The sequence below is a fragment of the Hemiscyllium ocellatum genome, chromosome 18 (assembly GCF_020745735.1).
Source record: "Hemiscyllium ocellatum isolate sHemOce1 chromosome 18, sHemOce1.pat.X.cur, whole genome shotgun sequence".
Classification (NCBI taxonomy): domain Eukaryota; kingdom Metazoa; phylum Chordata; class Chondrichthyes; order Orectolobiformes; family Hemiscylliidae; genus Hemiscyllium; species Hemiscyllium ocellatum.
Genome location: NC_083418.1, coordinates 27,448,876 through 27,520,964, shown reverse-complemented (window position 1 = coordinate 27,520,964; position 72,089 = coordinate 27,448,876).

Genomic DNA, 72,089 nt, shown 5'->3' with positions numbered 1-72,089 from the left:
CATAAACAACTACTTGTCCAAAACGCAGCCAATCCCACAGCTTTTGCTTCTCTTACTTTAAAAGCACACTTGACCACCATGTCCTTTTTGACTTAAGCTGCACCTCCGCATTCCACAGAATCAAATCTGGCCTCCCCAGGATAATTATTCCAATTAAAGTTTGCACAGTAAGCTAGTGGAACCAATCATGTCTCTATTATAGAACATGCCTGATTTAAAATGGTGGAAAGGAAAAGCAGGCAGCTCTTCCTTTCTGCCATTTTAACTGCCTAATCAATGAAGTTGAAGATTATTCCTTTCATCTCCAGGTTCCCATGCAGCCATATCTCACCATTTATCCTTAAATTGTTCCAGCTTTACAGCCTGAACCACAATGTTTCGGTCGTTTTGTATGTGCATTCCTCCATGTTGCCACTGTGGCAGAGCACCTAGCTGCCTTGGTCTCATTCACTGGAATGCTCCGTCTAAAACCTATCACCTAATGCTCCTGTCTCATCTTTCTCAAAACTCATCTTTTTTTTTGCCAAGCTTTCCCTCCGTTGTTTGAGCACCGTGTCCTTTTTCACTTCGACTTTCAATTTCGGAATTGCAATGGGATTTATTTTTACATTAATGGTGCCACATAAATGGGAATTATTTCATTATTGCCGAGTATGGGTAGTGAAATACAGAAAATATTAAACTCAGTTGAAGTCATATTGTGTGATTAAGTGTGGAGTCACAAATTCCTGATTAGTTTTCTTTAAACACATAAACACAATTACAGATAGCTATTCAGTCAGTGTTGACATATATACTTTGAATAGTCAACAAGGGCAGATGGGTTTGAAATGTTGGAAGAGATCACAATGCACTTGGATTCTAGAACAAATGAGTTGAACACAAGAGAGATGAATTTGGGCAGCCAAATATTATCATAGACTTTTTGTATTCATACTCCTAAAATTACAGTTTAAGAACTTGATCAAGAACTGAAGTTCTTTCAAACTGCAGAATTATGTAACCATTTCTCCACAATACAACAAAGGAACAATTTTGCAGCATAGGTTAATCAATGGTACAATAAAAGAGCAATGTGAGCCTAAAGATCCAACATTAAAGTACAAGCCAAAATGGAAAGAAAGAATGCTAAAATGTAAAAATTACATTGTTACAAAATAAAATGTAATTGCTTTGTAATTGTTCTGACAATGTCCCTAAAAATTTGAATGGGGGTAACTTTCACTTAATGGTCCCTGGAGCCTCACCTACATATTAAGCATTCTGCTCTGCCTTACCCTGAATCTGTAAACAAACTGATCAGAGGTTCCTGATGGTATGTCTCACATTCTGCTGTGTGTTTCCAAAACGCAAAGTGCTGCGGAACTGGTCTGCAAGAGGAAAATAAGAATCCAAACTGATTGAAGCAGTAGCAGCATCTGAGAGAGAGAAAGGGAAAGAGCAGGAGAAGGGTGCGGATATGGCTGAAGAGAACAGCAGCAGCAATGGTTAAGGGATAGAGAAAAAAAGAAGTGCCAGAGAAAGATGCAAACCTGTTTAAAGATGACAACAGCAGCAGTGTAGGTTAAGGGAGAGACAGAGCACAGTGGAACGTTGCAGACCTGGCTGGAGGTTCCAGAAGCAGAGGACTGAAAAGATAAGAGCATTTAAAAAAAAAAACCGTGACATCACTGGTTGATTGATTGGGGTGCAGATTATTATTTTGTTTCCCTTTTCCAAAGTTGTGTATTTAATCCATGAAGCTGGGAAGTTCCCTTTTTCAATTTCCTTTCAGATAAACACTTAAATGAACTTGCCCATCTATAAATGACAACAGCACAGGGGAAGTGAGTAGCCATTAACTCTGTCGGTCTTAAGTGATTAGTTTTTTTTATTTTTAGATAAAGAAATGGCAGGGCACCTCTGATGTTCCAAATGCACATTCTGTACCTTGTAGGACTTCTGAAGGATTTCCATATCCTCAATAACTAGGTGCACAGTATGCCTATGCCATGTTGCCAGCTGCAACAGCTCAGGCTCTGGGTTTCGGAGATGCAGTGCATTCTTGAGGTTGAGAACTTTAGAGATAGATGCTGCTAATTTGCAATTTAAGAGTATTCAGAAAGAGAAAGATTGGGTGATCAGGGAGAAATGGGCAGATACTGCAGGAGTTTAAGGGTAGGTGATGGCCTTGAGATATCATCAGTGGACTATTAATCCAGAGATCCAGGTAAAAAACAGAAATTCTGAAAACAGTCACAGAATGTTATTTAATTTTGAAGATGGATCACTGGACTCAGAATGTTTACTCTGATTTCTCTTCACAGATACTGCCATACCTGCTGAGAATTTCCAACAATTTCTGTTTTTGTTTCAGATTTCCAGCATCCACAGTTCTTTTGTTTTTTTTGTCTAATGTTCTGGGGACCTGGGTTCAAATCCCATCAATGCAGATAATGGGATTTGAATCTAATAACAATCTGGAATTAGATCATTCGTCCAATGATGATCATGAAACCAATATCAATTGTCAAAACAAACCCTATCTGGATCACCAATGTCCTATAGGGATGGAGACTGCTGCTCCTACCTAGTCTGGACTACATGTGGCTCCAGACAGACAGCAAAATGGTTGACTCTTAACTGTCCTCCGGGTAATTAAGGATGCACAATAAAAGCGGGCTTAACCAGTGATGCCCATAGCCAGTGAATGAATAATAAAAAAATGCCCCTTGACACCATTTCACTCTCCAACCAATATGCAGATCTGAATAGTGATGGGAGTGTTGGGTTAGCAGGGGAGTGCAGCTGGAATAAATCCACGGTGTATTAGAAGCATAGGCTGAATAGAAGAGATGTGAAGAAGATGAAGAATAAAGATTAAAGGCTTGATAAGGGACAGACAGGCGTTTCATGAATCCAGGATAGTATGTTGCCTCCACGATACCAAGGTCAATGGCATCACTAACCAGCACCTTGGGAAGGGGCATGTGCTGTCAGCCAGGGCTCATGGTCCACATTGGTAACAATAATCTAGATAGGAAAAGGGCTGTGGTCTTGCATTTTAAGGAGCTAGCTAGAAATTAGCAAGTAGATCCTCAAACATTGTAATCTGCTATATACAAGTGAGTATAGAAATGAAAGGATAAAGCTGGAAAGATGACATAGGAGGGAGGACATTATTCCAGGGACATGGAGTCTGCAGGAGATGGGACTTATACATGCCTGACGGGATTTATCTAAAGAGAATTCTGACCAATTTCCTTGCGGATTACATGAACATCCGAAATAGGAGCAGAAGAAAAATGTTTGGCCCCTCTAGCCTGTTCCACCACTCAACAAGATCATGACTGAACTGTTTGCATTTCAAAATCCACATTCCCAGTCACCTCCAATAACCTTGCGCGCCCAGCAAGAACTTATCCATGCTGTCTTCAACTTATTTAGTGGCACAACCTTTGCCGACTTCTGAGGCAGAGAGTTCCAAAGGTGAACAACCCTCTGAGAGAAAGACTGTTCTCTCATTTTCATCATCAAAAGGCAACCTCTAGTTTTAAATAGTATCCCTAGCTCCTGGGGTCACCCACGTGAGCAAACATTCTTTCCACATCTGTCCTATCAAAACCATTCAGAATTGTATACACTTCAATCAAGTTCACTCTTCTGAACTCAGACAGAAACAAGCCCAGTCTATCCAACATGTCCACATAAGAGAAACCAATTATTGCAGGTATCAATCTAGTAAACCTCCTCTGAGCAATCTTCATGCATTGTTGTGCTTCTTTAAATAAGGAGACCAACATTTCAAACAGTTTTCAGGATTCGGTCACAACAATGCCCTGTATAACTGAACCGTAACATCCTTACTTTTATGGTTCAGTTCTTCTAATAATAAAGGATGGCATTGCCTTCTTGGTTACCTGCTGCACCTGACATTTTGTGACTCACATTCCAGAATATCTAGATCACCCTGCATCTCCACAGTTTTTGTTTTGTTTAGTTCCCATTCTCATTCAAACAGGCTGGGATAACCTGAATCCTTGTAGATAAATAAAGAGGCTGATACTCCTGCACTCCTACCCTTTGGGTCCCTGTAGCTGTCTTAGTCACAATCACCTCCTCTTGCTCCTGACATGCTGATGAAATGTGAAGACTCTACCCTCAGTGATGTGACTGCTTCTAGTTACAAAGAATCTAGGTAACTCCCCCCACCCCCAGTCCCTCATACATCTCAGTGTCTGTAGTTCAGCCTCAAGCTTATAATCTTATCCAGGAGCTCCCACAGGTAGCCTTATGTCATCCTTAATGAGTTTTAATGATTTAATTATAATTAAGTTACTTTTGTTGCTTTTAATTTATTTTATTAACAATACCGTTAATTGGTATATGATGTTGGGAACAACACGGGCCAATTGTATCGAACGTCAGTGAGGGAACACTTTATGGACAGTGATCATAGTCTCATAAAGGTTCAACTTGGCTATGGAAAAGAACAAGGATTAATCCATGGTAACAATAATTAACCAAGGGAAAGTCAACTTCAATGGGGTATAAATGGATCTAGCCAGATAAATTGGAATCAAAGTTTGACAACAGAACTGTAACTGAACAAGAGTTGCCTTTAATGAAGAGATAGTTTTGGCACAGCCAATACATATTTCTCATGAAGGGAATAAGTAGGGAGAACAAATCCAGAGTTCTCTGAATGACAAAAGGCATAGAGATTAAGATAAAGAAAATAAAGAGTTGCTGATGGCAGATTTCAGGTGGATAGTATAACCAAGATCCAAGCTGAGTATGGAAGCTTCAGAGGAAAATTGAAAAATAAAAGAGAAACAACCTGAGATAATGAGAAACAACTGACAGCTAACAGAAGTGGTCCATAGCCTTATACACGGTAAAAGGATGGTAAAAAATGGAACAGGGCTGGCTAGGGATTGAAAGGGCTGAGGCATTAAATAAATACTTTGCATCTTTCTTTACCAAAGAAGATGGCATCCAGGTCATGATGAAAGAAGGGATAGTTCAAGCACTTTAAAGAGTTAGAAAAATTAAGCTGAAGGTATTAGCAGGCTGTTTGTACTTAGCATTGATATGACACCAGGATCAAATGAGATGCATCCAAGACACAGAAGGAAATGAGAGATGCAGTTGCAGAGCCACTGGCCATAATTTTCTGAACTTTCTAAGACCCATGAATGGTGTCAGAGGACAGGAGAATTACAAATATTACACCCTTGTGCAAAAAAAAGTGCACAATCTTAAGTCGAGCAATCACAGGCCAGTGAGTTTAATCTCAGAGTTTCGAGAAATGATATTTTAGGACAAAATGAATAACCATTTGAGCAGATGTGATTAATTATGAACAGACAGATTGGACTTAGTGGCCAAGTTATGTTTAATTAATTTGCTTGAGATTTTTGATGGAGTAACAAAGAGGATTGATGAGGGTAGTGCTATTTATATGGTTTACATGGATTTCCAAAAGCATTTGCTAAAGTGCTGCTCAACAAATTGTTGCACGAGCAGATTTAAAGCTCATGTATTTAAAAGGTCAATAGCAACATGGATACAAAATGAGCTGAATGACAGGAGACAGAGATCTGAACAGTTATTTTTGAGACTGGAGGATGTTTTAATGGAACTCCCAGATGTCAATATAAGGATCCCAGCTCTTCCTAATATATGTTAGTTATAGAATCATAGAATCCCTACATTGTGGAAGCAGGCCACTCAGACCATAAAGTCCATACTAACCCTCCAAAAAAAAACCCAGACACCCTCAACCACCCCCTCCCGGCTAATCCACATAGCTTGCACATCCCTGGACACTATGGGCGACTTGGTATGGCCAATCCACAGCATAGACCTTGCTGTGTAGGACCCAATTTCAAAATTTGTGGGTGATACAAATGTTCACTGTATTGTAAACTAGAAGACCCTCATGAAGAAATTCATAATGACATAGATAGATTGTTGGAGTGGGCAGATAGTGGCAGTTGAAATTGATGCAGTGAAGTGTGAAAGGGAGAAAGGGCAAATGGAGACAAAATAATGTAATGCAGGACATAATTCTAAAGAGAGGATTAGGCACCTGATTGTACATGTGCAACAAAAGTAATAAAGTTATGTTAAGTCCATATAAAACACTGTTTCAGCCTTAACTGCATAGTTCTGGGCACTGAGTTTTGAAAAGGATGTGAAGGCATCGGAGAGGGTGCAGAAAAGATTCACAAGAATGGTTCAAAGAATTAGTAACTTAAATTACACAGAAAGACAAGCTAGCATCATTCTTCTTAGAGAAAAGAAGTTTAAGATGGTAGTTCATGACACAAAGCTGGTTGGAAGGATAAACTATAACGAAGATACAGAAATGTTGCTAGTGACTTGATAAGACTGAGTAAGGCACAGTATAATATGGATAAATGCGATGTTATCCATTTTGGTAGGAAAAACAATAAAGCAGATTATTATGGCTTTAAGAGGGAACGGTCAATGAGACTTGGGTGTCCTCATGCACCAGTCATGAAAATACACTTACCTTCATAACGAGAAGATCCAAGTACAGGAACAAGGATGTATTGCTGCAATTGTCCAGGGCATTGGTGAGGCCACACCTGGAATATTGTGTGCAGTTTTCATCTCCTTTATCTGAGGAAGGATGTACTTGCTGTCAAGCGAGTGAGGCAAAAATTTATGAGATTGATTCCTGGAATGGCAGGACTGACATATGAGGAGAGATTGAGTCATTGAGTCATACAGTGTGGAATCAGACTCTTTGTTCTAACCAGTCCATGCTGACCATGTTTCCAAGCTAAACTAGTCCCATCTTCCTGCACGTGAGTCAGTTTAGATTGTATTTGCTGGTTGAGAAGAATGAGGGGGATCTCATAGAAACCTATAAAATTCCAAGAGGATTAGACAGGTTAGATGCAGGAATGATGTTCACACTGATGGGACAGTCCAGAGTTAGGGGTCATGTTTTAAGGATAAGGGGTAAACCTTTTCGAACTGAGATGAGGAGAAAACTCTTCACCCCGGGGATTGTGAACCTCTGGAATTCATAACGATAGAAAGTGGTTATGTTTTTTCAAGAAGGAGATAGATCTATCTCTTGAGGTTAAAGAGACCAAGGAATATGGAATGATTAGGCTATTAAGCTCGATGATCAGCCATGATCACATTGAATGGGGAGCAGGCTCAAAGGGTCACATTGCCTACTCATACTCTTATCTTCTATGTTTCTATGATAGACATATTCAAAATCATGAGAAACCTAGACAGAGTAGACTAGGAGATAATGTTGCCATTGTTAGGAGGATCAAGAACCGGGGGTTACAGACTTAAGGTGATTGGTGGAAGAAGCATTGATGGAAAAAAAAGCCTTCACAACCGAGTGTGTAATGGAGGCAGGTTGACCTGAGGCATTACAGAGGGAATTGGATCATTACCGGAGAAAGAAGAATGAGAAGCCTTATTGAATGAAGGCATAGGGGGTGAGTTGAACAAATTGCTCCTTCAGACAGCAAACATACATGATGGCCAAATGGCCTTCCCTTATTAGATTAGATTACTTACAGTGTGGAAACAGGCCCTTCGGCCCAACAAGTCCACACTGACCCACCGGGGGTGCAACCCACCCATACCCCTACATTTACCCCTTACCTAACACTACGGGCAATTGTAGCATGGCCAATTCACCTGACCCGCACATCTTTGTGACTGTGGGAGGAAACCCATGCAGACACGGGGAGAACGTGCAAACTCCACACAGTTAGTCGCCTGAGTCAGGAATTGAACCCGGGTCTCAAGCGCTGTGAGGCAGCAGTGCTAACCACTGTGCCACCGTGCCGCCCACCAGGCTGCGATTGTTTTATTTTTCTATGTTGCTTTTATTCTGTGGCCGCCTTCAAATTTATTTTTGTATAAGTTGCAGTTAAACTATGGGGCTGTTAAATTCCATCACTAAAGTAAATTGAATCTAGGCACGTTTACATCTTGAATTGTTGAGAAAATTCAACAATTTCATTTCAGCACAAAGGATGCAAGAGCCAACATATTTTATGATGAAATGGTGTTCAATTGTTGGGTAGATGATCATTAGGTTTACTAAAAGCACTGTAACATTGGTATTTAGAAAGTTTAAGATCATAAGAAATAGGAACAGACTTCTTGGGACTTCAGGTTTTCAATTCTATTCTTTCACTCAATAAGATTAAGGTTGATTTTCTGCCTGAAATCCACTGTCCCACATTATTCACATTCTCCTCAATTTCTTAGCACCCAAAAATCTACCACTGACTGTCTTGAAACAATTCAACAACAAAACATTCTTAGTACTTAACAGTAAAGAATTCCAAAGATTTCCAAATAGTTAGTTGTGAGCAATAGGAGGAAGATCTGTAACACTTATGTCTGCATTTTGGGTGTATCTATCACGAGAAATAATTTGCTAAACTTTTTTAATAAAGTTTCTGGGGACTTCAGAACATACTGACAAGTAGAGTGCTTGAAAAGATCAAATCTAGAATTGAAAAATCTAAGTTTCAACTGGGAGCACATGTAAGCTGTTTGTAGAAAACTGTAAGACAGTATCTGACTTATTCACTGTGACTGCTGGGATTTCTGCCATGTATTTCACTACAACCTGCTAGGCAAGTACAAAAAGACATCAATATCTCAATGAGTAATGGCACACTAAAATGACATGGTGTTGAAACTGAAGGCCTTGTAGTGAGTCCTTAAGCAAAGTATTTCAGACAGAATAGCGCTACATAGTTCTTATTGTTTTTCTATGCCTGCAGGCAGAAGGTTTACAAATTGCAAAGATAATAAAAATGGGAGCAGTCACTCCTGTTGACCACAGTGTCTGTTAAAAAAAAGACATTTAACTTTAACACTTTCTTTCTTGAATGTTTTTAGTTGCTTGAGTAAAGCTAACTTTAGTCCCAACAATATGCACCTCATGTGGTTTGTTGTACAAAATGACCAGCTCTGGAACTGCAGCAAAGTAGACCTTCACTCATGTTATGAACACTAATGGACTTTATGGAGCAAAGTCATTCTGTGATGTTGTAAAATGGTATTTGAATAGGGTTAAATTAAAATGTTAATTCCTTTTTAGGAAAAGCTTTATGGTACTTAGCTCTCTCTCTCAGGTGTGCCAATCGCATGAAAATAACTTAAAAAGCTCATAATGTGAATAAATTCATATGAAACTCCAAAGCTTTGGAAACACTTGGTGCTAAATTCTAGCCCATTGTTGCAGATGAGTACAGTTGGATTTCACGTGTGGAAAATGTGGTCTTGAAAGGTTCTAACAGCTTCCAGAGTGGTTTGTTGGAGCTTGTGGATGTCCAACCCTCAGAACTAATAGTTCATCAGGACAAGATAAGCCATCACCAACAATTCAAACAGATCAATGTCAAAGCATTTCCAAGGCGTTGCTAGACTGGAGGAGGGAAGATCAGGTTCCTTCTGCTGCTCTCTGTGAGGAGAACAGTTAGGGCCCATGTTCTGAAGGATGAGTGAGATATCTGACTACCAAATGAATGCTCCGCCTTGGCCTGACACTTTGAAATACCGAGATGATTCTGGTGGATTTTTTGCAAGTTCCCAAGGTAGAGACCGCCAACTTCTCATCATAAACTGAAAAGTCATCAGTTCAACATGTTGCCCTAGCGTAGGGTCACTGAGGACATGCACTGTCCAACCATTAAGACAGAATATGTGCATATTCTTCATTGTACAATTCAACCCCATGGACTTCCTGCAGTCTCTTTGCTATGGTTGCCAAGTGATGAGTTTTGATAGCCACACAGGCCTTAGCTTCTTGAATAAATTTGTTGTTGTCTTTCCCTGAACCATAGATGGATATCCTTGTTGGAGTGTCAGCAGTAATCTGGTGTTTTTCTTATATATATTCTGTAAGCATGGCATCAAGCACAGTCAAAGTCTCTGGATTCTGGGAGACATCTTTATGAGCTCCTCTGACTCAGTAAAGTAATCAATAGCTTGTCATCAATTTATCAGTAGACATTAATGATGGCATATCTTTGCCCATGTCAGTAAGTATTCTGGTAACATTATAAACATGATCCAAAGATGCTAAATCTGAGATAAGGCTTCTCCCAGACTTATAGATCATGTATCCCCTGCTATTATAATTGGAAGCTTAGGTTCATGATTTGCCTGGGAGATGAAATGAGTATGTCTTTGACGGAATGAAACAATTGCTGTTGATGCTCAGTCCAACACCATTTTGCTTGTAAAACTGCCCTGGACTTCATTAACTCTGACTAAGTGGGCCAAGAATGCTCCCCTCTGGTTGACCATTCCCATTTGTTGTTCGGGTTCTGCACCATTCCAAGGTGGTGAAATGTTCCATCCTCAGTGAGTCTGCTGTGATCCCCATTGCCTGACCAACATGGCACAAGTGTTATATCATTCCCTTCGAGACTTCACAGTTCTCATTGAGTGTCAACCCAGCAACCCTGTAATTCATTCACATTCTTCTTACCTTATTGCTATGCTATGCTTTAATGAATCCATGGATAAAAATGCGGCATATGATGGCTTCCATATTTTATACCATGTTGAACATTGTTGGAAGAGCTCAGATGTGGCCATGTGAAAGGCCAGATGATTAAACTAAAAGTATCCCAAAGTGTTCTGAATATGGTGAGCAGCTTGAATTCTTCATCTAGGGTAAGTTTCCAGAAACTATCGTTTGCATCCAGCTTGTGCTGTTTGCAAGTTAGCTCGGCTCGCATCTGCAAGCAACATTGGATGTATCCGCTGTAGAAATATTGGAAATGCAGCAGCTTTTTGTGAGGTCCCACAAACTTCAAGAAAACAATGACCTGGTAGCATATTTTAATTAATTGAGGGGTACTTATTAGTTAGGACACCAGCACTGGAAGCTGAGGGGTGTGGAGGGAGATGGTCCTGAGGGGAGATCCCGTGCTCTTCTTTGAAACAGCATTGTGCAATCAATCATTGAAGAAGCTGTGCTAATGTCAGTTGATGAGTAATCCAGAAACCAGGCTAATGCTCTGGAATGATGGGTTTGAATCCCAGTGAAGCAGAAGGTGAAGTGATCGGTTTTAGCCCCACTGTGGTGCGAAGCACTAACAACCTGAATGGCTGGCAAATCTATAAAAATCCAGAATAAAGTCTAATGACAACCGTATAATCACTGTTGGTTGTCATAAAATAAACCCATCTGGTTTGGGGCAACACAGTGGCTCAATGGTTAGCACTGCTACCTCACAATGCCAGGGACCTGGGTTCGATTCCACCCTAGGGTGACCCACTGTGTAGAGTCGCCTCATGTCTGCGTGGGTTTCCTCCACAGTCTAAAGATGTGCAAGTTAAGTGGATTGGCCATGGGGAATGCAGATTTACTATGGGGATCAGGTAGGGGGAGCGGGGTGGGATAATCTTCCGAAGGTCAGCTGAATGACCTGCTTCCATGCTGTATGGATTATATGGCTCACTAAAGGAAATCTGCCATCTTTACTTGGCCTGACCTCTGCATGACACCAGACCTCACAGCAATGTGGTTTACTCTGAATTGCCTTGCCCTCTGGGATAACACTGTAGGGGCAATAAATTCTGCCTTAGCCCATGACACCTGCATCCCAAGAATGATTACAGAAAATGCACTGAGAGTCTCTTGATTTAGCAACTCATTTGAAAGTCACATCACTGGCAGTACAGATCTCCTTTAGTACTTCACTAAAATGTTAATTTATAACTTGTACCCAAGCATCTGGAGTGGAATTTGAACTCTGAAGTTTTGAGTCAGAGGCCAATTGCTATTGTGCCAAGACTGACACCACTGTAATGATAAGAGAGGTTGCTGCATCAGTTAATACCTGGTGATAATTCTACAATTGATTTGTATTACTTGAAGTAATCTTACTTTGTGTTACTGTGTGTTCATGTGTTTTGCAAGACATAAACTGCACAGGAAAATGCACATGATTGTGGTTGATCAAGTCTGTTGGTGGAGTGTGATAGCACTTTGGCACTCTGTTTGTACTGGTGAGCTTGGCACAATGAAAGGAAATTACTTGACTGCAGTTTTTATTTGTTTTACTTTTCGCTTATTAAAAAGAGAATGCTGCACAGTTCTAGTATTAGTTCACTTTATATTTGGCTTGATAATGCAGTTAAGTATTTGCACAGTTTATGACATGGCTATTGTATGTGCCGTAACTGAACAGATTGAGTTTACCATGGTTGAAATAAGGCTCGTGTATAGATACCGTTATCACAGAGATTGTCCAATTCAAACAGAGTTCATGCTGGGCAGTCTGACTGAATAAATATTCCGTCTTTGTAACAATAATTAGTTGTTATGAACTAGGTATTTTCTATTTTTGATCTTTCTTTGTCACTTTAAATAGAGTTGATAATGATGCTGGGAAGTTTGGAAATCTAATACAACGTTGCATACAGCCAGATATTTGTGATTTAAAACTTCGGTGGAAAATACTGCAGGCAATGCTGTGTGCATACATTTATCTTTATACTATTTTAGCAGTCAAGTTACCAATTTCACCAAATAGTGGAGAAAAGAATTCTGGTATGAGAAGGTTAAACATCCATTTGGTAAAGTAATACAGTCATTTGTAACAGCAAATATATAAGTAGCAAAAGTGAACCAATTTGTTTGCAACCAATGTAATAAAGTTATCACTTAAATACTTGCTACCATAGGGATCCAGATTGTCAGTGCTGTCATCACAGCGCAGCAGTCTTTGAGTCTCAAAATCCATCCTTTTCTGCCTTGCAGCACTGCTGGAATCATAGAGTCAGCCCTTGTATCTTTTCAGTAAACCTCTTTATCTATTGCTTTCTTCTCAACTCTTTCCAATCTAATTTTAAATATCAACGCAGATAGGGAACTGAGCAGTTCAATAATTTGGGATATGCATTTTGTGTATGGGACAAGGAATCAAGTCCAATTTGGACTAATGAGTGGGAATCTTTTCTCCCCTGGCTTGTATCGAACTCCATAATTCAACACGAATTGCTAATCTCACTTAAAGATGTCACAAGATCGATGATGTGGGAATTGAAAAACATCATGTTGGTATGTAACCAGTGTTCTTTCATAGTCGGGACTGAGGCACTGAGCTTGGAACATGTAGAGGTGATTTTATTCTGCATACGACCTGGTTGTGAGTCAAGTCGGAGAGAGTAGAAATGGAAAAGTCTTCCCAGCAGTCAAATTCTCACATCCTCCTTAAAAATTAAATTTTACACAATGAAACAAATAGGGTTTTGGAAATTTAAAGTTTGCTAGGTCTTCTGTTCAAATTGTAGTTTTTTTTTGCTAAAATCCCACTTCATTCCAAAATATAAAAGCTCTGTTTATTCATGAACTGTATCTTTTGATTTCTGAATATTAGGCATGTTTATGGAGACGCTGCTGGTGCCAAGTCATTCATGTTACACCTAATGACTTGTGCTTAGTAGTTGGTTTAACTATTAACAGGTTTATTAGGTACTAGGATAATAATCCATTTGTTTAGCGTAGTACGTCAGTATGAAATTCCAATAAGCGACATGAACAAATTTATCAAAGCGGAATGATTAGATATTGGTGAATGGATTTGTACAAATACTGCAGCAGGTGCACAGTATTTTACAACTGCAAATGATTCTCCGTCCAGCTTGCTGCCTTTAATGGCAGAGAAATTCAACTTAAAGCATTTAAGCTTATAATTTGGTTGGAGCAATTCCACAATTCTCTGCTCCCAGCAGGGAAGCTAAGCTCAAAGAAAGTGTGAGTTCAAAATAGATCCACGACAATACTGCCTTGATATTCTGACCTGTGCTTCCTGGGAGCACAGTTAAGCTTCCATGTGGGTGTTCAGAGGCTTATGTCTGCCCTCATTTTAAGACACAGAAATGATTAAATCAATATCTTCTATAATAAGGAACATGGATAGAATTGTGTTTCAAAGCAGGAACCCATCTCAAGTTTCAAACGACCTCGATTAAGCATCTGAAATATATTTCCACTTACTCTTCTTCCATCTGTTTGAACCATCTGCTTTATTCTCTTTCTTCAGGTGATAGATAAAACTACAGTCAGATTTCCCAGTTCAACTGCCTCTTGTGCAACCATTTGTTTACCCAGCTTCATCGGGCCAGTTTAGTTTCCCTGTCCGAGCCACCTGCCTTCATGTCAAACATCAGCTTCTGAAACCCTCATTGTGAGTCAGCACTTCAGCATTGGAGTGCATTGTTGAGGAAATATTGCTTTGTTGGAGATGTTGTCCTGTATAGGAGGCAATAACCTAAGGCCTCCTTTACCTTGTAGTTGTTAAAGATTTCCTGACACCCAGTTTTATGTAAATTGGTGGCCACATTTCTGTATGTAGTCGTGGCATTTAAATAAACTCCAAGGTAAACAAAATGTGTGCTGGTGCCCCACAACATAAATTTTCACCGTAATAACGTCACAGCTTAGGAACTGTGCAACATTTTGCCTGAGCTAGGTCAGAGATAGAGATTTTCACACAGTTTGGATAACTGTGGGTGAATGAGACAGCAGAGAGAGAGAGAGAACAAACAATATAGATAAATCCCACCAGGTAAAGAAGTAAGTCACTCTTAGGAAAAGTTGTTTTTAATCTCGCAGGAAGAGAGACAGGAGGTCTTGGAGGCACTGTGTGAGCTGACTGATAAGGCCTAAAATCTGGAACATGGAAACATGAGAAATAGAAACATTACACCAGACGGCCCATTGACCGTGCTCCACCAATCAATATGATCGTGTTTGATTTGATTTGATCTGATTTATTATGATCACATGATCCAGGTCTTCAACTCCAGTTTCTTGCCCACTCCTCATAAGCCTTGACTTAATGAAAAATCAAACATTTGATGAAACCAGTCTTAAGTGTAGTCAACAATGGAAAATTACAAAGCCCTGGAATTGAGAATTCCAGTGCTTTAGAATCCTTTGAGGTAAGTAATTTCTCTGTATCTCAGTTCTAAATGATTGGACCCTGAGCATGAACCCATATTCCATTCTCTGATCAGTAAATCAGTAAATCAGCCACTATTACATCAAGCCCATTCAGAATCTTGTATGTTTTGATGAAATCACCTCTAATTCATCCAAACTCCAGACAGTAGCATCCCAATTCACTCTCATCATACATCAACACAATCTCCCAAGAAATTACTGCGTTCACTCTATCCCAATTAAGAAGAGTAAACTGTGGAACTGTGCAACATTGTCATTCCGCATTTGTACGGGAGTTTTACAAATGCCTGTTATGGGTCAGACATATCTTTGTTGTCATGACTTTTTAAAGCCAAATTTATCAATTTAGGAATGATCAGCCATGATCATATTGAATGGCGGTGCAGGCTCAAAGGGCTGAATGGCCTACTCCTGCACCTATTGTCTACTGTCTATTGTCTAATTTATCTGAAATACATTTACTCCGTTTCCAGCCTTGATAACATCTAGTTAATGTGTTGATGACTGTTAAAAATACTTAATTGAATTTTACATTGAATGGATAGCAAGATCCCTATTACAGTTCACTCCCTTAGATTTTCAGATCAAAAAAACATTGGTTGTACTATTTCTGCATCAATGTTTGTGGCAATGGATATCTATATTGGTTCAACATTCACAAACTATTTAACACTTCCGACATCCTAAATATTTGTCGGAGACTTATCTTGTGAGGATAAAGAATGCAGCACTGCTTATGTATTTGTTCAGTCTGATAAAATTTAAGTGGCAGGATAAATCTATTGATGCATGCTCTGATTCGTGGCAAAGCACCACACTAAACCCAACAGGAAGCATTAGACTACATTGAATTCTAACAGTACATTTCTAGTAAACGGGCAATTCTGTAAAGGGTGAAGGGTTGCTGACCCCTGAACTTGAAGTGTTCAATTTTCAAGTCTAGATACATTTATATCAGCAATGCCAACACCAAAGTGGCTGTGCCCTCTGCAATTTTATAGGTGCACACTTCTCAAAAGCCACCTGACTCTTTTCCAGTGACTGCCATAGATGTGTAGAATTGACATATATCAATGAACTTTACATTCTTTTGACTAAGTTCTCATTGCATTGTGTTTTCTGGAGAGTTTTGCACCAAAATCAGATATACGACAGTAACGTAGAACAGGATGTCATTAACATTAACACTGTGCTTTCAGATGACATAACAAAGGAGTGGTAGGCAAGAAATAGGATGGACTAAGATGCAACACATTCATGTTTTGAAAATTACATTGTTCATTTTGTTCACTTGAAACCACCAATCATCTTTGTACTAGCTGAGAGAGTCTGCTTGAGTCTATAGAAATAGTTTAATAAAGGAAGCCACTGTTTTCTTGTGCAAATTTAACTCTGGCCTTCACTGGCTGTGTTATGTCCCAAAATCTTCACAGCCAAGGCTAGAAGCAGGTAGAGAAGTCATTACAATTGACTTTCTGGCTGCTGATTATTGATACGAAGTAGGAAAGCACTCCACCAAATCTCAGTAGACAGGTGTTGAAATAATTAAATTTCCTTTCATGCCAACTTAATGTTTAGAAACAATCAGCACAAAAAGATGAGATTGAAATCTTCAGCTACGCTTTTATTGCCTCCACATCAAACTATTGCAATATCCTCTGACCCAATCACCCAAATAAATCATTCATCCTTGATAAGCTTGAACTCTTTCAAACTCTACTGCCTGTATCCCAATCCCATTATGCCCTGGTCCTCCATAATCCCCGATCTTGCTCATCTGTCACATTTCTGGACCAACAAAGTCTTAATTTCAGAATTCTCAGAATTGTTTGGGATTCCCGCCAGGATTTTGCCTTTTTCTACCTGTCTGAGCTTCTTCAGTACTTCAATACTTGAAAGCATCCTTCAATTCTGACTTTTTGAACATTTCTAATTTTAATCATTTCATATCTGGCAGTCTTATCTTCAGCTATCTAGACCATAAATTACAGAATTTCTTCACTAAACCTCTCTCTCGCCCTTTCAAGACATTTTGGAAAACTTGCAATTGATACCAAATTTTCGGTCATCTGTCCTAGTCTCCTTTAATGTACCTTATATGAAATTTATTTAACATTGTTTCTGTGAAATACCTTTTGTAACTTTACCAATGCACAGAAATGTTTACATTAGAGTAGTTTGCATGTGGAGTGAACTTCCTAAGGAAGTGGTGGATGTGGGTACAATTACAGTGTTTAAAAGACATTTGGATAAGTATATGAATAGGAAAGGTTTATAGGCATATGTGCCAGGAGCAAGCAAGTGGGACTAGCTTGGTTTGGGATCATGATCAGCATGAGCTCGTTGGGCTGAAGGGTCTGTTTCCATGCTGTATGATTCTATGCTTTGTAAATGCAGATTGTTTTCATGGTTGGTTTAGGGGCTGTATATTAGGAAGAAAGGAATCCATGAAATTATCAGTGAAAAAGAAAGAAGCGACAAAAACAAAGGAACATGAAAAAGAACTGAGGAGAGAAAAGCAAGATTTATAAAAATACTAGCACTGCCTGCAACAAAGCTAAATGATTAAAATTCATCATTACTGGCAATGAGCTTCATCTAACTCAGTCCCAATCAGCTAAAAAGATGAAAAAAAGGTAAGAACACTCCTTACTGTGTGTTAGGTAAGAGAGAACAGCATTCAACCACAGGCAGTGAAATCCTAAACCTCACTCGCTGGAAAGTCATGTATTCTCTGCTTGGAAAACCTGTCACAGAAAATGTGAAACTTGGTTCATGGCAACTGGTCTTGCACCTGTCTCGGTGACCTGCATGTAGGGCCTGCTGTAAGACTGACATCATGGGAAAGCCCTAATTGCAAGTTCGCCTCCTCGATGGCGTAAGTATATAGCATCTAAGTTTTTCACTACCATGCATATTAAAGGAAACTGTGCTGTTATGCAGCAACTTTCAAGATATCTGAATACCACAAAGTACGTTACAGCCAAACAAGTATTTTAGAATCATAGTCACTTGAAATTTTTGCATAGTCAATTTTTGCATAGTAAGACCATCAAACTGGGCAATCTGTGGACAGTAATAATTGTTGAGGGCCTGACCACTGAGAAGGTCAACATGCTTTTATGTTGAAGTTTTCCTTATGTTTCCAACAACATTTAGGATGTTTTATAAAGACAATAATAAATTTTGATGAAAACTTTCCTTTGGAGGATCTTTCATGACTTGGGTATTTTTACAATGCCTTCAAAGCGAAATGAAGCTTTTGCATGCTGTTCTGCATTTTTCTATAATTGAGAAGTAGACCTTATGCCTGAAGCATATGAAAACACATGTGCAAGTTAAACAATGAATGCTTCTAATATTGAAACATACAATAAATAGTACAGGTCATTCTGCTAAAACGTGTGTTTCATTCATGAGAAGTTGCTATAATGCGATGGATGAATTGGGGACATTATTTCTAAAGTGTGAACTTTCAATATGTGTGTTGGCTGTAATGCAATTACATTGCCAACACTTTAAGCGCTGTTTCTAAAGTGCAATTTTTCTATAATGCAGGGTTAGACAAGAACGCAACCATCTTGTTATAGAAGAACTATCTGTACAGCAGATTCAGAGTCCTTCAAATCCCCATGAACCAGTAGAAACTCTTCGTAACAGACAAAATTCTAAAAGAACGTAAACATTATCTACATTGTTTATTTTTTAAAGTCTCCAATAACATTTGAATTTGTTAAATTATACTTCAGATTTATAAGTTCAATTAACTGTACACCCCCACACATCTGTCTCATTTTCAATAACAACTCTTGTCAAGTACCTATTGTGGCATTTTTGATTCTTATTGAAGTATATAGATTTGTTACAACTCTACCTCATTCTTAGCAGTTATCATGTATTGCTTCTTTGCAGTTTTTAACTAAATCTCCCTAATTAGTGCATATTTCCTCTTCTTTTTGCTGCCATTTGAGGTAACTTTACCTCATAGGAGATATATTCCTGAGACTCAATACCCTGTTTCTTTTTGCTGATAATGCGCTTCAAAGCTTTGCAAGCCAAAGTTGTTTTTCAGTTAATATTTATCTCAAATTAAAATCTGACGTTTATATTCAAACATACAGTGAAAAGACAACTTTTCTCAATGTAATGAGACCTCCAGCGACAGATGGCAATGATGAGGAAGGACAACTGGAAGAGTTGAATAGACTCACTGGAAATGAAAGTGTACCTTTGGTGGAAAAGGGGCTGATGTGAAAGGAAGGCAGCAGACAAAGAAATTCATCAATCCATTATCATCTGTATGGTCCTTCCATGTACATACCATTTATAGTTCCTGTTTATTCTTTAATTCCCTAGTGGAATAAAGAATCTCTGCTTCATGATCTTTGAGACATACACGTGTTCAAATCTCATTTAACATTATCAAATGAAACTTATCCTAATTCGGTAAAATTAAATTAAAACTTGTACCATTGGAATGAATACTGAAAGTAAATAAATATGTTCATTTTCCATATCCATTCAAAATTGTTTGGGTCTGCCACTTTGAGAACCAATATAGTTCACGTTAAAAATTGCTAAAGATTATGATATAAAAGATAAAACTAGACAGAAATAATGGAGAGTTTTCAGGTAAGCATGTCATTATAACCAACACCATCTTTTTTAAGACAGGAATTCAATCTTTGTTGTTGTCTTTGATATGTTCAAAGCTGAGTTCATGATAAAGAACTTCATGTGTTTCCTATAACTTGTATATCACACTGTGAAATATAAACCAAAAGAACACTTTAATCAGCCTACTTAAATGTTTGTGTTTACTTTAATGTATTAGTTAACAGAAGGGAAAATTTAAAATAATATACATCCAAATTAATTAAAATACATGTTTCAAATTACTTTTTTTAGCAGTATAAGAAACATATAAAGAGTAATATCGGGCAGCACTGTGGCACAGTGGTTAGCACTACTGCCTCACACTGCTAGAGACTCGAGTTCAGTTCCCACCTCAGGCAACTGTCTGTGTGGAGTTTGCACATTCTCTCCGTGTTGGGTGGGTTTCCTCCCACAGTCCAAGAATGTGTGTAGGCTAGGTGAATTGGCCTAGTGTTAGGTGAAGGTGTAAATGTAGGGAATGGGTCTGGGTGGGTTGCTCTTTGGAAGGTCGTTGGGACCGAAGGACCTGTTTCCACTCTGTAAGTATCTAATTTTAGTTTCAGTCGTATAAAAAAAATCTAAAACATTGAACAAACAATTTTGAACAGGACTGGGCATTTTGAAAAAAATTGTGATTTAATTTGATTTTGAGTTTCAGGTGGTGTGAATATTTATATCTCACTTCTTTTTTACAATGCAGTTAACAGGATCCATCTAAATGTACTATTAAAATATAATACTACTTGGCAAATGTACGCATAATAGTTTGCCGGTCAACTTCCAAGGTAAACTATGAGACTGAAATAATTGTATAGCCGTGAATTTCAAGGCCTAAGTCGGCTATTAATTCGCGCAAAAATAAAATATAGAATTCTTATGAAAGGCAGATAAATGGAGCCCAGGCTGCGTAGGCATCCACTAAATGTTTAGAGATGACAATTTAGTTCATACCTCATGCATTAACTGGAAGTAAAGCCTATGTCAGTTATTTTCTGGAAACTTGAATGGGTTATGATGTGTTAATAATTATGTAAATTGGGAATATATCTGCAAAGGTGCGACAGAGTTAAATAAAGGAACACTTAATTGATCTAAATAACTCGCTTTGGGGAAATATCCTTTGAGGGTGTGCAATCTCTAAGAGATCCAAAAGAAGAACAGCGGATGAAATATAAGTTTAAATCTCGATTTGCAGTTTGGAGTGGGAAGGGGTAGCAAAGTTCTCTCAAAGGAATAGAGGCTAAGCCATTAACCTTGTCAAGTGAAACATCCAATGATGGAAATCATTCAGGATGATGTTGCAGGGCCATGTGCCCAGATAACTCAGGAGAATATAAAACTTGCAAAAGTTGGCAGACTTGACAAAAAATGTCAAGGCATGGGAATGAATATAGTCTGTGTCATTTGGAAGGACTATGGCAAGGACTGAATGACATCACAGGTTCTAAAAAGAGACGGTGCAAGATAGCAGACAATGACACCTCCCTCCCAGATTGTCTCAATGCCTTCCATGCTCGCTTTGAGCAGAATTTCAGCGGAGAGATAACACCTATTCTGACAAGTCCCAATGAACCTATCCCAACAGTCACTGCATCAGAGGTCAGATCAGTCTTCCTTCGTGTGAATCCAAGGAAAGCGATGGATTCAAACGGAGTACCAGGCCATGCACTCAGAACATGTGCAGATCAACTGGCAGAGGTCTTCTCAGACATTTTCAACCTCCCACTGCAGCAGGCCACTGTCCCTGCCTGTTTCAAGAGGCCAACATCATCCCTGTGCCTAAGAAGATTCATGCAACATGTCTCAATGACTACCGCCCAGTGGCCCTAACTTCGGTGGTCATGAAGTGCTTTGAAAGGCTGGTCTTGGTATTAATCAACTCCAGTCTCCCCACTACTCTTGACCCACTTCAATTTGCTATTCGGACTAACAGATCCAGGTCAGATGCGATATCATTTGCCCTTCACTCCTCCCTAGAACATCTTGACAGCAATGTGGGCGGCACGGTGGCACAGTGGTTAGCACTGTTGCCTCACAGCGCCAGAGACCTGGGTTCAATTCTTGCCTCAGGCGACTGACTGTGTGGAGTTTGCAGTTCTCCCCGTGTCTGCGTGGGTTTCCTCCGGGTGCTCCGGTTTCCTCCCACAGTCCGAAGATGTGCGGATCAGGTGAATTGGCCATGTTAAATTGCCCGTAGTGTTAGGTAAGGGGTATATGTAGGGGTATGGGTGGGTTGCGCTTCGGCGGGTCGGTGTGGACTTGTTGGGCCGAAGTGCCTGTTTCCACACTGTAAGTAATCTAATCTAATCTAAGAACAGCCACGTCAGAATCCTGCTCATTGACTACAATTCAGCCTTCAACACTATTATTCCCCCGAGACTGATGACTCAACTTAGTGATCTCAGACTAAACCCCATTCTCTGGAACTGGATCCTCAGTTTCTTGAACCACAGGCCACAATCAGTGAAGACTGGGGACAGTATTTCATCCTCAGTAACACTCAACACTGGAGCCCCCCAGGGGTGCATACTCAGTCCCCTACTGTACTCAATGTATATCCATGACTGCGTCACCAAATACCAGAATAATGGCATTTACAAGTTCGCTGATGACACCACCATAGTTGGTCAAATTTCAGTTGGCGGCAAAACAGACTACAGACAGGATGTGGAAGACCTGGAAAAATGGTGCGCTGAGAACAAGCTAGCGCTCAATGTGGGCAAAACCAAGGAACTCATGATTGACTTTTGGCAGGATGTTAATCATGCCCCCCTCCACATTAACAGCGCAGAGCTGGAACGAGTGCGAGAGTGTCAAGCTCCTGAGAATGGTCATCCACAAGAAGCTTTATTGGACTCTTCATGCAGACGCATTGGTTACAAAGGCCCAACAACATCTCATCTTCCTCAGGCAGCTGACAAAATTTGGTATGATGACAAATACCCTTGTCAACTTTTATAGGTGCGCCATTGAAAGCATTCTGTCTGGATGTATCACTATTTGGTATGGCAACTGTAGCATTCAAGATCAGAGAAAGTTACAGAGAGTGGTGAACTTGGCCTGGACAATCACAAAGGTCAACCTCCCAACTATAGAATCCATCTAACAGGCCCGCTGTCAAGTAAAGGCTGCCAGCATGAATCCAAGGTCATGGTTGAGGCCGGCTTCATGGGCACAGAATTTGGCTACCGGTTTCTGCTCAGTGATTCTGTGTTGTTATGTATCTCGAAGGCCACCTTGGAGGATGCTTACCCGGAGATGGGAGGCTGAATGTCCTTGATCACTGAAGTGTTCCCTGACTGTGAGAGAGCATTCCTGTCTGGCGATTGTTGTATGGTGTCCATTCATTTGAAGTTGTAGCATCTGCTTGGTCTCAACAATATACCATACCTTGTGGCATCAATGCCTGCAGCATATGAGATAGACAACGTTGGCCAAGTCACATGAGTACCTGTCACATATGCATTGGGTGGTATTCCCATATGTGATGACAGTATCCATTGTGATGGTCTGCCATGTCTTGGAGAGGTTGCCGTGGCATGGTTGTGTGCTGTTGTGGTCGATGTTGTCCTGAAGAATCATTCCATTTCTATGACCTTTTGATCTCTCTGCCCTTGATCTGTCTGCCTATAAATTCTGTGCCTGTATGCTTCTGTCTCATTTCACCTGACAAAGTGGCTATATTCTGAAAGCTCCTGATTTCAAATTTGAACTAGGGAGAATGATCAGGGAGAAAGTAGGGTTGATCAGGGATAGCGTAGGGAACTTGTGCGTCGAATCTGAACAGACAGGGGAAGCCCTAAATGAGTTTCTTGCTTTAGTTTTCACTAAGGAAAGGGACCTTGTTGTGAATGAAAACTTTGAGGAGTTGGGATACAGACTTGAACAGATCAAGATTGACGAAGTTGATGTGCTGGAAATTTTGGCAAACATTAAGTTTGGTAAGTCCTCAGGGCCAGATCAGATATTTCCTCGACTGTTCCAACAAGTGAGAAAGGAGGTTGCTAAGCCGCTGATGAAGATCTTTGCTTCCTCACTCTCCACGGGAGTCGTACCGGAGGATTGGAAGGAAGCAAATGTTGTTCCGCTTTTCAAGAAAGGTAATAGGGAAATCCCTGGCAATTACACACCAGTTAGTCTTACATCTGTGGTCAGCAAGATTTTGGAAAGAATTTTGAGGGATAGGATTAATACTATTTGGAAAAGCAAAGCATGATTAAAGGCAGTCAGCATGGCTTTGTGAGGGGCAAGTCATGCCTCACAAATCTTATGGAGTTCTTTGAGAAGGTGACAAGACAGGTAGACTAAGATCGAGCAGTGGATGTGGTGTAAATGGACTTCAGCAAGGCATTTGATAAGGTTCCCCATGGTAGGCTCATTCAAAAAGTCAGAAGGTATGGGATACAGGGAGATTTGGCTATCTGGATTCAGAATTGGTCAGCTGACAGAAGGCAGAGAGTGGTTGTAGATAGAAAGTATTCTGCCTGGAGGTCAATGGCGAGTGGTGTCCTGCAGGGCTCTGTTCTTGGGCCTCTGCTCTTTGTAGTTTTTATAAATGATTCGGATGAAGAGGTTGAGGGCGGGTTAGTAAATTTGCAGATGACAGAAAGGTTGGAAATGCCGTTGATTGTATCGAGGGCTTTTGCAGGCTGTAGTGTGACATAGACAGGATGCAGAGTTGGGCTGAGAAATGGCAGATGGAGTTCAACCTGGATAAATGTGATATGATGCACTTTGGAAGGTTGAAATTGAATACTGAATGTAGGATTAAAGACAGGATTCTTGGCAGTCAGGAGGAACAGAGGGATCTTGGTGTTCAAGTACATTGATCCCTCAAAGTTGCCACCCAAGTTGATAGGGTTGTTAAGAATTTTGGCTTTTATTAACAGGGGTTTTAAGAGATGCGAGGTTTTGCTACAGCTCTACAAGTCACACTTGGAATATTGTGTCCAGTTCTGGTTGCCCTACTGTAGGAAAGATACAGAGGCTTTGGAGAAGGTGCAAAGAAGGTTTACCAGGATGCTGCCTGGACTGGAGGGCTTGCCTTATGAAGAGAGGTTGACTAAGCTTGGACTTTTCTCTCTGGAGAGAAGGAGGAAGAGAGGTGACCTGATCAAGGTATACAAGATAATGAGAGGATAGAGTCAATATCCAGAGACTTTTCCACAGGGCAGGATTGACTGGCACAAGGGGTTATAATTTTAAGATATTGGAAAAAGGTATAGGGAATGTCAGAGGAAGGTTCTTTACGCAAAGCATTGTGAATGTATTGAATGCGTTGCCAGCTGTGGTGGTGGAAGCAGAGTCATTAGGGATATTTAAGCAACTGCTGGACATACACATGGACAGTAGTGAATTGAGGGGTGCGTAGGTTAAGTTATTTTATTTTACATTAGGATTAACCTCGGCACAACATCTTGGGCCAAAAGGCCTGTTCTGTGCCGTACGTTTCTATGTTCTATGACTACAACCTGATGTCGTGTGACTTCTGACTTTGGGAGATTGAGTAACCTGAGAATTGCTTAAAGTAAAAAAAAGATGAAGCTGAGAAAAACTTACTGTTAGCTGACAATGAACTCTCAGTCTGCTCTCAAAAATTCTCATATGCCTTTCTATGGGAAAGGTACTTGGTATTCCAATTAGTTTGTGTTTTAGCTCATAAGCTGCTACTGCAGTCTTAAAAAGTCAGCACAGTCAACATATTCACCTTACTGAGAAGGTTCTCTTCTAGAGAAGCCATACTGCCAGGTCTAATATCTTGACTCCAGCAAAATCACTGTCATGGTGTCATCAGTGAGGAACGAGCTGGATGACCTGAAGGGGGAGGAGTAGGACTCTGGGTATGCAAATTGTCATTGTTAAGGAGTGAATGTGTTGTACCACAAACAAAAACCGAAATTGCTGGAGCAACTCAGGTGAACTCAACTAAGGTTTTCAGATCTGTAGAAGGGTCACTGGGTTCGAAATGTTAACTCTGCTGTCTCCCCCCAGACGCTGTCAGACCTGCTGAATTTCTCCAGCAATTTCTGAGTTTATTTGTTTCAAATCTCCAGCATCCACAATTTTTTGTTTTATTTCAGTGTTGTGCCACAGAAAGTGCCATGTGTGCACAGCAGCAACTTATTCAACCATGCACATCGTAAGTTCTCTCTCTCTCTCTCTCTCGTTACAGATATATCACCACTCCAGTAGCAGGTTTTCTGAATAACAAACCTTATCAGAGGACTTAGTGACATCATCAAATGCTCCCCAAGTTCACTCTGCAAATGTATGAGAGGAGACAGCTGAAGATTGTCCCTGAGTAGAGGCTGAGACAGACCATGTCAAGTGGCTCAAAACCTGAAAGTGCTGGAGAAACTCAGTAGGTCTGACAGCATTTGTAAAAAGCAAAGCAGAGTGAACATTTCAAGTGCCGTGACTCTTCATCAGAGCTAAAAACCTGGATCTTGGAATTACAGGAACACTGCTGACAATCATTATCTGGCTTTAGCTCTGCAATGAAAAGGTAAGACAGAAAAGTCCTGTGAGCCTGTAAGTTATGAGCGTGCAAAAGGGAAGGCAAAGCAGAGATGTTTTGAGCATTTGAAGAAGTGTAAAGAGAGTGAGTGGTAAGAATGCAAGCAAAGAGCCCTTGAGGTGCTCCCTGGTCTAATCCAGGGTTCTTGTCCATGCATGCAAAGTAGCCAAACAGCAGCAACACTGCTGTGCTCCAACATGCTGTACAGAAGTGGATAATGATGTTCTGAGTTGGTCAAAGATATACCATGATGATGTGATGAGGCTGTTGTGTGTCCAGTGCCAACCTCTATGAATGCTGGGTAGAGGTGTTGACTGCCTGTTGAGTTTGGGCAGAGATGATGGAGTACACAAACCAAGATGGCAGGCCCCACAGAGCAAATGACAACCTCATTTTTCTGGTCCTGCCACATTTTCCCAACTGACTCATCATTGACCACATCGTTCAAGGGCTGGGAAAATTCAGTCCGATATTTCCAATGCTATGGCCACCATATGCACGGTTGGCCAACAAAAAAGTGTTCACTCAGGCACATCCCTTTAATTGATTTGGATGTTGTTTGATGGCAGGATGTATTCAAGGTAAAGAGGATGGAAACACCTTACTTCAAACTGGTGCACTATAATTAAGAGGATTGGCAGTCCTCATGTTACATTGCAGCTGCAAGAAACCTCTGATCTGCAAATCATAGCGATTGTAAACAGGTTAATATTGTATTTCTAATCATAATTAGATGGTACGTATGTTTCTGCGAAATCTTATCTATTCCAAACCTAATAACCGTTTTAATCTCACTTACTGAGCTCCAGCATTAGTATCGCAAAAGAATCAAAGTTTATTTAAACCAATTTATTTTTTCCAAAACTGATGAACCTGTTAGGTCATTCAATTGAATGCTATATGGTTTCCTCAATTTGGATCATAATTTATATTTGGAAAACCATTTCATGTAAATCAGCCCTGATTTCTACAAATAACAGGAGTTGATTATCAAAGTTACAGAACTCTTTCACCACACATAAAAGAAAGAATTTGCATTCATGCATTACCTTATCAATAAATTGCTTTTGAAATATAATTAGGGTTAACAGTCTTATATTCTGTTAATTCATTAATAATGTGTTATTAGTTCTATACACAGGAACATTATTATGATTCATGTCTTATATCAATAGTTCAATTTAAACTGCAGGATTTACATTTGGGAGCCTGTCATTTATGGGAGATTGGTTTTTTTCAGCCTCGGACCAAGTTTGGAAATACCAAAGCAAATCTACTGAGTTCCTGGGAAAAAGCATAATAACCTAGAATTTCATTAAAGCCTATTTCTGGCTGTTCACATGTTAAATCTGATTGTACACTGCTTTGGTGCAGTTCTTCACCCAAAACAGAGCTGGGGCTGAGGCAAGTTACAGAGTGACGTGGGAACATGGCTAGTATTTGAAAGCAAACCAATTGTAATATCTTGATCATATCAACTCTTGCAATGTTACTGTTACTATTTCAAGCTTGCATTCACCTCTTCACCAGGACCATGTTCCTTCATTATTGTGATATTGTTTGAGCTAGTAGACAGGCAGGATGTTGGAAGAACACAGCAAGCCAGGCAACATCAGGAGGTGGAGAAGTTGACATTATGTGTGTAACCCTTCTTCAGGACCCATCTTGCACATTACACCTGAAACGTTGACTTCTCCACCTCCTGATGCTGCCTGGCTTGTTGTGTTCTTCCAGCCTCCTGCCTGTCTATTTTGGATTCCAGCATTTGCAGTTTTTTTGTCTCATAATTCTTGAGCTGACAATGATGGGATGGATGACCTCCTTCTGTACCTTTAACGTCTGTGACACCTGTTTGACCACTTTTGCCAACGCATCTAGCATCAATGTCCATTAAGGCTCGACCAGCTTGGTCAGTAGTGGGTGCTGCTGAACCATTCTTGTTGTAGAGACTGAAGTCCCTCAGTATATTCTGTGTCCTTGCCACCCTCAGTGCTTCCTCCAAATGGTGTTCTACTTGGACGGGCATTTATTCATCAACTGTGGGAGATGGAAGTGGAACTTGGTAATCAGCAGGATGTTTCCTTGCTCATGTTTGACCTAATATTACATGACTTTTTAAAGTCCAGAGTCAATGTTTAAGATTTCCAGGGCAACTACCTTCTGATTGTGTACAACTGTGCCACTATCTCTGCTGGGTTGGCGGGGTAGGACATACCTAGGGATGGCGATGGTGTTGTCTGGGGCATTGTTCGTAAACAAATAATAGGGCAGCTGTCCAAATATTTGGTCAAAGAGATTGGTGTCACTGAGCAAATAAAAGAATGAGAGAGGGATAGTGATTTGGAGAGATTTAAGGTAGAAATTCCAGAGTTTCAGGCCTGGACAACTGAAACACTATTGTTGCTGGTGGAGCAATCAAGGATGAACAAGCAGCCAAAATTGGAGGCGCGCAGAGAAGTTAGAAGTTTGTGAGGTTCAAGGAAGCTATGGAACTAGGAACATTACTAAGATTTGAAAGCAAACCAATTTTAATATTTTTCATCATAACAATTCCTGCAAAGTTCCTGCTACTATTTCAAATTCTGCAATTTACTGATATATTCTGCCTCCATTATATTCTATTGTTTTGATTTGATACATCAGTAAATTCTGTCGAACAAATTAATTACAATCATGACTGCTGAGAATTATTGAAAACAGTTGCAGGAGTCTTTGTAAAACAAAACTTACTTGCTAGGTGTAAGAATTGGGACAAAGCAGATGTTGCATCAATTATCTTGGACAAGCCACTGAAATTGAAACTGTTGGAAACACTTCAGATCAAATCATTCTACCTTATAGTAAAACTTTACTATGTAATTGCAGCTACTGTCGATCTACTGAAAGATCTTTGCCAAAACCCAAATTCTGAAGAAGCTAAGATGAAGAAGCAATCAAATCGAAAGCAATCTGTAAAAGACATCAATTAAACCAAGTGAAAATATGACTGCAGTAGATTTCTCAATAAATCTGTCTGGTTTCAATCAACTAGCTTATTTTTGTGAATGATTGGATTCTTTGGTAATTACAGCCTGAGAACTTTTGTTTTGATGCTGTGTGTAACCAATATGGATCATTGAAAATTGAAATCCTCAACCAGACAAATCTTGGATGTGAAAAGGCTGGAAGACTTTTGGAGAGAGGAAAGACTGAGGAAGGTAAATCACACTGAGATTTGCCGTAACATCTTCATTTTTATGTCAGCAATCATAGAACCAGCCATTCTTCTCACCATCTAAACTAGTTTCCAATTAGTTTTATTCAAATGCTGCTTTTAGTGCCTTGAGAACCGGAACACAAATTTGCTTTCTCTTTCACATGACTCAGCTTTCCCTCCTGCAACGTATGTGTATAATAATTGTTTTACTTAAATACCCCCTGCCTACTTACTGAGATTTCATTCCATTTGCCTCTATCTTTGTCTATTCCAGTATCGAAGCCTTTAGAGATTCCCTGAATTCTCAAGATCTTATGAAAATTTAGAAAGCACTCCCTTTATTCAAACAATCAATATTTTCAATGAACAGAAGTAAATCCCCAAAACATTCCATGGGACTACATCCAACCACTCTGGTAAAGTCATCATTAGCTCTAGCCTTTGTTACTTCTGTTCTAACAAATTTTTAATTCAAGAGTTGCTCCTCATTCTACGTTCTATAATCTTCTCCAAAAATCTACATGGTGTGAAAGGTTTTCTGAATGTCCATGTACACAGCATCCACCCAATTGCCTCCGTGCGCCATTATAACAAGGAGCCCATTCACTATCCCTTGGTTTATGCTCCCAAAGTTGCATGATTGCACTTCTTTCTGAGACTCTTGTTACCTGCTTCTAAATACTTTCTCAGTAAGATAATTAGTGACTTCAACAGTAAATGACAGGTGTTTGTTCTGTAACTTTACAACTTTCTTTGACAAAATATTCTGGTATTGTTCAATCTTGAGAATGAGAAAGAACTAATTTCTCTCTCCTCCTCACCTCAACTAGCTCAATTCCCCTATCTTTCTCAAATCTCAACTTGTTTTTCTCCTTGTATTTCAGTTTTAAGTTTAATGTATTACAATCATTTAACTCATCAAGATAATCCATTTCATTAAAAGTCAGAGCAGATGCTGAGTACTAAGAACTCAAGAAATAGGTGAAGCTCGAAGAGCCGGCACATCAAGGAGTGCATCGCTTTTAGTTAAACTTGTGACTGAATTATTGAAAACTGATGCATTAAAAGAAACAAAGCATGTACTGCTTCTATAAAAGGCACAAGTCAGCTTGAGGTCTGGTGATTTAGCCATTGCACTGAGAAAATTAATAGTAGTGAGCACCTTGAAGTATGAATGCAAAGTAAAGTCATTAGTAATTGTGGATTTATTGTAAAGCTTCTAAAGCAGATGTGTTGGAGCATATCAGTTTACAGAAAATTAATATGGAGCGCACATCAATAACTCAAAGGTCCCAACACAGGAAGAATAACTTCTTTCAGAATAATTGATTGCAGTAAAAGAGTGAAAAACATTGGTGTTATTTTTAATTCATAGAACACGAGAAGATTTTGCAGTGAGAGGCATTAGGCATTTTGTAAAAGAAACACAAGCTTATCAAAACCATACTCACATCAGTGCATGAGACTCTGTGGTTCCAATTTAGAACTACCAGAACCGTAACACACCGCTGACCACTAAGTCCAAATTTATGAATCAACAAATTACCTAGGTTGCTCAATCAGTTTTGTGTCCTTGGACCTATTGGTTTGATTTTGCTAATCAAATGCATTGAAACACTTTTGAGGACATTATATAATTTGTTGGTAAAGAGAATGTAGTGCCAACTCTGCCTACATTTTTAAAAAAAGCCTTTTATTTGTTTCTGAATCAGAGACTTGATAGTAAAATGGATGCACACAACATGAAAGCAAAAGAGATAACAAACTTATAAAGTTCATCAAAGGACAGAAAAGCCACACACATGATTCATGGATATTTCCATCTGTGGGGATGTAAACAGTGAAACTGACAGAAGGCCTATTGCTCCTCTTGGTACATGTATGTGTGTGTGTGTTGTGTGCGATCAATGGATAGATATGTGGATATAATATGAACATTTGCAAATAACACAAATAATAGTACGGAGTGTGGAATGTGGAGAAAATTATATATTAGGTATGGAGTACATAGACCAGTTAGTAGATGTCAAATGAATTTTAATGCAGTGAAATGTGATAATATACTTCAGGATAAAGGCAGATGAGGAAGTACATATTAATTGACATCATTTTACCAGACATAATTTGCATAGGGACACTAGTGCACAAATTCACAAATCTTTAAAAGTGGGAAAATAGGTTATTAAAGCTGTTTCAAACAAAAATGAATCCTGGGTTTTATAAATGGGTACATCAAAGTAGAAAACAAACAAGCTTTTCTTGTCTTGCATAAAGCATTGGGCTAGCGAGCAGTTAGAAAATGATGATAGTAAATGAAACTACTCAGCAGGTCTGTCAGCCTCTCTAGCGAGAGAAACAGAGTAAACACTTCTGGTTGATAATCCTTCTTTTAGAACTGGATGAGAGTGTGAGGAGAGTGGGGAGCACTGGTTGAAGTAGCTCTCAAGTATTTAAACAGCAGCAGAGCAGAGCAGCAACAGATTGAGAAGAAAGGAGGGAAACAGAACTCTGAGGACATTGTGAAATGTCTGGGCATGGTTCACACAATGAAGAAACCCATGAAAACCAAGTCATTTTCATTGACATTAAATAATACACATTGTGTTTGGTCATCATTGAAATAACTACCTTAAAAATTGTATAGTTGTGCAATTATTGTAGTTGTACATTGACTAATTATAAACTGATTTAACAAATTATAAACAGATTTAAATTAGTTTGCTAATTTTAGTTTTGATCTCTGGTGATTATATTACAGCTAGAATTAAAGTATTGTAAACTGATGTAATAATTAGAATTTAGGATAAGCATTCACAATAAGACTTAATTGGGGCAAACAAATCAAGTCAGACTGCTAACACAATAAAAATCTGAAATTGTATTTCAGGGAAAGTTTGGTATATATAAATATTAAATAAAAATAGGTTAAGCCACAATAACTACATGAAACGTAAACTGGAGGGACAACCTAAACTATTGCTTACAAATCCTGGGCCATGTGGGAACTTCAGATTTGGCTGGGTGACTGTGGGGAAGATTTAATTTCACTCCTGCTCCTCTCAGTCGTCACTGCTCAGGAGGATGCTGGGAGGGTGGTTGGGCTGTATAATTTGGAGGCAAGGCATGGGGTACTGATCTTGTTGCCTTCCATTCTCCCCCGTTTCAACCAGGAGCAGGGAAGGTTACACTCAGACTTTCTGTGTGGAGTTTTTTGACTGATTAAGAAAGAGGTTGGAACTTTGCTCTGCTATTGTTGGTAGCAGTACTTGCAGTAAGACTACTACTTGTAGTCAGAGTTGCTCCAGATGTGTGTCATAAAACTGCTGAATAGGTCGATTAAATGTACCTGTTGCCAGTGGGTTGGGGATGCTGTGGGCATTCCTGACTGAGCATCTTGTGTCCTATCAAGTGCTCTGCTGTCTGCTAATGTTCTATCATCTCTGCATACCATGCCCCGCCAACCTCCCTCCCCAACATCGTCACCCCTGCATTACCCTCACACTCCTAGTGACACGACTGAGAACAAAGCAATGTCAGTCTTCTTGTTACTTGCCAGCCCCTGGAGACAGACTCACTGTCTTTTAAGTCCTCAGGAATATTAACAGGTAAGTGTTGGAGCTGGATTGAGTTAAGAAAATTTAGACTGATAATTGGACTCCCAAAGCATAAATTTTCAAGTCAGACTATTCTTATCCTAAGATACTATGAAAGAGAAGGGAGGGAGGTAAGTGAGAATGTTGCCCTTTTTAAAATTGTGAAATTGAAACAAGCTGTTATATTTTCAAAGAGGATGAGAAAAAAACCATGAATAAATAGATTAGCGAGTTTTGAGAAGATTTGTAGTTCAGGTTGAGGTTCTGGATGTAGGTTTGCTCGCTGAGCTGGAAGATTCATTTTCAGATGTTTTGTCACCATACTAGGTAATATCTTCAGTGGGCCTCCAGTCAAAACCTCGTCTGGAGGCTCACTGATAATGTTATCTAGTATGGTGACAAAACGTCTGAAAATGAACCTTCCAGCTCAGCGAGCAAACCTACATCCATAAATAGATTAATTTTACTTCAATCCTGATAAAATGCATCATCAGCAGAAGTATCAAGTCATTTGGACAATAATAATATTTGTGGGCGGCACGGTGGCACAGTGGTTAGCACTGCTGCCTCACAGCGCCTGAGACCCGGGTTCAATTCCCGACTCAGGCGACTGACTGTGTGGAGTTTGCACGTTCTCCCCGTGTCTGCGTGGGTTTCCTCCGGGTGCTCCGGTTTCCTCCCACAGTCCAAAGATGTGCGGGTCAGGTGAATTGGCCATGCTAAATTGCCCGTAGTGTTAGGTAAGGGGTAAATGTAGGGGTATGGGTGGGTTGCGCTTCGGCGGGTCGATGTGGACTTGTTGGGCCGAAGGGCCTGTTTCCACACTGTAAGTCTAATCTAATCTGACAAACAGATTGGGAATGGGAGGATCTTCCTTAACTGACCTATTTGGTATTTCACATGGAAGTAGCTTTACAATTGAACTGTGATATACCAAGACTTCAAAAGTCTACCAAATAGCAGACTACTAGGATTTGGGTTAAATCTGGGAATGGGTAATACATTGGTCGTATGGGTAGAAACTAAAACATATTTGTTAGGCAAAATATGCTATGGAGAAGAGGGTTATGAAATGTTTAAGGTCCCCCATGGGTAGATGTCAAGGCTGTTGTAATTTCTATTTTACACCAATGATTTGTAGTCAAAGACATCTGTACAAATTACTGAACTTTGCTGATGCTACCAAATTAGAATTGAAAGAGGTCGTTCAGAAATTACAAGAACGATTTGGATAAAGTAAGTGAGTTGGCAAATCAATGACAACTTTAAGTCAATGTGGGGAGGAAAATATGAGCAACCTACATTCTTCATAAATGTGGCATTTAGTTAAGGAGGAAATTGAAAGAGATGCAAAGAGTGTAAGGAGATTATTCATTCAGTGTAAACCTGCATTAAAATGAAGCCAATAGATTGTTTGGGTGATCTAATCACAACATATCAGAGTATGATTTGGATGAAATGGGACAACAATTGAGGAACACTGAGCTCAGTTGGCTCACCAGAGCATGAGGAGAGATAAGAGAATTAAGAGCAGGTCAGAACATACCAATGACTATGATCCCCAGAGTCAAATGTCTGAACTGTGCACTAAACCTGAGAATGCAAGGATGGGAAAAAGTTATGCAGAAAACACGTCACAATGGAAGAGATCAAAGTGGAACATGCTTCAGAGGAGCAGTAATGAGCTTAAGTTTCAAACATCTGAGGTTAATACTCAGAGCAGAGGGCTGCACTACATCACCATCATCATGGTTAGGTATGTATAAGTCTCTTCACATTTCCTGCTTTACTGACACGTTTCAATATAATTTCTCTGCTCTTTGGAAGTATCTTTGGTTTGGCACACTACTCATCTTTTATTCTAATGGAATTTGTTTTCAGACTTAAAGACAAGTTAAATCTCTTGTAGAGATACATAGTTCATTGAATCAGACAATAGTAACAGAAGACAAAGAGGCCACTTGGCCCATCAAATCCACTAACTAGCTGCAAGAGCAAAGCAGCTAGTAGTACTCTTGCACTTTTCACTTTGCCTTGCACAATTTTTTTTATCTTCATATACATACCTACTTTGATTTGGAAAGACACAATTCAGTCTGCCTCTAGCACATTCTCATGCAGTGCATTCCAGGTCCTAACCACTCTTTCATCTGTTGTTCTTTTGCCATTCACTGTACTTAAATCACTGTACTTCGATTCTTGACACTTCACCAATGGTAGTTAGCTAACAAAGGAGCAGCGCTCTGAAAGCTTGTACTTCCAAATAAACCTATTGGACTATGGTGTTGTGTGATTTTTAACTTTGTCCCACCCCAGTCCAATACCAGCACTTTCAAATCATACTGTAGGTGTGACATTGATGTAATACAGTGCTGCACAGCAACATCTCCACCCTTAGTCTATTTAACGTGTTCCTCACTTGCCTGTTCCTCTGTCCTAACAACAATGCAAGCCAGAAAGTGGGCAGCCTGCAACTGGGCAATGAAAAGCCTCTGCACTAAAATTCAATTCCAGACAATGAGGCCAATGCAAAATAAGTTCATGCAAAGGAAGCAAGCTAAGAGAAATAAGATTCATCTTGTATAGATACACAGGTTGTGTGTGTGTGTCCCTACGCACAAAACAATCTGTCAGAAACATGTAAGTCTCAGGTAAACCTGGAAGAACAGACAATATTTATTTTGGACTGAAAGCAGACATGATGATGTGCGGTGAACCTGCTGCCATTTTGTGGCAATGAGGCATTAAGGAAGACGGGGTCCAGAGAGCATGCAAGGTGTGAATTGTGGTGAAGACAGAGTCGGATGATGGCCTAGCACAGCCGAGCTGCAGCCTCTCGGTACCCGGTCTGACCTTAATGTTGAGGATTTGAGCTTTTCGTTGAATGAGTGAATAATTAAAATTTGCACAGAAATGAAGTGAGTTGGGGCATCATTGAGATGCAAACGCATGAAAATTAGGTGGCTGCTGCTCAATAGTGAGTTTCTGAATTCCCTTTCTAAAAGTAAAGTGGAAGATCGGAATGCTTTTCTTGATTTCAAAATTTGGATATATTTCATTCTTGTATATTTCGAATACTGTCACCATTGCTCACACTTCTGTAGACATGGGAAAATCGCACACCATACTTTAGTTAAGATGAAATTACATTTTTATAAAGGTTCAGTATAGCTTCCTTGCATTTGCCAAGATGTTCCAATTTGTTAAGTCCAGGGCCCTTCATGCTGTATTAACCACCACTGCAGTGTGTACAGACTGCTGGTTCTGTTTCTTTTTTATATATTGCCGCTCTTCATTACTCTGACCAAAATGTATCACTTCATATTCCTCTAAATTACAGTTCAGCCACCAGCTTTGTCCATATCCGCCTGAAGTCTATCACGCTCCTAATTGTTCACAATATTTCCAAGTTTTGTTTCAATTGTGAAATTTTGCCCTGTACATGACGTAAGTCACTAAGTAGTTAATAACTTAGCCACAAAAATGTTGCCATAGTATTTTTTGCAGACCTTCGATCAGTTTAAAAAAACAATTACTCACGCCACTTTGTTTCCAGACACTACAAGGGCATGTCACTGCTGCTTTCCCTTTAGTTCTCTGCACTTCCACTTTGCTGACAAGCATGTGACACATTATCAAAAATTCATTTCTCCCTTTGCCTTCAGCACTTTCCTCAATTCTACAAGTTTTTTGTTTAATTCATTCATGGGATGAGGGCGTCACTGGCTAGGCCTGCATTAAAGCCTATCCCTCACTGCTCAGAGGGCAATTAACAGTCAATCACATTGCTGTGGGTCTGGAGTCACATGTCGGCTAGACCAGGTAAGGATGGCAGTTTCCTTCCCTAAAGGGCATTAATGAATCAAATGGGATTTTCAACAATTGGCACTGGATTCATGGTCATCATTAGACTCTAGATTTCTATTGAATTCAAATTCTACCATCATGTCAGGGTTCATAGCAGGATTCATGTCTCCAGAACATTACCTGGATCTCTGGATTAACAGACCAGTGATAATACCACAAGGCCATCACCTACCTTGTAGGTCTGTCTAGAGCTGTTTTTAATGCTGCTGCTTGTTTGTCTGACAGCCTGACCAGCTTGATTTATCTGCTGCTGGTTGTTCTAAATTTGTCACTCTGATCATTTGCTGGGGTAGCAGAATGATTGTTTACTTCCTGGGATGTCGATTTGGTCATGAGGTGTAAGGTGTACGTACTGGGGACTTGGAGCATTGTTGCTGCACTTTTGGGATTTGAGCCAATGTAGCACCACAAAGAACTTCCCCCTTCCACTGTAGAGGTAACTCAATTTTTCTGACTAAAGATGCAAGTAGTGTGGATGCTGGGAATCTGAAACAAACACAGAGCATGTCAAAGAAGCTCCACATTTGTCGGGAGAGGAAAACATGGTTAACATTTTGAGTATAGCATGATTTTTCTTCTAAGGAAGAGTTATATTGGAATTGAAACTTTAACTCGGTTACTGTCTTCACAGCTGCTGCCTGACCTATTGAATTTCTCTAGTATTCACTATGTTTTCTTTCACTTTCCAATTAGTTCAAAGATCATTTGAATATGATATGACCATTGACTCTAAATGGCTCTGATTGGTGCATTTCAAGATAGGATTATTATCAACGTCAGAAAAGCAAGCTTGAGTTTATTGGTAACACAGTAGCAAATGTTCGTGGAGTTTTTAGTTTTGTTTCAGATGAATCAATCTCAATAATGTGAGGATCTTAATTTTTCTTTTCAGTCCCTATGTTACATTCTGTGTTGCTATAATTTCAATAGTGGAAGTAAATCTACACATTGGAAAAATTCAGGAATCTTGGCATTAGGTCAGAAATGATCATTATTTCTGCCATTTTACAAAGGTGTATTTATTGCTTTCCACTTGTGGCTTGGAGCTTGGCTTTCATGTTTATCAAGAACATACAAACCTAACTAGGATGCAATGCACATAGTTTTGACATCAGATCTGAGTCTTGACCACACTATCTGCACATTTTCCTCTCACCCACAACCCAGCATGGCAGCCTGCCAGACCAGCCCAGCATCATCTCGGCCTGTCAAGGCGATCACCCAGTGGCTCAGTGTGGTTTTCTCACAACCCAGTGTGGTGGCCTTCCGGTGTTACGTGGCGGTCTCTTGAGCTAGCATGGCATCTGCATGGACTTCCAGTCTCAAGGTGATTCCAGAGCAACCTCCCAATTTTGTGAACCCCGAGGTGAAGGCCTGCGCAGTCTGGAGACAAGGCCCAGAGACTGGGTGACAGCATGGATTGGGTTGGGAGATCATTGTTCTGAACTTTCTCTTTCTTAATTTCATAATTTATTCCTAAATTCTGCTGGTCTTTTTCTTTTTCTATTATTCTAAGAACTGTAACTGGAGAAGCTGTACCTAGGATTCTTTGTACCTAAGATGGTGCCTTAAGTGGTGATTTGTATATTTTTCACAGTACTCATGTGAGTACAGGTAACAATGAAGCTAATTCATTCATTCATTTATTGATTCATCCATTCATACAAAATATCTGCACTCTGATAATCCTAGCCTTTTGAGCAACTTCAATATTAATTGCTTCATCATTGTTGACTGGCTTTGAGGTACTTGGACGTGAACAGCTGAAATTCCATCCCTAAAATCCTTACCATCTCTACTTCTCCTCCCTCCTTTAACATGGTCCTTGGAATTGAACTCTGTTTCAAATCTTTTGACCATCAGGCCTAATATGCTTTGACCTTCTGCCTTTAATTTTGTTAAATGTTCTATGTACGTACAAATTCTTGCTGTGGTTGAATTTGTTCAGCATTTTGAGATCTTGGTTCAAGCACTCTTTGAAGGTAAAATGAAACATCTGGGGACATTTCAGAATGAAAGGTGCTATACAAATTTAAGTGCTTTATACTTAAAGCATGTTTTGCTGATTTAAATTTGCCATTTGTTGTGAGAAAATCCAAGCTCACTGAACATTTGAAACCTGTGACTTGGAGAGTGATGACTCTGGTATGTTGCATGGTTAAAAGTTTCAGCAGGAGATTATATCGTGGGTGTGTCTCTAAAGCTTGTTCCAGCGTTGCCCAGAGGTGATGTGAAAAAAAAACACCCTTATGTAAGGTTTCTTTTTTAACTTTTGCTCTATAAATCGTGATATTTGTAGTTCGAGGCAATCTGTCACTTTTGGAACAGCCTGCGTGGTTGAAATTGGATGAAAAAGACCAACTTCCAGCTAATCCACTTTCTATCATCCCAATAGGCACATGATGCAATGTGAACGGAGTAGTTGACTATTTGCAATCATCAATCTTCATTAATTATTCTGAAATATGAGATGAAGGAAACATCCATGATGGTTTGGAGGGTGGAGGGCTTTAGGATCCTAAGATTCAAAGTGACCTTTGGCCTCGCAAACATGCCAGTTGATGCTGGCATAAAACTTTCCTGTAATTCAGTTCAAGCTGGTACTCCTCGCCCTTCAGTTCAAATGACCACTCACCATGTGCTACCATTTCAAGCTTCTTCTGGCACTTTTCTACAACTCGGTCCATCCTGGTATTGTAAATCCCTCTGTGCCATTCCCCAATGCAGCTCATGGTGGAACCGTTCTTGCCCATTCATGTTGGCACGTCTACCAGGTTGCACTGTTACATTTCCACCCCAGCCCACAACTTATTATAGATTTTTTACGCTTCTCCTTCCTTCATTCAAGTTGTGAGTCTTCACCCTTGGCAAATTAATGCATCCACCAGCATCAATACAGAAACATCAGTTTGTCACCAATGCTTTTGGCGTTCTGTATTTTGAATTTATCCCATTCTAGCCCAAGCACACACTGTCCTCAGTGCGCTGATATCCCAGAGTACGGCTTTGGCATGCAGCCAGTGAATACAAATCTCTCTCTCACCAGTTCAACTGCCCACTCACATTCCACCTTCAAAGCTAAAAGACATGGCAATGCTTAGCTCTGCATTTCACATGGGCTGAGGAAGGTGTTTTTGCTTTATTTTATTTGTGCAGTCACTATTTCTCAGGGGCTTATTTCTCGCTTGTCTTAACCAATTGGCCAGCAGACACAGTAACCGGGGAACACCGAAACATTCATCAATGAAAAGCGATGCTGGCTTCAGGGTCCATGGTGCTGCCGCTAAATGAACAAGGAGCAGCCGAGATAGAGTACAGAGCAATGCTGGACTCAAAGGTACATCCTGGTGCAGCTCCAGCTGCTGGGGTGAGCCAGACCGTGGGCCCCCGTGTGGCAAATTTTGATTGTAGCCCAATTGCTTTGTTTTTGTCTTCGAAGACCATCAAAATGTAACCCCGGTGAATAAGAAACGCTACAAATAAACTGCGAGGCTTTTCATACCCACACGTGGTATAAAACGGATTGAAAGATTTCTTTGAGACGAGAAAGTCCGAAATGATCTCCTCCCCATTAGACCTAGATATAAAACTGACATCATTGCTATATATTTGCATGAAAATGCGGTGCCAGTTAAAATACACAGATTCTTACAGTGTATGTGTACAGCTGTCTTAAAGAAATTGCAGAGGCCTTTATATTAGTCTATGCCATTCACACAGCTAATATTTACACACATTGTCCTGATGTCACTGGAAGAAGCTCTTATCAGCATTTGCATACCTAGAGCACTGCTACTGTACGAGGCCTGAATAATACTCTTGTATCACGGTCACAGCCACAAATAAAGTACCCTGAGCTTTAAACTTTGGATTATTGAACCTACAGGGTTCATTTTCTATAAAGAGAAAGATACCTCTCTCTCCGAAAAAAAACTCAGTCCCTAATTCTAACTGAATAAAACAATTGTTGCTTCCTCCGCAGCATGTAAAAAAATAAAGCATTCGTCGACGAGTGTATCTCTCCAAATTATGCAAATCTTACAGCGATTCAATACAAGACTTTGCTGGAGTAAGACAGTCTCCCTGCAAGCTGGCAATAGAAACTTTGAAATGCATGCAGCAAAAAGGCAGACGCAGGCTGGTTTTATTCAGACATAAACTCACCATGAAATGTTGTTAAGCTTGTTTTACACAGTGTGGCCTCCCTTGCAGTTTAACTGCTTTCTTAGAGACCGTGAGGGTGGACTATATTTCTTCAGCAAATTCACTCTCTCAATGCGTGTCTGCAAGGCTGTGGATACTTTTGTTGTCCAGCTCATTGTTAGCGGTTCAAGATGGAATTTATAATAAGTTTAAAGGCATGTGCTTAAAAAAAAGCTCTCAAAGAACCTGTTTTCTTTAGATTTCTTAAAGCTGTTCATTCCACGGTCTCTGTAGAAAGCAGAATACATTTATTAAACAGTAAATAATTAAAGGGTAAACGCAGTTATTTTTATAATAGATCCAGTCTGATGTCATTGGTTATTGGTGCCTTTTTTCTTTACAATTGTAAGCCAATTTTAAACAAGAAATGTTGCATCCACTTGTTACAAATTCTGCATCTGAAAACAATTGCTGTCTATAAACCCTACTTTCTGTGTCATTTGTGACTTATCTTTTTTGTAAATATCTAATGATCTCAGTTATCTGTTGGTTCCTTTGGGGTTTTCTTTTACAGTAAAGTCATTATTGAAATGCTTGTTGCTGTAGTTATCCCATTTATAATGGATACAGCCTTGTTATTAAGGTGCAATTGTACTGTCTCACCACTGGCTCCATCCTACTTCAGTTTTCATTTTCCAATGCCTCTTACATTGCAAATAGCCCTGAGTTCAATTGTATTGTATTATTTCTCTGCCTTGCAAGAAGGCTTAATGATTAACTATAAGCCATATTAAGTAAGGAAATGTATAACTGATAAGAACCAAATGAAGATTGGGCCACAGTAATATCCACATCCTCTCTCCAATTACTTCTCGAAGTTAACACTACTTCCCATCAAGACTACATTAACTCCTGACTTCCTGTGCATTGTGCCACGTAATATATGTGATCGTATACATAGTGTGACATCGTGAAATATATGTGATAATATATATAGAATGTAACATAACAATGTGATACAATGGGGGAGTGGCCTGTAAACTATTAAAAGATTTCACACAGGGCTCAATGTTATGATGGAGATTAGAAGAGGGAGTTGTGGGGGTGAGCAGTCTCTGGCTTTCAGCATGACAGTCAGGAAAGCCCCCTGACCTTGCCTGTTTAAAGATTGCTGGGCCTTTTCATTGATTTCAGTCATGAGAGATGGATTTGGGAGCTGAGGTGGACAGAGTAAGGGAGGAGTGAGGCTTGTGGATGAGGAAGTCGAAGGCAGTGCAAAGCCTTGGCTGGACTCCAATGAGCACAGGGTGCCCAAAATGAAGGGAAGCTCTTCCCAACCCAGGCACCGAGGCAGTCAACTTTTACTGGGTAGCTTCGAAACTTAATGTGGGCCTTCTGTGATGTAGGAAATATCCAAGTGCTGATAGTAGAAGGCCCTTAAGTTGTTATTAGTTGGCAAGGAGGCTGCCTGATGCCATCTTCATCATGGATGAAATAATTGAGAAGAATGACACCACCTCCTAACCTGCCAACTGTCTTCACAAGGACCAGTAAAATGCAGTTGATATAGTGCGCACTTGCTTTTCTGCATCAGCCCCAGTACTCCTGCCTGTAATATCCATGTTCACTATTACAAGAGTTTGCTATCAGGAATACAAATAAAATGACCTTCCAAATGGGGCCAGTTTTGAGTAATTAGCAACTCAATGTTGGGAATGCTGACCTGGGAGAGAACAATGCTTTTGTATTGCTTTTTTCTGGGTTTGGAAAATCCAGCACGTTGAAGTACCTGCTGGGGCTGTGCAGGTTTCTGAGGGTTGCTGGAGTACAAGGGATCACACTGCACACTAGACCATATTCTCAGGACTTGAGATCCTGGACTACAAATACCGTTTTCCTCAGTCAGTCAAAGGCAGAGCTGGCCCACTGAAGATTTGTAAAGCAACTGCTCCAATCACTTTGAAATAGGGGTCACTGGACCTGAAACGTTGACTCTGCTTTCTCTCCACAGATGCTGCTAGACCTGCTGAGTTGATGCAGCGATTTCCATTGTTGCTTCTGATTCCCAGTGTCCACAGTTCTTTAGCTGTTTCTGCACTAATCAGAATTTGGTCCTGGCAGGGGACTCCCAGCAGCACAATAAAAATGCTTTTGGGATATCTTCAAGAGATCAAGCATCACATCCAACACAACTCCTTGGCTTGCGAGCAGGCCAATTGGAGAGATGAAAGAATACACATCGTGAGACTTTGCTGGAGATGTGCAGAGTGAGGTCAAGGCATTGGAGAGAGCACACAAGCTTCCAAACAACTCATCCGCCCAAGCATTACCTCCCCAAAAGTCACCTTTCAGTCCAAAGTGGAGGAGGGCTCCTGTGCTGGAACTCATCTGCTCTAACTGCATTTCTTTTCCTTCTTTTTTTCTGTCTCTTTTCCTTCTTTCTTACTTACCCTCTTGTCCTGAGCTTGGACAGCATCAGTGGCAGCACGAGTCCACTGTGCGGACTGCAAGTGGACCTGGGGTGCAGCCCTCGAGTGGTTTCGAACCGGCCCAGGGTGCAGACCTTGGGTAGGATCAGCATAGACCTCAGTACCCAGGAGAGTCAGCCCCTACTTATATTTCTCAGACCAAACACAGGACCTAGAGTTGGTAGGTGCCACATCAGCAGAGGTTCTATTGGTGAGGTAGGCCCAGGGGCAAAAGATGGCGCCTGAGGATCAGCGACTTCGTTGTTGATTGGGTCCGGGGCTGAGAAACAACGGTACAATGGCATCACAACAACATCGATGAGGTGAGCCCAGTAGCAAGAGACATGACTCTGTTGGTTGGGTTTGGTGTAGACGGTGGCACAGGCATCATTGACAGCATTGAGTTGGCTCAGGTCCGGTGGACTCTCTTCAGCCTATATCTTTCTTTTCTTTTCCTTATTCTTAATTCAAAATGGCACCACTTCATGGTGACAAATGTAAGGTTTTCACTATATTTTATTGTATCCTTACTGTAAAACACACATGAAAAAAAAATGAAACCATCAGCAAAAATCCTACAAGTACCATCTCCACCGTCTGTGACTGAATCTGGAGATTGTGCATTGGACTTGTCAACCACCTGAGAACTCGTCAACTTGGAGTGGAACTAATCTTCGATCATGAAGAACTGTATAAATAGAACATAAACCTGCCTTTTGACTCCTCCTCTCCAATGTTCCTCCACATGAAACTTCCTCTGCATCAGAACATTGTGAGCTATAGAGCATTGAGCAGGAAGGTCCTAAGCTGCCAATGCAGAGCCATATTGAAAGAGAGGTGTATTTTCTTTTGGTTAAGACAGTAAAATAAAGTACTTTCTCTCAGGTGGACATCCAGGATCCTTGAGCCCAAATACAGAATATTCCATGATGTCATAATTCACATTTATCCATAAATTGACATCACCAAAATATATTTGTCTGGTTACAATGTAATTTGTGGAATATATTGCTGTGCATAAATTGGCCGCTCTGTTAAATTATAACGTGATCATGTATCATCAATTTTCACTTTGAAATGGAGCATTTTCTTCACACTGGAGTTTGTCACTTTTTTCATCTTGCAATTAGCTCAAAAATGGATAAACGTGTCACTTCCAGCTAAACTGGGCAGATTTAGGTGAAGAGACATTCCTGAAGAAGGGCTCATGCCCGAAACATCGACTCTACTGCTCCTTGGATGCTGCCTGACTTGCTGTGCTTTTCCAGCAACACATTTTCAGCTCTGTTCTCCAGCATCTGCAGTCCTCACTTTCTCCTAGAATTAGGTGAAGGGAAAGATAAAGGGGACAAGGTTTAATGTGTTTGGGACAGGGGTCAAAGAGGTGTTCTAGCTAATAAATGCAGCAAAATCTTCAATATATTTAAGAAGGCAGTCTGGTCCCTGAAAAACATCATGCTGTAATTTTGGGATCATGTCTACCAGGAGTCCATGACCTTCAAAAGAAATTCCTACCACATTTTTAGCTCCCAGCAGAGCCCATTTCTATGCATTTTGCATACACTGGCTGTATTGGCTTCCGGTGTTTTGTGAGTTATTGTCTGTTGTTGGCACTTTCAGCATAGGAAATCCTTATGCCTGCCGCTTCTACGTAGAGTAACCTTGCAAAGGGTGGCGAAGTGAGAATTCCAAAATCAAGTCATAATCTGGAGATTTTGTCAAGGAAAGAGGGTAAATGAGGGGCACTCATACTTGAGAGTTGGCCACAAGTTCCTTAAAGCATCCAGTGAGATGTTCTATCTTGGTAAAGCTGCCATAAGCAGCTTAAAGAATTTAAAGCCAATCTCTGGAAGTCATTGTTCGTTGTTGGGTTCAGTCACCAGTGGCAATCCTGAAGAAAATCATGAATGTTTGCAGCTAGAGCAGGAGTGCAAAAGTTGACAGGACATACAGGCACCTGGGGCTCAGGGGAAGGATCTCAGTGAGTAGGGAGCTCGCAGGTGGGAAAGAGAGACATGTTTGTTCAGTGCAGTTGGAATTGGTACAAAGCAGTGGAGGAGACAAATGTATTTGTAGCACATGGGTGTTGCATAGGCTTGAAAATGTCTATAAACCTTGGCAGAATGATCAAACACTTAAAAACAAAATAGTGCAATGCTGGCGATTTTAATCTAACTGATGAAGGAACAGCACTCCGAAAGCTAGTGCTTCCAAATAAACCTGTTGGACTATAACCTGATGTTGTGTGAATTTTAACTTTGGAGATTTGAAATAAACACAGAAAATGCTGGAGAAACTCAGCAGGTCAGGCAACATCTGCTAACATTTTGAATTCAGTATGAACATAGACATAGAGTATAGAACATTACAGCTCATTACAAGCTAACATTTTGAGGCTAGATGACTCTGATGGGCAATCATCTAGACTTGTTCTCTCTACATGGAGCTCTACAGGCTCTTCAGCTCCTGATGTTGCACCGACCAGTCGAACCAACCTGAAGCCCATCTAACCTACACTATTCCATTTTCATCCATATGCCTATCCAATGACCATTTAAATGCCCTTAAAGTTGGCTAGTCGACTACAGCTGCAGGCAGTGCATTCCACACCTCTACTACATTCTGAGTAAAGAAACTACCTCTAACATCTGTCCTATATTTACTACCCCTCAATTGAAAGTTATGTCCTCTCATGCGAGCCATCACCATCTGAGGAAAAAGGCTCTCATTGTCCAACCTATCTAATCCTCCGATTATCTTATATGTCTCAATTAAGTTGCCTCTCAACCTTCTTCTCTCTAATGAAAACAGCCTCAAGTCCCTCAGCCTTTCTGTACGATTCTTCCTCACACCTACTTCCTGTGTTATGATCAAACATTTGTTATTTATAGGAGATAACATGCACATATTGTAATTGCTGTCTGCCCAGCTGGGATGCTCCTGTTCCTGAAATGCCACCTATCTGTACCCACATTCCATCAAGTTGATTCCAGCCTGCAACACAAGCTCAGTTCACTTGGTAGCATTCCTGTTTCTTAATTGGAAGGTTTGGATTTAAGCCCTGTCACACATTTATAATCATAATCTCACTTGGCTTTTTCAGTGTAGGACTGAGAAAGAAAGCTCTTCATTTATGAATTGTCTTTCATGATCCCAGAATGTCCTTTACAGCCAATCGAACACTTTTTGAAACGTAGGTGCTGTTTCAGTGGAGGAAATACAGCCAACATGGGGACAGCAAGGTCCAACAAACTGGAGCAACAAGTGTTGATTAAATCAACAAATGTACTCATGTGTTCAAACGGTCCTGGGGATATTTTACATCCTTTTCAAAGGATTGGCCATTCCCTAAAAGATGGGATCTCTGTAAACCTTGCTTTCTTTAGTTCTAGTCTCGCAGGTATTCACGTTTCTGAGGTGAGACTTGAACCCACAGCCTCGGAGTCTGATAAGATTGCTAGCATTGAGCCACGGCTGACATTCAGGGTATTTCCCATTGCTGGAGCTGCTGCCTCTCAGTGGAGATGCTTAGGTGAACAAAATCAAGAATTCATGGCACCCATTGAAGAGGGTCAGGCAGCATCTATGGAGGGACAGCAAGCTAACATTTTGAGGCTAGATGACTCTGATGAGCAATCATCTAGACTTGTTCTCTCTACATGGATGCTGCCTGTCCCGCTGTGATCTCCAGAACTGGTTGTTTTCAGTCCAGATTCCAGCATCTGCAGTAACATTTTCCTGCTCATTGAAGAGGATTTGGTTGATTCCTCCTTCAACCAACCCTACCAAAACAAGATTAGCTGTTTGTTTGTTAATTTGTTCTTAGGGGAATCATGCTGTGCTTTGATGTTTATCTCCAAAATACAATGACTGCCCTTCAGAAGTAATCCATTAATTGTGAAGCACTTTGGGATTTATGTGAACTTGAGGATATCACGCAAGTGGAAGCTTTTAATACACTTGCCGTACTGCCATGTTATAGTGAACAAATATACAAAGGGCATAATGGGGTCAGCTTTCTTAATGCCGCAAGGTCTTAAACATCTATTGGTCAGCTTTAAAGCACTACCACCAAATGTGAAAGTCAAAAGCTTAACAAACATATTCTGCACTTAGGAAATTGGAACCTTACTGAACTTTGCTCATTAATGCTTTCAAGGACGTATTATCGAAAATAATTATATGGCAGAGCTACAAACAATCAGGCTAGCATGGTAGGACTGAAAAAGCAATGCTTATGTTTTAAGTAATGGAAAGTTCTTGAATATTGTGCTCAGAAAAACCTTCAATGAGCAACAATCCTGATGATGACTGAGAAGAAGATTTAAGCTGTTTTTGCACTTTAGTGTTTATGTTATGATATCCAGGCCATGGGAAATCCTTCAACAGTTTAAATGTTGTCCCTGATTGTGGCTGGAAATAGGATTTAATCACTTCAAAGTAAAGAGGAAAGTTTGGGCGCAGTCAAGTAAGGAAGGGCAAGGACAGAGTTGTCAACACTAAGCAGAAAGACTACTTCAGCAAGTGGAGAAAGACAGCATGGGATATTGCTGGCAGAACTCATAATTCAATACACTGATCCTGCTGCTCTTGTAGAAATCAATCAAAGACTTGCGTTAGAATAACACTTTTCATTTCCTATGAATGTCACAAAATGCTTGCTAAGAATAGTTGCTGTTATAATTTATCATGTATCATCAATTTATACATGATCACACAAAAGGTAAGGTAGGCAGCTCCAATTTAGAGCAGGATGAGAGAATTTTGAAGTGGTGGAACTTGGTTCCCCCAAGTTGCAGCAAACTTTTTGAAAGTTCATTCCACTGCCAGACACAGAGATGATTAAAGCTGTTTTTGAATTCAAGGTTGACATAGTGAGTAAGGTAATTTGGTTTGCAAACAATAATCCCTTGAAGAGGAAATCTTGTGCTTTTCAAAACTGCCTTTCACAAAGTTGTTGTGTTTGAATTTTTGTTTGTGGCATACATAACAAATCCAGTTGCAGGACAAATAATGACAAGGAATTCAATGTTTTTAAAATGAGTCTTATAGATGGAAACAGCAGATTGCTCCTTTATCTATTTGAATGGCTTTGTTATTGAAGCATTGAAGTTTATAGCAAAATAGATCCCTCTTGTCTAAGTATTTATGACTTACATATTTACTTTACTGTATGTTAGTCCAGTGTATAGAAACTGCTTTATTTCAACTATGCTGAAAGATTGTAGATATTAAACTGTTAACAGTTTACACATACAAACAGAGCTATTTGGAATGACACTGCTTACCATTCTAGATCTCAGTGATCTGACTCCAAAACAGTGGAGCCCATTTCATAGGTGGAATCTTTGCATGGAATCTTGTTACTGGATTCATGACAGCCCATAAAATTGACAGCCACGCTCACACAACAACTCACCAGAAGAAAACACCCTATGCCCATCATGTGCAAGACTAACGCAATTTACAAGATTCCATGCAATGACTGCATGAAACACTATATAGGCCAAACAGGCAGACAATTAGCAATCCTCATCCATGAACACCAAACGCACAACCAGCTGTCCCTAGTAGCCAGACACACAGATGACAAAAATCACAAATTCAACTGGGACAACACAACAATCATGGGACAAGCTAAACAGAGAAGAGCCAGAGAATTTCTAGAAGCATGGCACTTATCCATGGACTCCATCAACATTGACCTAGACACAATACACCAACCAATGCAATGAACAACAAGCAGCAGGAATGGAACCCAATAAAATCCAGAAGGTACACTACAGCAGTGCTTCACAGCAGGCTCCAAAACACTGAAGATAACACCTAGATAGGGGACAAAATATCTTCAAATCAAATTATCAGCTTGGTGAACATACCCACAGCTACAACAGGAGTTACATATTTGTCATGAGTCTAGCTTTCATTCCAGATTTTCATTAAATGCACATTTCATAATCTGCCAGGGTATAATGTAAACCCCATGTTGCCCAAATCAATACCTTTGGGTCTGAATTATTAATTCAGTGACCCATATTACCATGACACTACCATCTCCCCTTATGTGAAAGCAGCAATATAGAAGCCTTGAAGGTGGATCACATGTTCAATCTTACAGAAAGTTGTGTTAAAGTCCATTTATGGTTAGAATAACTGCCCAGAGGCTGGTATCCCATCACCAATTCACCCGTTATTTAATTGTGCACAGTACATTGACACAGTGCCAGCCAGCTCAGAGTCAGTCCCCTGAACTGAGGAGATTGTAAATCCCCTAGTTGTATTTATTTTTCTTTTCCTTTTTTTCTTTTGTTTTAAAGAAACCCAACAAAGAAACAAATATCTTTCTTAAACAAGGGGGAAAAGACAAAGAAACTTTCCCCCTTGATAGCAGCAGGAATACACTGACTGTAGCCCAGCCAGCTCAGAGTCAGTCCTCTGAACTGGGGAGATGGTAAATCCCCATTTTTAAAAAAAAATGGGCAATTGCCTCACATGCAACTTTCAAGTTTGAAAACACACTGATGCAAAGCCTACAGCTCCTCAGAACTTGTCATAAAGCAGTCTGACATTAAGCTGCAATACACCCAAATTCAAAAGCACATGGATCCAATCCCTGCAGCTATGGAGGATGTCACCAAACAACAACAAACAGATAATGGTCAACATGCGACAGTGACAAAGTAGCACATTGCACTCAACTCAGGGAGGACCCGAACCTACAACTGTCCGATCCAACGTCAGATGCATTATCCATTATGCCACTGGCCCAATGGGCCTCCCCTGGTTGTACTGGTCAGTCAGGGCTTTCCTGATTGGCCAAGGCTAACAACCCCAATCAAAGAACTCATAGTCAACAGGATCCATCCTGTTCCAATCTCTACAAGAGTAAAATTCCATTAATCAGTAAACAGTTTTCTAACTTTCTTTGGGCTCAATGAACTACCTGGTTCTCCTAAAATGGTAAACTCTTTCTTGCTGCTAAATTTGCTGATTCCCTTTTCCCTGTATTGAAAATGGATGGGTTGCCACAGCTCTGGTGTTGTGTCAAGTAGTCATTCTTCACTGATGAGTTCAAGGAAACTATACTGTCAGACTCTTCCACTGAGGAAACTACCACAGAAGAATACAACTCAGTTTGAACTTAACATCCAGCTTCCTGCAGCCACTAGCTCAGAGATACTGAGATCAAATTGATACCTCAGTCAGGGTAACTCATACTATATTTGGAGAGTAACAATAACTGAAGTCAGAATACAATTGTGTTTATGAAACTTGGTTATCAAATATATAATGCAGGCTAAAAATGTCTTCAGTTCACACAAATGTATCAACTGAATGATGCAGATTAGGTAACTGTACAAGTTTTGCAACATTTAAATTTCACTTCATTTGCTAAGTACTCATCAAAATGGAATACATAGTGCAAAAGATCTGCTTCTGAATGATTGTTTCTTTATAGTCAGGTCAGGTTTATTGTATCACTACTCATTCATATTGATTATATCTTTAGACCTTGTCCTAAATCAGCATCGAGTCACCCGCAAAACCTGTTTAAGTCAGGCCCTAGTAGATTGTAGCCAGGAGCAGATGGTATTCCATCAATCAATAATCACTGGGCATTCATGACCCCAGTCAGCAGGAGCTAAAAGTACTAATGGTGACCATGGCTTTATGATTAATCAATTATCCATTTATTGCTTTTTGGTGAGCCTTTGTTGGATAATCTCATTTCTGTTGTATTGTGCATTTATGCTATCCCTGACAGCTGACACTTAACTACACGGGCCATGCTACTTCTCAGCATCTTACACTCTGTCACCACCTCCAGAAGAAGTTTTTTTCCCCCTTTTAAATTTTTTCCATTTCTTAATATTCAGGCAAATTAACTTTGCAAAGCACTTAGAGTTAAATTGAAACTAGATTGGAAAAGACCCATCTCTGAAGACCTGTTCTTGGCCACAAAAATGCAGTAAAAAAAAGCAAGGTGATCCTATATGTTTTGTGCACACACGCTACAAACTTAACATATTTCCGACGGAGGTAGTGTTTTAATTTCAGTAGGAGTTCAGGATTCACATCAAGTACGGCTGAGCATTGATAAACAGTTTAAAATATAGAGACCTCCTGCAATGGGATCAGCCAATACATTCTGCCGAATCCTTTGGCTTATGCTTGGTTTAAAGGCATTGCTTCTACCCAGTGAGGCCATCTTCCATGCTTGAAGGGTTAACTGCATTGCTGTTCTTCCTAAAGTGTGACCAGAATTGGTATGTTAACTCTTCAATGACTGCAACAATATTTCAGTAGTAGAAAGAAAACCTCCTGTTGATATTGCACTCATATGCTACCCCTCTGACTGCTGTTCAAAGGCATCCCGATAGATGGATCAAACAAATATAAAATTACCTGATTGAGGAATTCTATTTTGGCATAGTTGTCCTTTTTATATCACAGAATTTACTTTCAATCCAATCCAGATTTATATTTCACTTGAGTAAGTCACTTTGGTCATTCTGAAGGCGTAGAGGCTGCTGAGATTTTAGGGCCTTAGATTCATTCGAATTTGGCAAGTAAGCAAAGTCAACCAATCAGGGATCCAAATGCAATTCACCACTCCAGTGCCGAGGTGCTGGAAGGTGAAGGATCGCAGAATGAGGCTAGGATTGCAGGAACATTGTGGAATTCTCCTGGATTCGGGAGGAGTACAGCAATAATACATATGGGCAGAACATTCGCATTTCAAGATCTTGTCACACCTCCCTTGCGTTTTCCATTGGGGTGGAACTGTATTATTAAGATATGCATGGGAAAGAGGCTGGCCTGCTTCAGGGAAGTGATTGAGCAGTCCAGAGATCGGCCTCTGTGAAATTGATAGCAATTCAATGCCCAGGATTACAAAGCTGCCAAACACACTTTTGACCAATCCATTACATTCGAACATACGAACCTGAAGCAGGAGTAGGCCATTCAGCCCCTCTAGCATGTTCTGCCATTCAATCAGGCTCTGACATTTGGAATTCCACAAACCCATCTACTCTGCTTACCTCTGATTCTTTTGGCAAACAGGAATCTGCCTTCCGAATATTCAACAATCCTGCCTCCACCACCTTCTGAAAAACAGAGGTCCAAAAATAGCACAACAAACAAAAAACAAAGAACAAAGAAAATTACAGCGTAGGAACAGGCCCTTCGGCCCTCCAAGCCTGCGCTGATCCAGATCCTCTATCTAAATCTGCCGCCTATTTTCAACGGGTCCGTATCCTCTTGCTCCCTGTCCATTCATGTATCTGTCTAGATACATCTTAACTGATGCTATTGTGCTCGCCTCTCCCACCTCTGCTGGTAAAGCAATCCAGGCACCTACCACCCACTGTTTAAAGAATTTTCCATGCATATCTCCCCTAAACTTTTTCCCCTCTCACTTTGAACTCATGACCCCTAATAATTGAATCCCCCACTCTGGGAAAAAGCTTCTTCCTACCCACCCTGTCTATACCTCTCATGATTTTGTAGACCTCAGTCAGGTCCCCCCCGCCAACCTCTATCTTTCTAATGAAAATAATCCTAATCTACTCAATCTCTCTTGATAGCTGGCATCTTCCATACCAGGCAACATCCTGGTGAACATTCTCTGCACCCTCTCCAAAGCATTCACATCCCTTTGGTAATGTGTTGACCAGAACTGTTCACAGTATTCCAAATGTGGCCGAACCAAAGTGTTATACAACTGTAACATGACCTGCCAACTCTTGTACTCAAGACCCTGTCCAATGAAGGAAAGCATGCCATATGCCTTCTTGACCACTCTATTGACCTGCATTGCCACCTTCAGGGAACAATGGAGCTGAACATCCAACTCTCCAAAGAAGGGTTAATTTTAAAACAATGATCTCTTCTTCACTGAGCCACAAGAGGAAACATCTTTTTCACCTCTCCTTCACCAAAACTGTTGACGATCTTATACAATGCGTCACGGCTTGATATAGCAACTAGTCTGCCCAGGACTGCCAGAAACTGCAGAGAGTTGTGATCACAGCTCAGATCATCATGCAAACCAACCTTCAATCCTTTGACTCCATCTATACCTCTTGCTGCCTCAGGAAGGCATTCAACGTCATCAAAAACCTTTCCCACCCCAGTTACAATGTCTTCCAACCTTTTTGGTCGGGCAGAAGATACAAAAGCTTAAACACATGAAATACAAGGTTCAGGAACACCTTCTTATTAGACTTCTGAATGGAACTCTTAAATTTCAAATTTAAAGTAGACCTCACTCTTTGTGCACCTTCTCTGCAGATGTAACATCGTATTCCTCGCTTTGTTCTATTACCCTTACGGACTTTGTATGGCATGATCTTCCTGTACTGCGTGCAAAACAAAAGCACTCAATGTACCTATGTTAGTGTGACAATAATAAACTAAATCAAATCAAATTTTTAAAAAACTTAAATTAAGTCACCCTCTCACCCTTGTAAATTCCAGTGGAAATAAGCCCAGTCTGTTCAACCTTTCATCATAAGACAACTCACTCATTTAGGTATCAATCTGAAAAATCCAGCTGTAAACTGCCTCCAATATATCTCCATCCTTCTGTAAATGAAACCAAAGCTGCACACTGCACTCGAGATGTGGTCTCACCAATGCTGTCTATACCTGAAGCATAACATCCTCACTCTTATGTTCAATTCATTGTGTAATAGCCTTCTTAATTACTTGCCACACTTGCATACTAACTTTAGCTGGTTCATGCACTAGAATACCTTTCACCACAGTTGTTCTCCAAGTAATACTTTGCTTTTTTTATTCTTCCCGCCAAAGTGAACAATCTCTCCACAATTTTCTCCATCTGCCCATGACTCGATTTATCTTTATCAGTCTTCAACATCCTTAAGTCTTCTCCATAGAGTACTCTTCCCTTAATTTTGTGTAATCTGCAAATTTAGTTGCCCCGCCTTTGTCCCTGTTATCAAAATCATTGACATGTATTGTGAAATGTAACTTGAAGTACCATCATTTCAAACAGTTGATTCCTGTTGCTGAAGTGCTTTGGAGAACACATGGTGCAAAATGCATCTTGGGATATTGCCAATCCCATTTCCCAACTCAGAGCAAACTAAAATGAAATCTAACTTGTCTTCATTTAATTTCTGCTTTTCATCTGTAATGGGATTAGGTGCTTCTGGCTAGATTATCGTTTATTGTCCAAGCCTAATTGTGCTTGAAGAGGTAAGCCACTGATAATGTGTGATATCACTTGGAGATACGGGCTGGTTATTTTATTCCCATAGTAGGCATAATGGGATTGGACTGAATTCTGCCCATCTTGTACATTTTGCTTTGAAAAATAGCTTTGGGTGGAATCTCAGCTTTGGGACCTGAGAGATGGGGGCTTTGGTGAGATATGCGACAAATGTGGCAAGGCCCATATTTTGAAATCATCTTGCTCCAATGTTTATACTTTCACAAGTGGCGTGGCAAGATTCTCGCTAAGTAGCAGTAAGATGTCTACTAGTGGTCATTTTGCTTGTTTAGGACCTTGTTCATGCCACATCATGCTTCATTTAGATTCAGTAGACAATCTGACCAAACTGGCTAGATATTGAGAAGACCAACAAGGAAACCAAAGTGTGAACCTGCTGAATTCAGCTGGTTGCTTACTCCAAATGATCTTCCATGTTGGACATTGGGCAATAACATCTCAAGGCATGATCCATGGGCACCAGCCAAACATATTCCCTCTCCATGGATGTTGGCATCTGGAGCCACCCAACCCATCGTGACCATCCTGCCACTCCTACCAATGCATTGGCAAAGTGGTCTGGAAGGTCAGACTGGCATTGCTGGGTGCAGCAGCAACTGGCATTGAAAGACTGTTGCCAGGAACCTTTGCACCCAGGGACTGGCACGCAGGTCACAGACTGCACTGGGCTGTATCTTAGCGATTCTTACTTGCTCTCTTAGCACTTGGTCACTTAGTTCCTATCTGTATGCTCGCAGCACCCCTACCTTGCCTTGCTGTGTCAATTAACACAGTCACACAAACAGGGAGCTGGGCAGCATTCCTCAGGCTGGGCACCGACCACCTCGCTGCAAACAAGGTGCGAAGTCATTGTCCCATCTCCTTCTGCCTGCAATGAACGTAGTAAACACATGACATGTGCAACAAACCGGCAGCCATGCACTTGACTCTTAGGGGAGTAGTCCTCACTGAAATCGGTGAAGGTATCCATCAGTCAGTGTGTCCTGGTGCAGTAAATAAAGGGCTGTCTCACATCTTGGTCCAGCGGGTTGCACACGACCAGCTATTCAGAATTATCTCTGCAGTCCAGGGAGTAGAGCAAGGACAGTCCATTTCCTTTGTAGTGGCAAGTCTGAGAGGGGTGACAGTTAGTGTGCTTGGGGAGATTTACAGGCACTCGTCAGGTGTCTGTGCAGAGCAGTCTGATCATTTCAGTCGGGGTGGGGGGTTGGGGGCAGTTGGGATACAGTCTGTGGGTTCTGTCTGCAGAGGCTAATGCAAGTGGGGAGGAGGGTGGACTCAAGTGTGGCCCGTAGCTCTGGCAATGAGCCTTGGCCGTTTATTCTTTGGCACATTGGGCAGTGGGCTCAGACCTCACTGTCTCCACTCTGGGCAGTGGGCTCTGGGGAAGGCTCAGTACAATTGGGAAGGATCTACAAATGTCAGTTGTGGGGGTGGGGGGGAGTTTGCTATAAAACACTGCCGAGGGTATAGCATGGTGGTGGTGGTGGGGTGTCATCCACAGTCAGGGGCACCCTGATCTTGGGGGGAGAGGAGGCAGAAGGGTAAGGGGTAGTGTATGAACACACCAGGGATGGTCGCCTCAGATAGCAGGGCTGTCTGGGGAAAGGGTGGTAAGTGTCGGTGCACATACACTTGGGGAACAGTGAAGTCTGGGGTTAATGGGCTGAGTTCCAAGGACGGGACTTTGGATATCTAGGGGCACTCCTCACAGTCAGGCTGAGGCTAGGAGCGGGCTGGAGGGGGAGCGTTCAGCTGTCGCCATGGAAACCACAAGGGCGCAATGGGAAGAAAATAGCTGTGACCACACTCGGGAAAACTGCGGGGTAAATGAGGGAGAGGGGCTGCAGAACATAACCTTTGACGAGCTTTTAAAGGGAAACAAGCCGATGGACTGTCAAGGATGGAGGGTAAGCAGGCTGCCTGCTCCCTGGCCAGGCTGCAGCATTGACCCTCTCTGTGTGTTCCATCTCTCTGTCACTACGACTGCTGCACAACACCACTATAGCAACCCATCTATGGAGGCAGACAAATAGTGGCAGGACTTGTTGCCCTGCTGCAGCTTCTCTCAATTGGGGCCGTTGCATCCCTGTCTGCTCCTCCTCCTAATGGATTCTGCAGAAGTCCCTGATACTTGACACCATAGGCTCTTCTCCTGTCCGGAGCTGCCCTCCAAGGCCCAGTGGCCTGGACCATTGCTTCCTCAGCCAGGTGTCAAAGCAACCTGCTCACAAGGTTGTCTACCCATATTCTTCGTGCCAGCAGTTCCCTCCGAGGTTACTGTATTTGGCCTGGTAGGTGTGCAGGATGCAGCCTTGCCAATGCTTCCTCTGAGACCTCGATACTTTCATCCTCAGAGGTCCAACAGGGTAGTTCTTCTGTAATAGGCCACCTCTCCGCAGATGTCCTGGGGATGCTTGAGGAACCTGCAAGACAAATGAGAGAGAGAGAAGCCCACACAGCCAGTGGGATGCAATGAGTGAGAGTGTTAGCAAGGTTAGTGAGAGAGTGGCTGCATGGAGGCTGGTACTTGCACGTTTGGTGGCGACATAGATGCCTCTGCATTCTCACCTGCGATGCACAGGTTTCTCTCCTTACAGAGGGTGAGGATACTGTTGTCAGGCCACTCCCCTACACTTCCAGCCTCTCTCTCTCCCTCTGAACTTTTAGGGCTGTCATTTCCTGTAATGAGAAAAGTAGGATGGAGGAGTGAGAAAATAGTGTGGGGGGAGGGGGGCGCACTATCCTGGTGCCATGTGGGGGAAACATGATTGGGTGTTCCAAAGGATTGAGAAGACTGGGTGGATGGAGGCCATGTGGGGTTATTGGTGTTGGAGACTGAGGCAGGGAAGAATGGTTGAGGGAATGTGCTGCAGGCAATAGTGAGAGTGGTGGTACATGAGCTTTGGTGGGAGGTTTATGCAGTGGCACTGATGGATTGAGTGTGAGATGGCAGAGAGAAGAGTGTGGCACTTACCCTGGTGAAACAGAGAAGGTCATTGACCGTTCTTCACTGCTGGCCAGTCCTGCACACGCCTGACACAGGTGGAGACCTCAGACCAGGCTGGTAGAATCTAGCACTCCATCCTCTTCACTGGACCATCCGTCCACTAGGACTCCCAAAGAAACCTGGTGCCATCATTCCCACCTCTGCTAACTATAGTTTGAATCCATCAACAAGCAGGTCAACTTCAGAATACCAACTCTCGACTGGGTGCACAGTGGCATTTTACAGATGGCACATGGGCCATTGGTTCTTTGGTGTATGTCCAGTGAGCAGTGAATTGTTCTTGGAATGGCACATGGTAAGATGGGGTGGAAGTTGGACATGAGAGATGCCATAGGGGCAGGGGAGCTGATTAATGAGGTGAGTGTGGTAAGATATGGTAAGAAACCTTGCTAGGCCTCCAAGAAACCCTCCAAGAAAAAACTCAACACAACTCTAACTTACGCAAAATAAAAAGAAGCTTCAGGCTTTCATGTTAATTTGTGACGTTAGTCCTTTGTCATAATATATACATGGTTCTTAACTTATTGTCCACCATTGATTCCAGTAACTGCAGCCACCAAAACCTTGTGGTCAAAAATTCTGTCTCAAACACTCTACCTCTCAAGTTCCCTCTCCTTTTAAATAGGCTTGTCTAATCCATCTCATTGAATAATTTATTTGCTTACTGTCTGTAGCACCCGATTCCTTTGCCAGCCAAGCATCTTGGGTTGTTCACAGATTAACAGATAGAGAAAACAAATACCATTCCAGGACTAGGATTATTTCCAAAGTAGAACTCTATGCAATTACTTTGAAGTTCTTTCCCTGAACCTTTTCATGTTTCTACCTTTCCTTCATCTTTCCTTAAAACCTACCTCTTCAGCCAAACTCCTGTCCCAGGGGAATGAAACCATGTTTATGTCTGATTTTTGGCTTCTGTGAAGTGAGTGGAGACACTTTACCAAATTAAGGATACTACATAAATGCTACTTGCTGTTGATTCACAAGGAATTAAAAAACCGATGGACCACAAAGTGTACACTCTTACCGTGATCTTAGCCATTTTTATATTAGCTGACTGTGTGGGTAGTTCTACAAGGTAGGAATGTTTTATGGGCCTTCACAACCAGAATATAAGGAAGGCCCACCCACATCTTCAAAATACAAATATCCTAGTGGATATCGACCTTGAATTCAGAACTAGGTTTCTGAGCTCCGCTCTCACAAGGGCTATCTGGGAAAGGATTTTAAATGTGCCATGTGCTCCAGTCTGAGATAAGGCTGTAGAGACTAAAAGGTTACTTTAACAAAATGCTTTAACAATTACAGTATGAAACAAATGTCACATATTATCTGCTTGCTGCCCATCCTTTCTTTTTCAAAATGTTATGCATGGCGAGACATCAGCTTGCAAGCCAATTATTTCTTAACTGTTCTTATAACAGTGTTTGAATCTCCTTTATAATTCGTTCTAATTTGTTGGCTTACCACACCATCTGATTTCTTAAGCAGCACAGATGAAACCTGTTCCCTTGACAGTGCAAGTGCTAAAGATTATCTCTGAATAGCTGCTGGAAGAAACAAAACTTTCACGACCCTTTAGCTTTCTCAGATTGTTTGCTCTATAATGAACCCATAATATAAGAGGCACCTTGATTCTTTTCCTTCCCTTCAAGCTTTTTTTGTTCGCTGGGGGGGACAGAAAGTGCTGCTTAATTGTCACGTTCTTGTGGCAGGTTCAGCCAAATTACACCTGGGGTTGCACCTGCCTCATTAAAGCTGCGTTTTTTTTATCTTGCAATTTTTTTTTGTGTGTGTTATTATTTAGGATCCTGGGTAGCCTTGCCAAGTGGAAAGGAAAGGCCCACATTATTCAGAATGGATCCGGCAAGGGTCACTTTTGTTTTCGGGAAATGCTCCCAATTACTGCAGCTCAACACTTTGCTGGTTGCTTTTTTTGTGGGTGACTTGTGTGAGGCGTGTTCAAGGAGGGGGTGTGTGTGTGTGTGTGTGTGTGTGTGTGTCTGTGTGTGTTTTTTAATCTGACAAATACCCACGGCCTTGTGCATAAGTCTTTGAAGGTTCAGTGGTGCACAGGTGGCTTTCTTGAGTGACTGTGCTATTGTGACTTGCTGTGTGTGCTCAGGTTGGGTTACTGGATATCCTCTGCATAATGCTTTAAGGCTTTGGATGCTGTTTTCTTTTTGTCATTGAACATCTGTAAAAAAAAGATGTACAAAGCTTCTGGCTGGATCAGTCAGTTAATTCTTGCTTACTGAGCATTACGTAGAGTTACATCGAATTTACAGAACTGAAATTAACCGCAACCTTCTAAACTGCTTCACATACGTTTCTCCCCATTCCTCTTCATATCACCCTGCCAATATGCCCATCTATTCCTTTCTCTGTCATCTTAGCTTTCCCAAAAGTTACTCACCTCAAATTTTCCCATGTAGTTGCAAATTTCATTCTATTAACAGCTAATGGGTTAAAAATGTACCAAGTACTGCAGATGCTTGAAATATGAAATAAAAACAGAAACTGCTGGAAATACTCAGCAGGCTTAACAGCATCTGTGGAGGGAGAAACAGAATGAATGATTCAGTTTGATGTTCTTTCATCAGAATAATTCTGATACAATGTCATTGATCTAAATTGTTATCTCCACTTTTTGGATAAAATTGTTTCTCCTTAAGTTCTTCTTGGATTTAATTGTTATTAGTACATATCTACAGTCGATAGTTTTGACCTTTCTCACAGGTGGAAACATCCTCTCTTTTCCTATGATTGTCATGATAAAGACTTGCATGAAGTCACCCCTCAGCTTTCCTCCGCTTCCTTCTCCACCTCCTTCTTCTTCTGAAGGTCTTTACTTCTCTACTAACTCATGGTACTACAACCTTCATTGAAACATAGTCCAACCTCAGTGGTGGGAAAGATGCTGGAGTCAATTATAAAGGATGAAATTATGACACATCTGATAGCAGTAACAGGATAGGTCAGAGTCAGCATGGATTTATGAAGGGGAGATCATGCTTGACTAATCTTCTGGAATTTTTTGAGGATGTAACTCTGAAGATGGACAAGGGAAATCCAGTAGATCTAGTGTACCTGGACTTTCAGAAAGCCTTTGATAAAGTCCCACATAGGAGATTAATGAGCAAAATTAGGGTGCATGGTATTGGGGGCAAAATACTGTCTTGGATTGAAAATTGGTTGCCTGACAGGAAACAAAGAGTAATGATAAACAGCTCCCTTTTGGAATGGCAGGCAGTGACCAGTGGGGTACCGCAGGGATCAGTGCTGGGACCGCAGTTGTTTACAATATGCATTAATGATATAGATGATGGCATTAGCAAATTTGCTGATGATACAAATCTGGGTGGCAGGGTGAAATGTGAGGAGGATGTTAGGTGATTACAGGGTGACCTGGACAGGCTAGGTGAGTGGACAGATGCATGGCAGATGCAGTTTAATGTGGATAAATGTGTGGTTATCCACTTTAGTGGCAAGAACAGGAAGGCAGATTACTACCTAAATGGAGTCAAGTTAGGTAAAGGGGCAGTACAACGAGATCTAGATGTTCTTGTACATCAGTCAATGAAAGCAAGCATGAGTACAGGAAGCAGTGAAGAAAACTAATAGCATGCTGGCCTTCATAACAAGAGGAATTGAGTAAAGAAGCAAAGAGATTCTTCTGCAGCTGTGCAGGGCCCTGGTGAGACCGCACCTGGAATATTGTGTGCAGTTTTGGTCTCCAATTTTGAGGAAAGACATTCTGGCTATTGAGGGAGTGCAGCGTAGGTTCACGAGGTCAATTCCCGGAATGGCGGGACTATCTTACGTTGAAAGATTGGAGAGACTGGGCTTGTATAACCTTGAGTTTAGAAGGCTGAGAGGGAATCTGATTGAGATGTATAAGATTATTAAGGGATTGGAAACTCTGGAGGCAGGAAGCATGTTTCTGCTGATGGGTGCGACCCGAACCAGAGGACACAGTTTAAAAATAAGGGGTAGGCCATTTATAACAAAGTTGAGGAGAAACTTCTTCACTCAGAGAATGGTGAATATGTGGAATGCTCTGCCCCAGAAGGCTGTGGAGGCCAAGTCTCTGGATACTTTCAAGAAAGAGTTGGATAGAGCTCTTAAGGATAGTGGAATCAAGGGTTATGGGGTTAAGGCAGGAATAGGATACTGATTGAGAATGATCAGCCATGATCATAATGAATGGTGGTGCTGGCTCAAAGGGCAGAATGGCCTACTCCTGCTTCTATTGTCTATTGTCTATAAATTAGGAGTAGGATTATGCCATTTGACCAAATGAACCTGCTCCACCTTTCCACATGATCATAGTTGATCCTCTATCTTAATGCCATGCTCCTGCTCTCTCCTTCTTGATGTCTTTAGTTTGTGCAAATCAATCGTCCTCTTCCTTAAATATATTCAGTGATGTGGCCTCCAAACCTTCTGTGGTAGAGAGTTCCACAGATTCACCCCCCTCTGAGTGAAGTAATTTTTCTTTGTCCCTGTCTGAAATGACCTATCCCAATCCTGAAACCATGACCCCAGTGTTCTGGACATGGAGGCGGGTCCTGAAATAACCAGAGCCAGAACAGGGATCCATGCTTTTGATATTGATCTGAACTGCAATGGCTATTCACCCAACTAGCTTCCAAGGAGACTGTATATGTGACCTCCACTTTGACATGCCTGGAGCTATTGATAACAATAGTAGAATTTCTTCCAATCCCTTTCCATCACATGTCTGATCAGGAATGTGTCCTGATCTTATCATATACCACAGGCATATGTTCAGTGGATTTACAAGTTGGCCATTTAAAGAACCAATTTCTTGGTCACAAAGTCCTGGAATAGGGCTTAATTTGGGAGCTTCTGGTTCAGAAACATGGATACTATTCATTACACCATAACATCTCCAGTAGCTTTTTACCTTCCAAGGAAAGAGCTTTGTTTAATCTTTCTTGATAGTTTATAAACACCTTGGAATGATACAGAATCTTAAATAAGTGAAGATCCAATATTTAATCACTGATCTATGTTGCATAAGCTGTCTTTTCACTGGATAGAGGGAGGGGTACAACAATGTTTCTTGAATAGGACAGAGAAGATCAGCCCAGGTTGTTGCTTCTTGGTGCTGTTGGTGGAAGGTGCACATGTGAGCATCAAGATGTACAGAGTCAGACTCAGGAATGAAACTCTAACTCAGCTAAATAGCTTATTGAGTTCTGTCCGGGCCTGAGAGTGATTAATAATTGTTGGCTGAGATACTAAGGAGCCTCTGAAGACCTTGGATTCGGAACTCTGGTACAAACTGAGGTCCTGGCAAGAAAGAGAGAATAAATTGAAAAGAAAAAAGCAATACAACTTCTCTTTATGTAAATGACATTCATCGATGCAGAACAATTTTCAACCAAACGGCTGTAATAAATCTCCATGATTTGAAATCCAACTGATTCCACTGGGAATAGAAGAATTTATTCTTACATTTTCTCATTTCTCCAGGCTTAATTGCTTTTGTTTGAACCGGGATATAATTTTCACTCTCCCACTGAGATTATTTAGCTTGGTGGCAAAGGCTTTGAATACTTATCCAAATATCGTCAATAAATAGCTGAAACAAAAATGACAAGTGATTTAAAGAAATGATGCATTTAGGAAAGCAACATTTCCACGTCTTATTATCAGACTGGGGAGAAATTCGCTCTCAACAAGGGTACAAGATAGGAAAGAAATGGATTTATGACACAGTGGTATTGACTCTACTGCTAAATTGGAGAATCTGGGTTCAAGTCCTAACTGTCACCCCATACTCAAATACATTGATTAAAATAACAGCATCGGGAATGGCAAAATACCTGCCTGTTATCTATTCCACCATCATTTCCTTCATGTTCACTTTAACAGAAAAGATCACCGAGCAGGTTGCATAACAATGCAATATTGCCAAATGTTTTGCCCTCTAGAAATACGGAGTTCCATTTTTCCATGAGAAATTATTCTATGAGAATAATATTTGCAATAAAAGATCAATTATCTGTTTGATATATCTCTGCTCTGTGATTTGTTCAATGTTACATTCATGTATAGGTGTGGATGGGAGATGGATGAATCAAAGTTGAGGATGGTTGAGCCCTGGACTGTCAATAGTGTGTCTTCTATATAACTGAATTATGATCAGCTTGTAGCAGCTGCCTCAAGTTCATTAATTACTCTGTGGCCATACACAGTTTGTGAAATTATACTTTCTCAACTGTCTCAGGACAATGGTAGTATATTAGCAATGTAGTTAGACTGGCAATGCAGGTAGTTAGACTAACAAAATAGAGACATAAGTTTAAACATCACCATGACACTATCAATTTGGATTCAAGACAAGACAAAAAATCAAGACACCTTCCTTTGTGAATAGAGTTTATTAACTTCTCAGTCTTACAGCTCCTTTCACTGCCCAGTGTTCTATATACATATTCCAACAATCAATAGCCACCACAATTTTATTCTCATTCTTAACTAGAGACATTAACAATTTGAAATGGGATTATTGAGACATTAACATGCAGCTGTGGGAGTGTAAACTCAATTAATTAATATCCTTGGAATAAAATGCGAAACTCATTAATTATGATCATACTGGATTATTGTAAAACTGAGGAAATCAGTTAACTCTGCCAGGTCTGATTCACATATGACAATATTCTTACCTAACAGCTGAATGGGCTATAAAGACACTAAGTTGTAGATGTTTCACTGTTCGAGGTTAATTAGAAATGGACAATAAATATGGGCCGAGCTACGAATGGTCTCATCACAACAATGGAAATATTAAAAAGGGTGCTGTCCTATCAGTGATTAAATGTCAGATGATCCTCCTGGATATATGCCTCCATTCTTTTCTTGTGTCTCCAAGAATTGAATGCTGTGACAATGTTCATAATTCTGATGGTGCCCATCACAAACTCAAGCTTGAAAGGTCAGAACATTGCGGGCCTTTAGCTAACCCATCTTACACAGGTGGCCTGAACATTCAGTGTGAAAGAAGAAGGAACTACAGCCATTTATTATTGTTAAATCAATGTTGGCAATACCACCACCATCTACATTGCATGGAAATGCCTCAAGGCCAGGCTAGACAGAATACTTGCTGGGTGGAACAGAGAGCCAGTGAAATAAGGCATCATGCCATTTCTCGGCCTAGAATTTGACACTTGGAGACGTCTTATTGGAAAATAAACCTTGATGTGCCCTGTTTTCACCTTCTGTGTTTTCCATAGAAAACCAGCCAGCTAGGTACAGTACTCTCGCGAACTAAAGATGTGAATTAAGAAAGGTTATAGAACATAGAACATAGAACGATACAGCGCAGTACAGGCTCTTCGGCCCTCGATGTTGCGCCGACCGAATCCTACCTAACCTACACTAGCCCAATAACTTCCAAATGCCTATCCAATGCCCGCTTAAATGACCATAAAGAAGGAGAGTTCACCACTGCTACTGGCAGGGCATTCCATGAACTCACAACCCGCTGTGTAAAGAATCTACCCCTAACATCTGTCCTATACCTACCACCCCTTAATTTAAAGCTGTGTCCCCTAGTAACACCTGACTCCATTAGTGGTAAAAGGTTCTCAGTGTCGACCCTATCTAAACCCCTAATCATCTTATACACCTCTATCAAATCTCCCCTAAACCTTCTCTTCTCCAATGAGAACAGCCCCAAGTGCCTCAGCCTTTCCTCATAAGATTTTCCTACCATTCCAGGCAACATCCTGGTAAACCTCCTCTGCACTCGTTCCAATGCCTCTACATCCTTCCTATAGTATGGCGACCAAAACTGCACACAATACTCCAGATGAGGCCGCACCAGAGTCTTATACAGTTGCAACATGACCTCAGGACTCCGGAACTCAATTCCTCTACCAATAAAGCCCAGTACACCATATGCCTTCCTCACAGCACTATTTACCTGGGTGGCAACTTTCAGAGATCTGTGTACATGGACACCAAGATCCCTCTGCTCATCCACACTACCAAGTAGCCTACCATTAGCCCAGTAATCCATCTTCTTGTTACTCCTACCAAAGTGAATGACTTCACACTTAGCTACATTGAATTCCATTTGCCACATTTCTGCCCAGCTCTGCAACTTATCTATATCCCGCTGTAATCTACCACTTCCTTCCTCACTATCCACAACTCCACCGACTTTTGTGTCATCCGCAAACTTGCTTACCCAGCTTTCAAGCCCTTCCTCTAGATCATTTATAAAGATAACAAAAAGCAATGGTCCCAAAACAGATCCTTGTGGTACACCGCTAGTAACTGCACTCCAAGATGAACATAGTCCATCAACTACTACCCTCTGTCTCCTTCCAGCCAGCCAATTCCTAATCCAAACCTCTAATGTATCCTCAATGCCATACCTCCGTAGTTTTAGCATTAGCCTACCATGGGGAACCTTATCGAACGCCTTACTAAAATCCATATACACAACATCTACTGCTTTACCCTCGTCCACTTCCTTAGTTACCTTCTCAAAGAACTCAATAAGGTTTGTGAGGCACGACCTGCCCTTCACAAAACCATGCTGGCTATCCTTGATCATGTTATTCCTATCCAGATGTTCATAAATCTTATCCCTTACCATTCTCTCTAAGACTTTGCCCACCACTGAAGTCAGACTCACTGGCCTATAGTTACTAGGGCTATCCCTACTCCCTTTCTTGAACAAGGGGACCACATTCGCTATCCTCCAGTCCTCTGGTACTATTCCCGTTGACAATGACGACATAAAAATCCAGGCCAATGGCTCTGCTATCTCCTCCCTAGCTTCCCATAGGATCCTAGGGTAAATGCCATCAGGCCCAGGAGACTTATCTATTTTCATCCTTTCCAATATTCCCAGAACCTCTTCCCTGCATATTTCCAGGCCATCCATTCTAATCATTTGTGACTCCATATTCACATCAGCAACAGTGTCCTGTTCCTGAGTGAATACTGATGAAAAGTATTGATTTAGTGTCTCTCCAATCTCCTCCGCCTCCACACACAACTTCCCACTACTATCCTTGACTGGACCGATACCTACCCTAGTCATCCTTTTATTCCTGACATACCTATAGAAAGCCTTTGGGTTTTCCCTAATCCTACCAGCTAAAGACTTTTCATGTCCCCTTCTCGCTTCTCTTAGCTCTCTCTTTAGATCCTTCCTGGCTACCTTATAACTCTCTATCGCCCCAACTGAACCTTCACGCCTCATCTTTACATATGCCGCCTTCTTCCCTTTCACAAGGGATTCCAATTCTTTACTAAACCACGGCTGCCTCACAAGGCCCTTTGCACCATGCCTGACTGGTACATACTTATCGAGGACACGTAGTAGCTGCTCCTTGAACAATCCCCACATCTCATTAGTGTTCTTCTCTTGAAGCCTGTTTTTCCAATCCACACATCTTAAGTCATACCTCACTGCATCATAATTTCCCTGCCCCCAGCTATAACTCTTCCCCTGCGGCGCACACTTATCCCTCTCCATCACTAAAGTAAAAGTCACCGAGTTGTGGTCACTGTCCCCGAAGTGCTCACCTAAAATGCTGGTACATTTCTGGGGTCAGTGGTATCAGAAACCTCCAGGGCTTTCTTGTTTGACTTATCACCAAAAATTAGCCACACCTAGATAAAAGCTGGGCTTCAGCAACCATGTGTGAGCAGGAAAAGGGTTATACTGCCATTTCTCTCATTGTCAGCGCCTTGTTGTTTCCTATGAAAAAAACAAGAAGAATTCTACAGATGAAAATTCAGTGGGGAAATGGATGAACCTTCCGCCACTTCCAAGAACACAAGGTAAGTCACAGACTTTAACTGCTGAAGAAGACATAACTTCACTGAATTACATTTTTCCCTTGGTGTGAACGAATGACTGAATCCTGTATCTGTGGAGGGAGTTGAATCCCAGTTCATTGCTTCTGGGCTGAAGAGTACTGTTCAACTTAATTATTTTGTCAGAGCTAATAAGAGAGATGACAATGTTTTGAATGCATGGAACCTACTTATTATTTGGATGCAATGCAGCAATTTCAACACATCCAGGAAAATGACCCAAATGATTATTGTATCACCTGAGGCTGTCTGTCAGACCAAAGTTTGGGCAAGATATTTTAGACCTGCATTACTAACTGTGAAATTATTTCCTACAGGACAGAAAAGTTGTCAAGTGTATTAATGTTTGATGAATACAGTCACCTCCCTCACCCTGCCCTTCCCCAAATATACATTTACAAGGCATGACTGTTCAGATCATGCTTTAATCCAGGAACAATAATATTCCCTTTCACAATGAAGGCTGGCAAATGGAGGCTCAGTATTTGTAGGTAAACATAGAAATAATCTGCTGTGGCATTTATCACAGGCAGTTTGAGGCTTGGTATGCAATATTCCATATATGTTACCTGTATCAAAACTATGCTGAAGTCTTGGTTCTCAAAGAGGTTTGTGCAATTGACTTTTAACTGCCCTCGAAGTGCAGGGGTGCTTTAGTGTCTGCAAGGTGTAAGTGAGCTTCAGAATGGTAGTGCTTGACGGGTACATTTTGCCCTTTGAAGTATTGTGCAGATGGAAGAGGTGAAAAATGTGTTGCTGGAAAAGCGCAGCAGGTCAGGCAGCATCCAAGAAGCAGGAGAATCGACGTTTCGGGCATAAGCCCTTCTTCAGGAATGAGGAAGGTTGCCAAGCAGGTTAAGATAAAAGGTAGGGGGGAGGGACTTGGGGGAGGGGCGTTGGGAATGCGATAGGTGGAAGGAGGTTAAGGTGAGGGTGATAAGCTGGAGAGGGGGTGGGGGCAGACAGGTCGGGAAGAAGATTGCAGGTCAAGAAGGCGGTGCTGAGTCCGAGAGTTGGGACTGAGTTAAGGTGGGGGGAGGGGAAATGAGGAATCTGGAGAAATCTGCATTCATCCTGTGTGGTTGGAGGGATATATTTCCCTCCCCTGCCCTATCAGCGTTCCAGAAAGACTACTCCCTCCGCGATTTCCTCGTCAGGTCCATACCCCCCACCAACCCAACCTCCACTCCCAGCACCTTCCTCTGCAACTGCAAGAAATGCAAAACTTGGGCCCACACCTCCTCCTTCACATCCCTCCAAGGCACCAAGGGATACTTCCATATCCATCACAAATTCACTTGCACATCCACACACATGATTTACCGCATCCACTGCACCCAATGTGGCCTCCTCTATATTGGGGAGACAGGCCGCCTACTTGCGGAACGTTTCAGAGAACACCTCTGGGACACCTGTACCAACCAACCCAACCGTCCTGTGGGCTGAATACCCACTTCCATTCCGCCAAGGACATGCAGGTCCTTGGCCTCCTCCATCACCAGACGATGGCAACACGATGCTTGGAGGAAGAGCGCCTCATCTTCTGCCTAGGAACCCTCCAACCACAAGGGATGAATGCAGATTTCTTCAGATTCCTCATTTCCCCTCCCCCCACCTTATCTCAGTCGCAACCCTTGGACTCAGCACCGCCTTCTTGACCTGCAATCTTCTTCTCGACCTCTCCACCCCAACCCCCACCCCCTCTCCAGCCTATCACCCTCACCTTAACCTCCTTCCACTTATCGTATTCCCAACGCTCCTCCCCCAAGTCCCTCCTCCCTACCTTTTATCTTAGCCTGCTTGGCACACCTTCCTCATTCCTGAAGAAGGGCTTATGCCCAAAAAGTCGATTCTCCTGCTCCTTGGATGCTGCCTGACCTGCTGTGCTTTTCCAGCAACACATTTTTCAGCTCTGATCTCCAGCATCTGCAGTCCTCACTCTCTCCCAGATGCAAGAGGTACCAGGTGGATACCTGCTGAGTGGTGAGTTGTGCCATCAACTCTGGCGTGATAAGATGGGATGGAAATCGGACATTATGGATGCCATTGAAGTGAGATTGGCAAATAATGCAGGTGAGTTTGGTAAGATAGAGCAAGAAAATCCTGTGTAATTAGCTAACGTTCAGACCAAAGACTTACTCTATAGCGGAGCGGCAACATTTTCCAAACTTCATTGAATATTTTACATCAACAATGCATTAAAGTTTCTTCTTACAGCTAAATATGGGCAAATGAGGAGCATAATTCAAGAGAATTTATTTTCATTAACAGATTTTGTCCAATATGATAAATTTTGAAGTTTGTCGCAAGGTTTGTGAAGGTTGAGGTTTAGAGTGTAGGTTTGCTCACTGAGCTGTAGGTTTGATATCCAGACGTTTCATTACCTGGCTAGGTAACATCATCAGTGGCGACCTCCAAATGAAGCGAAGCTGTTGTCTCCTGCTTTCTATTTATATCTTTCTCCTGGATGGGGTTCCTGGGATTTGTGGTGATGTCATTTCCTGTTCATTTTCTGAGGGGTTGATAGATGGCACCTAGACCTATGTGCTTGTTTATGGCGTTGTGGTTGGAGTGCCAGGCTTCTAGGAATTCTCTGGCATGTCCTTGAAGTTTGTATATAACCAATTGAAAAGGAGAGGATGAAGTGATGATGAAGAAAGTTCTCATCCCTCATGAACAAAATGTTACTATTTCAAATTGAATTGACTCTTTTTCGAAGTTTAACCTCCTTGAAGAACAGGCTTCTATTGCTCAACTCATATTAATTACGTGATGTCTGAATATTGCAGTTTTCCATGTTTTATTCCTGTTCTTGGAAAACATAAAGAGAGAAAGTGGGAAATGGAGGGTGGATCATTTGCAATTTTTATTCAAACGGAAAACCTTGCAATAATATGAGCACATGCCCTTGGTTTGCAGCGATACTGAAGTGTTATCTTTCCTCAGGCGCTCGTAAGAATCAAGTAAAGAAGACATTAATTTTTTTTAGAAGTTCAATTGTTGACACAAAACCTTTACACAGCAATTTGCAAAACCCATGGTATGTTTGATCTATTTGTTCACAGGTTGAAAGAGAGCGCAGGCAGCGGTCTAACAAAATGTTGGTTTTCAGTTTCATGCTCTCCAATAGCACCTTTTGTGTAGCATGTGCTGAGGTGAAGTAAAAATGAGGAGCAGGGAAGAGGAAAGAAGTGGCCTCTTGTCAAACAGCATCTGATACAGTTAATTAGGCCTGGTTTTAGCTGCTTTTTTAAAATCTGAAGCCACTTACCTCGTCTTGCAAAGTTCTGAAAGAAATTCAATACATGGCTTTCACAGGTGACAAAGGAGTTGGCAAACTTGGAACAGTCGGTGCCATTTCATTTAAAGCTCTAATTGAACATGGATAGACATCTTGAGTTGGACAACCTGCCCTTTGCTTATAGATAATTCCTGGCAAATAAGGATAAAAGTTTAATCTTGCTTTGTAGGTTAAAACAAAGACATAAAACCAAGAGCTCTTCTGGCTTCATGAACAGCACAGAACAGGTTGGTTAGAAGACATAATATCGGGCTAATCACCATGATGTTAGCCAGAAGAGATTATTGCATACAGTAAGGGAAGAACTACAACAATGAATATTCTTACAGTTGCCGTCACAAACACCAGCTTCTGCTTCCCAGCCATCTGTACATATAAATATCATCTGTCCAGATTCAAGTTAACCCATTCTCCTCTACATGCTCCAATGTATCTAGTGGGTGGATTGTTTATAGAATGCAGAGGTACTTTTCCATTCATTTAGCACCTCAAAACTGAATAACATATTTGTATGTACTTCAGCCTGTTAGGTTTACATAAGCTACATATGAGAACACTCCCATCAGTAGAAAGTTGATCAATGGTAAATAGAAAATTGTTTCTTTGCAATCTTGTCTGTCCATCTACACAAGAGCCCTGATTTCTTAGGGTAGTGGCCTTGCCCAATTATCTTCAATTGCTTCTACAATAACGTTCCCTCCTCCATAATGTCTGGAGTGGGAACGTTCACTGAGCACAATGTTTGGTACCATTCGCGACTCCTCAGATACTGAAGTAATCCATACCCAAATGCAGCTAGACTTAGACAATATCGAGGCATGGGTTGACAAGTGGCAAGTCACTTAGTTCCATACAAGTGCCAGACGATAAATACCTCCAAAAGCCGAGATTCTAACCATCAACCCTTGACATTCAATTGTGTCACTGTCACTGAATATCCCATCCTGGAGGTTACCATTGACCAGAAACTGAAATGGATTAGTTATGTAGGTACTGTGGCTCCAAGTATATGCCAGAGTCTGGAAATCTTGCAGCAAATAACTCAATTCCTGACCATCTACAAGGCATGAGTCAGGAGGGTGATGGCGTATTTGCCATAGATACCTATTATAGTCGGAATGTTCAACCACTGTAACAATTGCTTGTTGGTTTGATTTAGTTTCAGTTAGTACTGCATGACAAGTGTATAATACTGGTGTCAATTTTATTTCCC